We start from the raw sequence: 72,089 nt of genomic DNA, 5'->3' as shown, positions 1-72,089 counted from the left end.
TTTACATGAAAACTGTGTTTTCTAAGCCTTATGGCAGTATTGTTTACCTTTTCTCATATCCCTTATTAATAAGAAGACTGCTCACTTTAGCAACTCCCAGTTGGATGACCTGGTTCCACATCCCCAAAGCCTGGAACATGAAAGAGTTGGACACCACAGTAAAGGATTAAAGTTAAGTTATGTTTAACACCTTGCTATTTCATGTGAATGGAAAACTGAGAGAGCCAGAAAAAAGGCTTCATAGACAGGAAAAAGAGATAGCAAAAATAACCTGTGGTTTGCAGTAGTCAGGGAGATGTGGGTCTTTATTAAAAGAGATGTTAAGTGCCTTAGGAATTCTTTTTGGCTCTACTTTTAAAGTACATTAATGAATATCGTAACCTGGCATTTTTTGTTGCATCTCCATGCATTCTATATCATCTGTAACTATTGTGTCTCTGGGAAAGTTATTAATATTGATGTCATTTTACTATCTTGAATTTTGCATCCTAGCTTTTTCAAAAAAAAAAAAAAAGGGAACAAAGGGAAAAATGCTTTAAACATGTATTCAAATGAAAGATAGTATCTATAAAAAATATCATCTTGAAATAAGCCAGTAGACCTCCCAGGAATGTTCTATTACAAATATTGTTGCAGTTGGAATGAATACCTCCTGTAGCCTAAGCCTGCTACCATAACTGGTCTGACTCTGTTACAAGGCATCCCAACAGGAAAAAAAAAAAAAAAAAAGAAAAAAAAAAGAAAAAAAAGAGAAAAAGTAGCGTCATTTTAACGACGTGCAATGACTCTTAAGGGCTGTCCTCATTGACTATGACACAAACATCTAATGTTCCTAGTGCCACTTTCTACAATCAGCACTTTAGTATGTGCAGTAATTTTTTATTTATTTTTTTTTTAAAGGCGATCCTATTTCACTGGATCTTTTGTAAGGGCTTTTTAGAACTGGTTGCACAGAAGCTGCCAAGACCCATATGTGCCAGCTCTTTGAACAGTTCAGCCTTCTCTCAAGTGACCTCTCTGATCGCAGTTGGGCCACCAGCCCTACACTTTGTTCCTTTTCTTTTAGCATGCTTATAAACAAGACTAACTGCAAGTGTGTATCTCTAAAGAAGAAAAGCCATACAAGGTTTGATCAAGAACCAACCTGTACCTTTACAACTGCCTAAAAACGTTTGACTTGTGACAGATCTCACGCTACATTTGAATATCTGTAGTGCCACATACGGATCTCTGAGGCAAAAAGTGATGAAATGCTCCTGGAGGAAATTGCAGGTCTGGCAGAAATACTGGCCTCTGATGAAGATTCAGAACAGACATATACAAAAAAGAGCCACTGGATTTTTAAGTAACTGTTAAGAAAAATAATTATCACTTTCTGATATAACCAGTGGGAAGACAGAAGTTAGGTTTGCTTTTGTCAGAAAATTTTTTGCTTGAACCTAAGATACACTAAATTCCATTAAAATTCATGCTTCTTACAGAAATATACTGTTAAATAATTATAACAGGACTGGATTTTCCTGGCCTTGGCCATGTGACATCATGGCAGGGGCTGTGACTGGCCCTGCTCCCCCATCCTGGGCTCTGGCACTGGAGAGCAGTGCTGGCAGAGCAAGGGCACCCTTGGTGCTCCCCAAACCAACCCCTGCCCAGCACCCTGCTGCTCCATGACACTTCATTTGAAACACAAACCCCCAGCCCTTCCCAAGGTGCCTTCTGCAGAAAATGAATGGAAGAAGCTCAGTATGCCATGTCCTTTGCAGGGGACCTCCAAGGGCAGCTTTGATCCCAAGGACAGGCTGGGCTGGCAGGCAGAGCTCTGCTCCCACCCTCAGTGGGCACCAGGAAGGTCTTGACAGTTCGTGCTCATCACCAGGCTGAAGCAGAGGGCCTATTCCTAATTCCTAGAATGATCTTTATTTGTGAGAAGAGGTTATAGATACTTGCTCTAAAATGATAATAATTTTAAGGAAAATTAAACCAAGGCCATAGAAAGCACAACTGATGAAATATTGTGGTATCTGTGAAATAAAGCGAGGATTTTGAGAACTGCTTTCCAGATTAAGATTCCTAATTTCAGCCTCAGCCACAAATACCACAGCTTGCACTCATTACTATAGGCATCACCTATGTTTTGACAGCTGCTACAGAAAAAAAAAAAAATCTATAATCACATTACAATTTTGTGAAATTTCTTCTTTTTTTTTCCTTCCTAACACATACCACTGCTATAGCTACATCAATTATCCCAGCCCTTTATTGCTGTTCTTAGCAACATATCCAGGCCATGATGGTCATAATGATTTGGTGAGATGCACATAGCACAGCACAGTACTAATGCTCCAGCTGTGAATGGGAAATCAGGGATGGAGTCACATTTTTCCTTACTGCATGCAGGTAGTAATTAAAGCTACCTTTTATTAATAGAAACTATTAAAGTTTCTTCACTGGATTCTCCCTTGGCTCCCTGAAGTTCCACTCCCAAATTTTATTAAAATACAATCTGTGTAATGTTTTTTCTGTGCAAGGTATAAAGTCCCCTTGAGAACAATTGTTCATGAAGTGATGGGCTTTTGCTGTGCTTTAAAGTAGTTCTAATATTTCTGTATATACAGGAACACACTTCACTGTACACATGCAGGTACTTTGTTTGCAGTTTGGGTTTTATCAGCCTATGCTAGCATAAACATGCCCTTGACATTTATGGGACTATGTAGGTACAGTATCATAACATTTTAAGACTTCAAAGATGAATTCTCACTATTAGAGGGTTTTTGGAGTTCTATTATATGTACAAGAAGTGGTTACAACCAGCAGGAAAGGGAATCAGAATGCTCGGGTTTATTTAAGAAAATCTAATTAATATTGCTGCTCATATTCAGCTCTTACTTTTTAACTTCATGCTTCATGTTTTCTACATAAAATCTCCTCTTGGTGTATTTGTGACATTCCTAAACATTGCAGACTAAAAGTTCAGTGCCAGCTAACTGCCTTCTATAAATTTTTTCAATGACAAGAACGTGTGCACATGTGTTTCCTGCTTGAGGTGAGATTCATATTTACAGGATATGGAAAGTTAGCATGACAAAAGTAATGACTGTGTAGAAGGAAACTCACTTTCGTTAGCAGGCATCCTATTTACTCTACTGTCACCTCCCATGATATGCCACATACCATTTCAGACACCAAAGGTCTTTTAGTGAAAACTTCCTGCACAGAAAATGGAAACTTTGACAAAAAAAGAAAAAAAAAAAAAGAAGCTGAGTTTACCCTGGGAAAAAATTTATGAGTGAGATTTTCCTCAGATATACCCACCCAGCTTCTACTGAGCCCATTGATCACATATGAACTTGATCACAGAAGACTATGAAGAATTATTTGGTGTAAATAAAAAAAAGCCCACTTTTTTTTTTTTTTTTTTTTTTAAATCCACTGCACTCTTCTCACTGAGAGGACTGTCTGTCTTCAAAATACTTTTTCCAAAACCTTTTAATTATGAATGAAGCTAAATTTTTCTGGCAGAGGAAGGATTCCTGGACAGAGGAATAATATCCATTGGGATTGGACAATGATCCTCAGCAGCTATCCATAGGATTAGTGTGGGATAAAGAAGGACAGCAGTAAGTTTGTATTCATAAATCCTCATAAAATGGGCCCAGACACCCAATCACTGTATTGCAGAGACCACATTCAAGCCAGTGGCTGGATTCACAACAGTGGGGGAACTGCAGGGCCCACTGTTACTCTGCTTACAGATGGGCACCACAAGAACTGGAAATTTTCTGTGCCCTTAACTCTCCTACAAGTCCTCTGCACTTAAAAACTAGGCTCCATGTGATTGCCACTCAAAGCACAGAAATTAATATAAAACCAGGAGAAATTTCCATGAACTGGTGCAAAGATTACTTTCATCTAATTTTTTTTTAGGGTTTCTAAATAAAAGCATAAGAAAATAACTATTAATTTGAGTGTTGCAAGAAATGGCAAACTTTGCATCTTTGTTTTAAAAACTGAAGTTTTTGATGCGGATTTCACCCCAGAATCACCTACAACCATTCTTTTGCAAAGGCTATAACACTAAAATGTAAAAGGATGTCATTTACCCACATGATAAATTATACTCTGTGAAGTAAGATTTGACCATAAGTCATCTCATATGAATGACTGAATTTAGAATCATGGAATAATATTCTTCTCTGCTCTGTGATGCATGAATTTAATTTTGCGCAGTGATACGGATCACTGAGAATGACCATTTCCAGGGTTATGGAAGAGCTTGCCACTGATTAGAAACCATTGAGTGCAGCTGAATTTAGGAACAAAAAGGCTGAGAATAAGTATAAAGATCTGCAGTTCTAGCTTCTGCCAAAAACAAAAAAAAGTGTGAATGGTTCACTAGTTACTAAAATAGATCGAGTGTTACAACAGCAAGAGCTTGTAGACGTTACTTGTGTAATAAAAATATGGGCGGTAGCAAATTATATTGCTGTGAAGAGCAGATGAGGAGAGACGCCTACTGAAACCTGATGCTGCCTTTGAACTTTAAAATTTTGACTTAATAAGCTTTGCAGTGGCGCTGCTTAGCAAAGAGCTGTCACGAAGGGCAGATTTGTTTTGCAGCAGAATTGCTTTATTAAAAATCCTCAGCATTTCCATAAAGTCCTGATTCAGAAACAGAAGGAGGAGTTACACTGAACTTGACTGCTGACCTGACAGTGAGAATGGAGCTATTGTGCCCAGGACTGAATATGCATATCTGTGCTTCTCCCCGAGCTTCACAGGGCAGTTCCCCTCCAAGGGAGAGGAACCCTTTAGAGATCTGAAAGCTGCTACTGCCAGATACTGAAGCCCTGAAACAGACCCTAAATTCTGTAGGTTTCATGGCCATTAAGAGGTTAAAATACAACTTTTAACCCTCTCTCTTTTTTTTTAGTCTGTTTGCTGTAGGGTAATCGATGGACTACAAGCCATGTGCAGCAGCGTGGCCCATGGCGTCATCATTGTGCTATTCAGCAAACTGCAAGCTAGATGTGCTCAATTAATAGTGAAGATTGTCAGGGAAGCAGAGCTGGAAATGCTTATTTGGTACTGCATGAATTGAACCTGCTTGTTTGAATAAAATACTAATTACCTCACTGACTCTTTTGCATTAAGCTTTCTCTTTATGCTGTGCTTTAGTTGGTGGGAAGGACTTAGTACAATTCAGCACAAAATGCGATACAAACTCATGCTTGGGAAGGAAAAACTCTAATGGCACATTAAGTGTTGTCAATTGCATGGCTTTCTCTATTATTGCTGAGCTTTCAGGATAAAGAAAATACCATCTGTAATCATTGGCTGCACAAATAAAACACACAGAAAGGAAATTCATTCCCTCATCTTGAATCTCAGAAAAAGGCAGGGCTTTTTTCTGCTCTGCATATGTTGCATATGGGAAGACTAGCATGCAACTAAATCACTTTTCTCCCCCCAGATTTTAACTGAATTTCAAACTCTGTGATGCAGATAGATCTGCTTGTGATTTGACTGAGTAATGATGATAAGAAAAGGTATTTTAGTTGACTTCTGTGCATCCTTGAGACATTGAGGTTGTCTTTTCTAGGAAATTTTTTAATCCTTTTTCAATCTTCATCTTTGGTTTTCTTTTGTCTTCATCCTGATTGAAACTGTGGTGCAGTTAAGCACTTTCTTGTTAAGGCTGCACCAAGACAGAGCTCTTGATGCTAACAGCTCCATCTAAAAGTGATACCAGCAGCAGTAACCACTTATTTTAAGCAAAGACAGGCAGAAAATATGCTGAAAGACTTAGAGGATATGTTTAATTCCATTTTTATGTTTCATTTGTTTTATGCAAAATTAATTGTTCTAGAATTCAGTGCTCAGTTGCTGCTCTAACAACTAAAAGAACAGAATTTTTGTCATAGGAGAAATAGTTTTCTATTGCCACGTATTAATGAGCTACAAAAGACTGCTTGCATAACCTGTCATCGGAAAAATACTTTGTTTTGCAATACAGTGGTGAACTGAAATCACTGTACAAGGTAGAACTGCAGGATGTCTGACTAGAACCACTGCAAGAAGCAATGCCAGTGCAACGAGACCCTCTGAGTTCTTGTCACCAGTGGTGAGAAGCTCGTCTCCCTAAAATGAAAGCTCAAGGCAACATCATGATGGAAGAGGGCTTTGTGGGCCTTGGGATGAATGGATCTCAAAAAATAAAACAGGGAGGGGGATTAGATTAGGAAAGGTGACATTATTGGGTAAACAGAAGAAAGTGAGATGGAATAAGATATTTATTTCTTAATCTTAGCATTTGATGGGGAAAATGAGGCAAATATTTACTATCTATTGCTTACCTCTACTAGGTGGGAATTAATAGCAGCTTCCTAAGGTCCTTGAGAAAGTTATCAAGAAGACCCATCCCTTCTACATCCCAGGAAGTTTTCAAGGCCAGGTTCTAGGGAGCCCTGAGCAACATGGCCTTGTGGAATGAGAAAATGTTTGAGGTCCTTTCTAACCCAAAGCACTCTGTGACTGATTCTAAGAGAGGGACAGGCTCTCCCAAGTGTTGCATGGCAGGTGGAGGCGCCTCAATGCACGTGTGCTGAAAGGAGAAGTTGAGGTGGTTGTAAGGCAATGTCCTCAACACGAGGACAGTCATGAGCAGAACAGCTTTCACACAGAGGCTGTGCAGTTTACTTTCTTGAGGGTTTTCAAGATCCAGCTGGATAAATGCCAGAACAACATGGTCTGATCTCAGACCATGACCCTATTTGGAACAGGATGTTGGACTAGAAACTCCCTGAGGTCCCTTCCAACAGGAATTATTTTATGATCTTGCCTACGATTTTTCAATTTTTTTGTGGACACAGGTCTTTTTCCACACATAAAAATGAACATTCCATTTATTCCTATAATTGACTCAGAATTAACTGTTATTATCTGTTATTATCTGTTTGACTGCTGACTACTGACTTTCCATAATTACTTCTGTATTTATCTTTCAGTGTACTGATATTTTATTTCATTTACATATAGACTCAATGCTTGTAAGAAGAGATGTAAGGTTACTTAGAGAACTCAGAAGAACGTGATCAGCTTTTCTAGTTCAGATGCCAGAAAAAGGCCAAAACAGTTTACTAAGAATATTTACTTTTTTAAAAGTAGTTTTAACATCATCTGGCCAAAGGATAATATATGAGCTATAATTATTCTTATTCTAATAAGACAGAAAAAGGAATAATGCACTTTTGGGAAGTGAGGAAAGCATTATCTCAATGTTCCTAACACTTCTGTTGCTGTGCTGTTTGCATTACATGCTAGACAAATGATAGTCTAGGCTTAGAATGTCTTAATTGTAGAGGGCTTAAATTGTGTTCATGTTGGCACCATCTCAAATGGAATCTAACAGTACTGATACACTTATATTTTCTTTGAATTTTTGTACTCTTTTTTAAAGAGGTAGCATTCTTGATTTTTTAGATTTTAGGTGAAAAAAGAATTATAGGAAAGTGAGTATTTTTTTGTCAAATGACATGTAAGACAGTTTTAAACTTATCTTCCTTAATCTCAGATTAAAAAAAAATAAAAAAGGCCAGCTTTCTATTGCTTTGCATGTAGTATAGATGTTTTACATTTTGTGAAACATGGACAAAAAAAGTTGACTAGGTTTACACCAAATGATTTTCATACATCCTGATACAGAAAAGAACAGACAAATCCAAGTGACTTTAATAAAAGCTATGTGCTTTAAGTTATTTGCTATAACAGATGAGCCAAATAATTGTAGAAGAATTCTTCTTCTAAATTCCTTGAGCTTTCTGGGCACTAAGCAGATGCCTACTCCAGGAACAATCAGCCCATGTCTCTCCACACCATGCTGGAGGCTGTCACATCTACTCATATCTTCTTCTAGAGTGAGCACATCTTAATGTGGTTCAGTCAAAATAAAATGACCCAGGAGAGAACTACTACTTAAACTGCTTCATCTAACCTGTCTCATTTTGACTACAATAGCTAATTATCCCAGCAAATATCTGGGGACAAAAAACTGAGGCAAGCTGTGAGTGGTGATGTGGTGGTACCAATACAATGGAACTGAGAAGATGACATTCATTCACACCTTAATGCTCCTGCAAAGGAAGGTCTGGATCCTGCAAATCCTTTCCAAACAGTTTATGCAAGAGAGGGTATTAGATCATATTTGGTTGGATGTATTCTTAAAACAATGCATACATAAAGCATCCACTAAAAACAGTATTAAAAGCTGCAAAGTTAAGATTTTAGGAATTAGGAAACATCAGAATCAAGATTTTCATGTACATTTCCCATAGTCCAGTTGAGCACCTACCCTTCTTTCTGGATGAAAAGCAGAGGCTTGGGGGATTGGTTTATAAACAATGGGCATTCATGTATATGGATTTTGCAAAAGTTGGATCCACACTGATATAATATGGCAAATTCAAAGCCTGGCTTCTCCTATTACAAAAGACTGGAATCTAATTTAGCAACCCAACTGTTACTTCAAAACACTTGTGTAATTTCCTATAACAACTGCTCATCACTTCAAATTGGAGTCCTGGCCTTTTAAATTACCTACAAAGACCAGCTCAGTTGAAGTTTGGTGACTGTCATGGAATAATGGGGAAAAATTAGATGGCTGATATTCCCATTTTCATCAGTTCTGTCCTCCTCTCCTTTGAAAGAACCTGATTTACTTCAGGAAAGCTTTACTGCTTATTCCTGAAGCATATTTTGAATGTTGTGTTGGTCAGTAGCTATATGGATGTAACTTGAAAGAAGGGTCCTAGGCCACCTGAAAACTTCAGTGGCTCAGGAGTTGCTTCAGAAACAGTTCTCTTGCTATATGTACATTTAACTCTGACACGAGCACAGGAGAAATTACTAAGGACCTTTTCAATTGTCTAATCTGAATTTATTCTGGGTATAACTGAGTCCTACTGTCAGCAGAGGAAAATAATTTTAGGAGTAGAACAGCAATAGCTATCATGTTCACTGAGGAGCAGCTGTAGGGTTGTGGATCAGCTTACCAGCCATGCTGCTAGAAAAAGCATCATTTATTGTGGTTGCTTGCAAAGGAACTACATAGGCCTGGCTGTTCAAAGTATTCAGACTCCATGATTTTGATCCAGGCTGAGAGCTCTTGAGGAACACAAATTTAAAAAAAAAACATGAAAGAATAATCAACTTTTATAAATGTTCTGCATTTATAGAGTATTATACATGATACATTTCTAGAAACAAGCTTTATCTCTGATGAACTCCATCGATCTTACCAAAAATTATTAAAAAAATGTTTTGTAATACTAGAATATACCAAAGATACACAGGTTTCTGTAAATCACCTTTTATAGCAAATGTGAAAAAAAATAACTGATCAAAAACCACCAAAACCAGAAGACAGCTCCCTGAAAAATGTCCTTTCAATGACATTCACACATGATATGATAACACATATATAGAGCACTTCAACTTCGTGTTGCTGTAGATGCTGTGTTAGCTTCTCAAGCTTTCAAGCCAGCATTCCTAGGTGTGTGAATGTTGGGAGCCTTTGGTATTCTGCTTCTCTCCGTAAGTTCTATGTGAGTTTGGTGAAAAATACAGGATTTTCAACCCAGAAAATCACAGAGAATGAGCAGGGCTGTGGTTTGGGATAATCATGACTTCATGGGACACAGGTTGGGCTGCTGCTTGCTTTCCATGTTTGAGTAAAAAAGTATCTGAATCATGCCAGACACACATTTAAGCTGGATAAAGACACTGAAGGAAATGTCTAACAGATTGCTTTTCAAAAATCTAACTCACATAAATTCCTAATCATCTATCTATAGCTCTGAACGATGGAAGTTATCCATCTTGTATTCTCCTGATTCCTGCAGTATTGGTTACCTCATTTGCATAAAATGAATAGAATAAATTGTTACGAATCCAAAAATATACGGTTGCCAGGATACATCTTGCTCGATGCAAATGAAAATGGGTTTGTGCCGACCAGCTTAAAGTAGTTTGGAACTTAGGCATTTTCTTATTAACATTAATAGTGATAAATGAAGCATTACATATCAAATGAGCTATTGAAATTATTAATATTTGTTTGGCAAAAGGAATGTTACTTCAAGCAAATCCGAACTAATGGTTGTACAATGTAATTCTCCTAAAATACCCTGAGCTTTTACTGTAGAAGCAGCATTCAGAGTGAGTACTCCATGCTTCTCATTTATAAACTCTTGAATTTAATAGGTAAGTTTCTTGTTAATTATTTTTATGATTTCCAGTGCTACAGCCTTACCAACAAGCATCAATCAGTGCATAGAAACACTACTATTATGCTTTGTTCATGCATAACATGTGGGTAAAGTAGTTATAGTTGACAATCATATCCAAAAAAAAGTCCTAGGATCTGACCACATTTCTATACAATTATACAGACAAACTCTTATTTAATGTATATTATTCTGGCTTCTAAAAATGACAAAAATATAATTTATTTTTATTTTAAGCATTATATTTTATAAATCTCAATTTTTAAGCTGTACACATGCATATCAATAATTTTAAAAGCCTGCACCAAAAATTAAACTATAACCGTTTCTTGAGTAAATTTGTTTAATTTGCATTGAATGCCTAATGAAGATAATTAATGCAAAAAAAAATAAAATTATTGGTTGCCATTCAAGTATGTCTTTACATGTCTATACATATCTTTAAAAGGGGATTATATATCCTATATATTGACTTCCAAACAGGTAGATAGACAGGGACCAGATTTCCAGCTGTATTTAGATGAGAGTCCAGTGTTTTTGGTGAGTGGTGTAGCTGCTCTCATCTGCCATGGGTGGTCCCTTGTCAGCAAAGGGCTGGCTGCCCATGCCTCTGCCAATGTCATGTGCCAGCTGATACAAGAGAGAAACTGGGGGTTACTACTCTGAGAAGAAAAAACCTTCATGCTGAAGATACCTGAGACAATAGAGATGAGGAAGTTTTCTCTATCCCCTTATTAATGGTCGGTTCTTTGATAGGAGAGAAAGATACTGACAAAGCCACAGCAGCACTGTTCTTTCACAGGAAGCAATTTCAGACACAATTCAGAGTTGTGAAATTACAGATTAACTCCCTCCTCTCTTCTTCTGATTTTTTGTGTCTTGGAAGCTACTGGCTTCACTCCTAATTTTCAGTCACATAACTGAAAAAAAAAAAAAAGATTATGTCCCTAAATTATAAAATAGCACTGGGTTTCCTCTTCACAAGTTGCCATTACAAAAAAATCAGTGGTACTGTGAATTACACAAGTGATGACAGGATTGTACTGAATATTCATATAATTTATTTCATAGAATATATAATTATCCTTTTTTTTCTGTGTTAGTCACAAAAGTAAAGGGCTTCCAGACTGAGGAAATGATTAAGGGTCTGATGGAATGGGCACTGAAATTAAAGACCCTCTCCTTTGAATTTGGTAATTTCTGAACAAAGCTCTAAACCTTTCTTCTCCTGAAAATGCTCTTTGTGCTAACCTGCTTCCTTTCAGTCTACACAGAGCTAAAATGAGTATTAAGGAAGATTTCCTTTTATTCTACAAATAAACTCCCACATGTAATACTGGAGAAAAGTGCTGGATAAATACATTAGTTCTGCTTAGCAAGTTAAACATCAAAAGCTGAAAACACATGTGGCCATCTGTTCTGAGACTGCTGGTTGCATTCAGGTGATTTTGAAGGCAATTCTGCATAAAGCCATGGGTTTAAAGACTTGCAAGGCACCATACTCTACAAAAGACTAAACAACACTGGTCCAGGTAGATAAAAATACAAGGATTTGCCAGTATTGCAGATGACTTTATGAATCATTCCTGTTTAAAAAAAGAATCTATGTCACCATTAAAATTTCAGCAGGTGTTATAAGGCCAGCACCTAAAAAAATCCAGAGATTGCTGCTTTGCTGCTACGCTGATATGTCCCAGTTGAGCCATGGCAACTGGTTGTGCGCACATTGTTATAACTGTGAAATAAAATGTGTTAAAATCCCCTCAGATTTCAGATTGCAAATCAATTTGGATGGGATTCAGTGTGAGATTCAGACTCCTAAGTTTTAGATGTTTGTCAGCAGGTGTCTTTAGCTACGTGACTTAAATTTCCATTGCAGTGATGACAGATTCACTTAGGTAGCAATGGACATTCTGACCTACATCTACAGGTGACAGGATCTACAGGTGCTTCTGAAAGACCAGTAGAAAATAAGGCAAGATACCCAAGGGTAACTTGAAAATCTTTGGATGTTTATGCTCATCCCACTGAAGGATCATGACTGGGGTAGCTTTAAGCTGTGACAACCAGACTGTTACTGGCTGGCCCATTGCATTGCTCACCAGAGAAATGATTTTAGGTGCCCAACTGCTTCTTGTGATGTGTGAAACAACTTCATGAAAGCACCAGACACCAGACCAGCACTTTAGTACTGCCTGTAATAGGAGATTAGACACCTAAATAAAGTCTAAGAAATTGAGATGTCTGTATAGCCAAATTTAGAGGCACAATTCACCTTTGTAAATGCAAGCAACATCCTTTCACCTGAGAAAGTTTAGGGTCCTTGAGGCATTGGGATGGGGCTGGTAGAGATGAGACAGAAATTTATGAGTGTCCTGCATCTCTTCAAAGAAAAAAACTGGGTGATATGTGAGATCACTCACAGAGTCTAAGTGATAAGAAATTACTTTACTGAGGAATTTGATCCCTACCCAATGTGCTGCAAACTGAATTTGTCTCACACAAGCACTAAGGTAACAGTTTCACACAGACAGTTGTGGCTTGGCTAATATGCCAATAGGCAGTTAAATAATTGTTTCCTGGTCTCTAACGTCATCGTCTGAAGCTGAGAATCTGAAATCTATCACTCGCCTGTCATTTCCCCTACGGGCTGATCAACTTCAGTTTTATGGTAGTATGTGACGCTACATGTAAATGTTCTACAGTTAATTTCATCAATATCTAGCAGTCCCTTTATTTTGGTAGGATTTAAAAGTTGGATTTTTCTAACTCGTAAATATTACCTGCACACAAAATAAAAATATTCTTCTGGCTAAGTCCTTGATGCATTCAGTGCAGACAACTTGAGACCATACATAGCATGCAGTCATAGAGTCAGGATATTTCCAAAAGATGGGTGACAGCTGCCTCTTCTTTTGTAAAAACATCCAGTTCAAGAGAGGACCATTATAAAGCAGTCAGAATGCATGCCCCAGAAAAATCATTAAAAGAGGACATTACGTTGCTAGCTGGGAATCTGAGGTTCAGTTCTTTCTCCTGGTTCAAGTTTTCCACGTGATTGTTCTTCCCGCTTGAAAGTGGAGCAATGCTATTTACTTCTTTTAAAAGGTACTTTGAGACTTGTGGGTAAAAAATGCAAGCCAGCAGCTCAGTGTTCTACTAAGCTGGGTGCTGTGAGGGTAGCTATACTAAATGTGGTACAGCAACAGACACACAGCCTTTTAATAGACTAAGTGTGTCACTTGAATTATTTTCTAACTAGACAATTTGGAATTTTCAGACCAAAAAAAGAACAATTCAAGGACATCTGGATCCAGCCTGGGTAAAGGGAAGAAGTTAAATCATGAAAGTTATGCTGCTCTGGAGTGCTTGATTGGAGGAAGTGACAGGCCAGAGGGTCAAGGCAGCAGCAGGCCCTACACGCTCACAGCTCCACCAAACCACTCCACTTCGCAGCGCTCCAAAACTTGCCATATTCATGAGAATCGCACCTCTCAGAGCACACAGCTCTCCTCAGCACATTTGCCCCAGGCGGGACGCAGCTGTGAACTCTCAGGTTCACTGGCACAGAGCTGTGATGGCTTTGTGGTCAGCATCACAGCTTCTCACATTTAAAGAGCTCAGCAAGCAAAGCCCTTTGAACAAATCAGTAGGTATTTCTATACTGTACTTCTAATATTGTCACTTGTAGGTTTTGCTTTGTTTTTCTTTTCTTGCTTTCTCGCTGTAAATGACGCACAGACTGGCTTTTGGGGAAGGGGGAAAGCAAGTGCTGCACAGCCATTCTGGCGACTTTAACCTCATTTAACCCTCAGCACAGCAAGAGGAAGTACAAAGTATTTTCACGAGCTGTGAATGGGCTCAGATCTGGTTTTGACGTCTTGAGGAAGCGCTGCCTTCTGCAAAGCCAGAAATACAAAAAAATGTGAAGTCCCGAGCTCCAGGGTTTACACACAGACACCGTCCCGTCCCATCTCCCCCCACCCCAAAACAGAGGCCATCGGAGAGAGGGGGATGGGGTCCCTGCGAACGGGGAGGGTTTGGGTCAGCGCCGATGTCCCCGGGCGGGGCGCAGCGCGGGTGACAGTCACACGCACCCCGGCCCTGATTCCTGAGCGGACAGCCCAGCGCCCCGACCCGCCGGCTGGGGAGCCGGGGGGTGCCCGCGTACGGTCTGCACAGGGTGGGGAACCCATTCCTATCCCCATCCCCATTGCTATCCCCATCCCCATTGCTATCGCCATCGGAGGGGGCCTCGCCCCGCGGCGGCGGGAGGCGGGTCCGGGGGAGCCGCGCCCGGGGCGGGCGCCGGCGGGAGCCGCACGCAGCCACCGCGGGGCGGGGCGGCTCTGCCAGCGTCGCGCTGGGCCGGGCGGGCTGGGCCGCGCTGCAGCGCCGGCGGCTGATTCGGAGGCAGCGGCGGGGGATGGACGAGGGTACCTGCGGCGGCCAGCGGCGACGGGCGGCCCAGGTAAGAGCGGGGAGGCACGGCGGGGCCAGGGGCTGCGCCAGATGGGGGCTGAGCCGCCTCTGCCGCTCCTTCTCTCGGCGCCCCCGCATCGCGGCGGGGCGGGGACGGCGCGCTGCAGCCCCGGAGGTGCCCCGCTCCCCTCGCCCTCTGAGCCTCCGCCTTTGTGCCCGCTCCCCGGCGCCGGGTCACCCTCCCCGCGGTGCCCCTGCCCCTCGCGGCGGGGTCTGCGGGCGGGGGGACCCGGGGGGACACAGCCAACTGTTGCCTGGGAAGCGCCGGCCCCGGAGCGCTGCCGGCGGCCCCGCGGCCGTGAGCGCCGGGGGCGGGAATCGCTCCCAGCCCCTCTCGGAGAGGCACCGGGTGCGGTGCGAGCCCGAGCGGAGGCTCCCGATTGGCCTCGCCCAGCCGGGGAGACGCTTCCCCGGCCACTGGGCTCTCGTGGGTGCAAGTCTCCGGGTTTTCGCTGCCGGCCGGTGGATGCCGGAGCCGCCGCGGCCGCAGGGACGGGCTGTGCCCGCTGCAGCGGAGCTCCGCGCTGGCCCGGGCTGTGGTTCAGACAGCGCGTCGCTGTGCCTGGCTGGACTGAGTGCCATGGCGGGGGATGGGGGCAAAGGGAGATTAAGGTTCAAAGTTTAGTTATACCGAAAACTTTCTATTCCAGCTGCTGGTGATTGCTGGATGCGGGGTGCCATAAGCGTGGTGTTTCCAGAGGGATATACCTAGACAGGAGATGAAAGACAGGCTCTGTAATGCTGCATTCATCTCGTTTAAATCTCTGTCCATGTTGCGAGGTGTTACAGCGAACAAATAACTCGCTTGCATCTATTCTTCCTATTATTAGTTTTCTCCTAAATTGATTCCAAGACTGTTTATTTATTTTTATCTGGGGTTTGTTTTGCTAAGGTCTCGGTAATACATTGTGCCACTGTGTAAAATCGAAGGATCCGTAATTCACTGGCATCACAGCGAGGCTCTTAACTGCACAGGCTTTCAGTGCTGCTGCTAATAACTTGCCGAGGGTAGAGATGTGAGTTGATTTCCAGCCTGTTCCTGGTCTCTAATTGCTATACAGACCATCTTTACACTCTCTGTTTTTGTTGCCAGTTCTAAAGTCAGTTTATACGTGTTTGGGGAAAGGGTAGGTTAAGGGGGACAGAGATGTCTTTGCTTTTCTTCTTCTGTTTTGACCATCTGCAAGGCCATAAAAAAAAAATTAAATTATTTAGGCAGTGAACTCTTGGGGGGGGAGATTTGGAATGAAATACTGTCGTGACATGAGGTTTGTCTGCCTTGTGGGCAGATTTTCACATGCTCAGCACAGCTCTACGAAAATACCCCAACTGCTATTACACAGGGAAGAACTGAGCTGATATTTCCTTTTTCTCTGTTATGGTAACTTTCATATTTCTGTAACACGTAAGGAAGACTGTTACATCAGCAATGTACTCTTTTAAGTAATTAAAAAAATAAATGTTGAAATTGCTCATGTTTAAATCTCCTTTCTATTCTTCTGTAGTAGCACCACTCCCCCTTCTCACCAGGCACAAATTAAAAACTAATGGTAAAGTCCTCCTATTTTCTGTGGTAAATTTTTAAAACGTGATTTAATGACACTAAATTGCAGATTATGGGAACATCATGGAAGGTTTGACTTAAGTTTATAAAAAGCGTAAAACAGCAACTAAGTATAAAATTCTGAGAATTTTATTCTTCAGCTTAAACTGCTGTAGTATCATTTAACTGCTGGTCTTTAAAGTTCCACTTGATGTAAACTATGGCAAGTATAAGCAAGGAATTCTGAGTTACTTTTATGGTTTCTCAAAGACTGCAGTATTTTACTGCACTCTGCTCTGTACTTTTTCAGTACCCTCCTGTGCTGCTTTTGCAGTGATGCTTTGTTTTTTCCCCCATGAACTTCTGCTCTTTATTAAAAACTGAAAATAAACAAACCACAAGTGATTGAAAAGACGGTGTATACCAATAATTAGAATAAATAAACCCGTTGATTAAGTCAGAAAGGAAAAATGGTGATCATCTTGGGTACTATTGCAGTTACTGTCGTCAGATGTCATTTTGCCATGACAGTGAGTCTGTTAGTGAATTTTACAGTGCTGAGAAGATAATTCATTGTTAGTGTGCTTAACTTGTCCTTATGACATCATTTTTAATGCTGTTTTGTCAGGCTGAAATATCTTGTCCTCAGCAGTATGTCAGCCTTACAAAAACATTGAGGATTTGCATGTGCAGTATGTTGCAGATTTCCACATTATGTGATATACAAAACGAGCTTAAATACTAGATGTTATTTAGATGAATATTAATTCCTGTATTTTAACAGAAATAATATTTTGTGGATGTACAGATACTGTAAGTAAGACCTCTTTATCATATTTTTATCTACTTCAATGCCATTCTAATTAGAGTTTTTGGAGAAACTGTAAAATGTTTTCTGTGGAATTACTGGCATTCTTTAGCACTAAATGTATATTACATGCAGTAGCACATGAACTTAATCATTTGATTTACTTTTTATACAAACCAGAAAAATGCTATTCTATATCCAAACCATGTATATGATCCAGACATCATTAAGTCTCCTGTTAAAATCCCTGGAGACAAACAAGGTATTTTACTGGGACCTATAATGTCAGTGGATAGGGGTGTATGGATGCTAATATTATGTTAATTTGAAGCAGCCAAACCTTTTAGTGTTTCCTCTCTACTGAATTCAGTATGTATTTGGATCCATTTCAATATTATCAATCATTCTTTTAGCAGTGCTTTCTACTCATGTTATCTAGGAATGCAAAACAGTAACACTAAATCAGAGAAAACAGTTTGAGAGGCATGAATTAAAATATTTAATATATGGGGCAGTTTGAGAGTTGTAAAAAATGCAGTCATAAATTTGAATTTTGTTGTTTAAATTAAAATTGTAATAGAAGCTGCTCTGCACTTGTATGAATGATGATGAGAGCAACCTCGATGATTTGAACTGTACAGGTCCTAATTGTTATGAAGTACTAGGAATTTACCATTCTTCTACTTAGAGGAAATTCCAATTAAAATGAAAAATGCAGCTTACTTTCTATCTTTACATACTGCTCAATACAAGTTCTTGATTTAAACTGGTAGCAGTAGTAGATTCTACAGAAAAAATAACAGTAGTAGGTATAAGACAAGAACGTTTCAGGACTGGTGTGACCCAGTGCAGCACTGACACACAAGTGCTTGAAAGATTTTTATTTAGTATTGTGGGTTTAAAATGTTTGGAAATGATGCCAACATGAAGATACCAACCATGAGATTTAGTTAAACATCACTCAGCCTTACCTTAACTCAAGAATGGTTACTTTGGCATGCTAACAACTAAAATACTCTTGTCTGATTTATAAACTTGTCAAAAGACTACAACATAGTAGTAGAAATAGAAAACAAGTGATCTGGGGGACTTCTTTGTGCATATTACCTTTTTTTTTTTCCCCTCCTGTCCATGACAGTACTTCTGTAGTGCCTTTCATCATAGACAGGTTGGCAGATTTTAACAGCATGGTTTGGATGACCAGCAGTGCAAAAGGTGAAGCTAATGCATAAGTCCTAGTCTTATCTTTGAGTAAATCTGTGCAAGGAATTTATGATGCTTTTTAACATGTGAAACATTAATTTTGAAGGATCCAGTAGCAGTGCAGCTTGTAGTGTTAAGTGTGCCTATCATAAGTGCTAGTCTGGTTTGGTTCAAGTCTTGGATTAATAAATGTGATTTCTGAACATGTGTTCCTCAGGCCTGGTGAAGAGCATCCATAATATCCATTCAGCATAGGTGTTGTCGTGTCTAGAATATGGCATGGAGCATACTGAAATCTTGAGTTTGATCCCATTTGTCTGTGATGATCTCGGGATGACAGAGTACAAGTTCGCACACTTAAAAACATTGTGGATGTGGTTTGGTGTTTTTAAGGGAATGTGTAGACTTAAACTGACATTTTAAATTAAAGTCATTATGTGCATGTGTATACACTCTCTGATACACATAGGTTTAACTTAAAATTTAAATAGTTGTTAGAAGCTTTCTTATATATAATTTATGGGATTTGGGGAAGGGGGGAAATTTTTCTCTCTGCTGTATTACGTCCTGAATTCATAAATTATTTGAGTGGCCTATTTTACAATTAGATGTCTCAAAGCTGAGGTTGATGGTCTAAAATCCATGTCTGAAAGCACACTTTTCTACATTTCTTACTGTGAAGAAAAAGAGCTTCTGTTCTGTGCCCATCCATAGCTGTTACCACTGAGACTGTTCTGGAGAGTGGAATCTCTCTCCTGCCTAACTGCCTTCAGCATCCAGAGATGGAAATGTTCCCTCAGGATTAGAAAAGCTTGTTTTGCTAAGAAATAAGTGTAAGCTATTTACTCAAACTTGAGTAGAAGCACTTGCAATTATGTTAATCTCTCTTCTCTTCATGTTTTATGGTGCAGTAGTTGCATCCAGTATTCATTGTGACACTTTATTCTCTGTCCTTTTCAGCTTTAAGTACCTTGAGCTCACATCACCCTCTTCCCAAGAGAGTGAAACATGCAGTGTCATAAGCTGTCCTTTATTTCACCTGCAACCTTTAGAAAAAAACAAAACAGTGTTTAGGCCAGAGGCCTAGACTCCTGCCCTGTGATTAAGGCATTCAGGTGAGGGAAATCTGGTTTCTATAGGTGTTTCATTCATTCATACAGTAAATATTTTTCCATTTCATAACTTATGCTGGAATAGTCTTAGGACAGACAGCAGGCTGTGGTTTAGGGCACTACCCTGGTGTGCAGAGATGTGGTTGGGAGGCAGTCTATCAACCTGAAAAGAGCCTACCACCCACTTCTACTTCCTCTGAGGTTGCTTTCCTGATGCTTTTTAATAGCTCAGTGGTGCTTGAGGGCATGCTCCTGCCCTCTCATCTGAAACTTCAAAATTGCATGACGCCTTTCCTCGGGAGCTTGTGAAAGGAATGACTTCGTATCCTGCTTCTAGAGAGGCCTGAGGGTTTTACAGCCCTTTTTAATAACATAGGTACCTCTTGAGCTTCCAGGAATAGGTGACATGAGTTTAAGGTACTTAAACTCACAACTTTCTTACCTATTAGGTTAGGTGGTTCCTGCTTGCTATCACAGTTATCCTACTTTGCCTTATATACCCAAATTTGTTGCAGTCGTGCTCAAAATTCTCCTGTGAGTCCAATTTGAGTTTCTAGACTTATATGGATTAGTAAATCTAAGAGTATAGATTTTGAAGGGATGAAGCCAGACTTTGGCAAGACAGGACTTCTGGAGAAAGTCTTCCTTTTTTGGGTTAGGGTGCAGTATGAGTCTGGTTTGATTCAATAGTCCAGTGTAAATGTTTTGTCCTGGATGAGATGCTTTGCAACGACTGTTACATCTACACTTGGTTAGGAGGCCAGAAGACCCATGTCCTGCATAGACCCATGTCCTGGAGCCCCTACTGGGGTGTTTCAAAACAGCTCAGTATTATTTGCCTCTGCAACTGAACTGAGCCCAGTTGTGTCCTAAGACTATTGTTGCCTAAGATGTATGTGGTTATTCTGAGAAGTGGGAGGAAAGGGCTGTTCTCATGTTTTTTCAAAGATATTTCAAAGCAAACCTGCTTTCTGTTTTATTTTATTTATTGTGAGTGTATTTAATACCTTGCTTGATCATTACAATTTTCATTTTGCAGCTGCCCCAGATAAAATCTGGAAGGTTAGCTTGAGTTAATGGCTTTTTGAGAGGAGGGGAAAAAGTTCATCTTCTGGTTTCTCTTGTGCATGTTAATAGTGGTGTGGAGCTGTGGGGCCAAAATTCATTACTGTATTTAGCTGGTATCGAAATGCTGAGTGATGGTACCACTTGCAGAGTACAATTGGTTTTGGAGAAGAAAGTAAATTTTCTCTGATAATTGATCTTTATGATTCTAACTCCAGTAACTTAATTCCAGAATTGTGTTTAAATAGCCTCCATGGGAGATATACGTAGTATGTATGTACAATACAGTAGTATTTATTTGGTATGGGTGATCTGTTGGTCCTAATTTTTCAGAGGGGATTGCTATAATACTGTGCAATCTGGGGAGGGAAGCAATGGCAAGGGGAAAATTCTGTAACATTTCTCAGAGTTGTTGGGATCTGTTTAGCTTTGAGAAGACTAGATTATTAAATTTATTATGTTTTATTTCCAGGAACATTCTAATTTTGTCTCAGTTGTACTTTGTCCCACCCACATACACACAGTCTGACTCCCTGTACTGTATTGCTCTGTAATTGCAGTATTTTGCTTCAAGGATCATCTGTAGGCAGTTGGCGACTTCTTCAAGTGCAGATTTCATGATGGGTGTTGGCATCTTTAGAAGCTTCTGGAAATAAGTCTGTAATCCTCTCCCTAATAATTGATGGTGGCAGAGGAAATGGGTTCTGATATTTTGTAACTTTTTGTTTTTTGTAATTTTCCCCAATTTTTTTATTATTAAAGCATAAAAGCCCTGTAGGACTGACAGGAATGCTTCCCTCACGCTCTCACAAGGCTGTGCTGCAGCAGGGCTCTGTAATAACAATTACTGCGGGGATGGTTTTGCGGTTCCAGATTGAGATCGTGATGGGGGCGCTGGAAAACGAGTCTCCCTCAAAATGTGTTTTATGCTCTGAACACATTAGGGATTATGCTATTATAGTGCAATACTTAATTCTTTGGGATTTATGTTTTTAGTTAGTGAAGGAATTAAAAAATCCACTTGGAATTTTTTATCAACGTCTCTTATATTCAACAGGAAAACAGAAAATGTTTCCTGATCTTGAAGTATTTTGGGACTGTGTTGCCTGTAGAACTGATTTGTGTTTCTATAACGAGATAGTCTTACTGCTTTTATTTATTTTATTTTTTCCCCAAAAGACAAGGACAGAGTAAACATACTAGAGGTGCTAGATGTATAGGTAGTACGTTTGTCTGGTTTTATACTGTGAGATGGAAAATTATTGGGCTCTGACTGCTTATGCCTTTGTTCTACAGAGGTTTTGATTCATTAAGGCACAGACAGTATCATGTTGTCCTTTACTGAACCCAAAGTAAAACTGCCAAAAAAAAAATCCCCTTTTGTTCTGCTGCTGAAGAACACTGTGGGCTGCCAAATCCTGACAGTCTGAGTCACCACAATTGTAATAAAGTGTTTGTACTTTGGTGATTGCTGTTATTCAGTGTCTTCTAATTTATTCATAAGGCAAAGGGACACCTACAGATTTAAAATACTACTTTTTAAAGAGATAGTCCATGTTTATAAAGAAATAACACTTGTCAGTAGAGAATTAAATACACTGTACTAAAACTTCAAAACTTCTAAGGAGTAAATAGTTAACCTTTAACAATAAGAAATATATACCTATATTTAAGAAATTCCATGTTTCATTCAAAAGCAATGCCAGACTTCAAAAAATGATGGGATTATTTTAAACTCTGTACTGAATTCTGGTGTTTTGGCCATCTGATCTGACCTGATAATGATCTGATAACCAGGGAGACTGCTTCCTTCCTAGAAAAAAACAACAAAAAAAAGCCAACAAAAAAAGTTTTAAGGATAGGGCCTCTGACCCTGGAAATGCGTATCTACATTTTAGCTTTGAAGTGTGGACTGTGACCTAGCAAGCTTAGCTCATGTAATTGAATTCAGTTGTTTTCAGCATCACTTCCAAACAAAGTAGTCAAGTTCTAGTAGTCAAATGAAGTTGTAACAATCAAGTAAAACTCAGAATGAGCATGCACAAGGAACTGGAGGAAAGCAGGGTGGCTCTGACTCGGTGGTACCCGTAAGGCTGACAGGTGTGTCCCACACTCAAAGCAGGTGTTCTGCCCGCGGCCATGTGCGCGCTGTGGTTCTCTGGCTGATGGATCTTGCTGCCTGTGCTTGGGTGGGAGATGGGAGTACTTACAAGTTCTTGGTGCAATCACCTGTGCATGGAGAGGAGGTGGGTTTCTTTATAATTTCATATAATTCTTTATAATTCTCAATACTGTAGCTGTTTATGGATGTGAGTCCTCATATTGTCTAGTATCAGTTATTGAGGCAGAAACAATGATTCCTTTCTTTCCAAGGATAAAATAACAATATGGCTTTTATTCTTGATACATAGGGAATTTTGTGTGTCACTTACCTTTCCCTAGCATTGAGCTAATGAAATTTACACAGATCTCTCTCTCAAAAAAAGCGCCAGATTTGCTAAACTGGATTATTTATAGCTTTCCCCAATTCCATCTTGTAGAGCTGCCGATGAAAAGAACTGAGGTGGGCGTGGATGGTAGACACTGGGACAGTGTCGAACACATGGAAATTCTTGCAGCAGAAAGTAGTATAATTTTAATTAGTGCTCAGTGTCATACTATCACTACAGCTGTTTCCCAAAGAAGAGGTTTGCCTGCTATTGACAGGATATTCACACAAAGGAAGGAGATGGTAGATAAGCAAATGCAAATATATTACATGCCTTCTATCCTTTGGTTTTTAATACATGCTGTGGTGACGAGTTCAGCGTGAAACAGTCAGTGACATGTAATTATATATGCATTAAGTGGAAGCTGATTCAGAGTGTCCCTCTCTGGGAGTATCTGTCCATAATGCACTGAGGTGGGGATGCGAGAGGAGCAGCAAAGCTCTGAGCTGCTTAATTCATGTGGCACTGCAGTCCCGCTCGGCTGCTGACTTCCTTTCTCCTTTTTTTTTTTTCCCATAAAAGGAGAAAAGTGCTGCCATATGACTTGCTTCAGAGAGAATCACAAGATGAGGTTGGGGCCGGAGGGAGGGGGCCGCAGCGGGGGGAGGTTATTCAGGTAGCTGTGTTTCTTCTACATGATGCAAAACATTCTGCTTTCTGTGTTTAATGTGGTATAGTGTTTCCTCCAACTGACATTGCAATCAAACATTTCATTCTTATAATAACAACTTCTTTTTTTTTTTTTTTTTTTTTTTTTTTTTTTTTTTTTCTTTCTGCATGGATGAGAGATTCTGAAGGGAAGGGATATTAATGAGTTTGGAAGGAGATAACTTCAATTCTTAGGGATTAGGCTGTCCTCCAAGCCTGCAGACACTTTCCTGCTGGTTGTTAAGGAATGACTGTATGTGGTATTCTCCCATCCTGTGCCAGTGACTGTAGGTAGGCATGCCTGAATTCATTGCCTAATTTTGCACTGTTAAAAAGCTTCATCTCCAGTTTTTCCAGAAAGCAGACTAATTGGGTGATTCTCTGAAGATTTGCTCAGAGATCAAATCTGGACAACTCTGTGCTTTTTCACAAAGTCCTTGAGCTCTCTTACTCTGCAGTCTCACAGCGACTCTCTTTTGAAATAAAGCGAGAGTTGCCTGACTTCCTTTGACATATTCTGACAAAAAGCACAGCCCTCCCACTGAGGAGGGTCACAGTTTCTCCACAGAGCAAAGGCAATTAGCAGCTCTAAATGAGTTCCACCCAGTTTCTGGCATGGATTACTGGATGGTGTTTGATGGACTCCTGATTCTGCATCAGAGTGCACAGCAAGCACCAGGATGGTCAACTCCAACCATGCTACCAGCTAAAGTCCTGTATGTGTGTGTTCAAAGCCATCTCTCAGTTGATGATTCACAGTATTGATCAGCTTGGGTTTAGTCAGCCTTGTGTGTTCCCTTTATTTATTGATGCTGTGAAGCGATTTGGCATGGGGGCATACAAATCAGTTATCTCTCTTCTTGCTCAGTCCAACACAAGATGTTTTAGAAATCACAGCAAAATGGATGTGTCTGTACAAACCAGACTTTCTTCTTTAACAACTATGAAAAATGGAAGTCTTTGACCCAAACATTTACTTTCATGTGGAATGAAGTGTTTTGTCAAGGAGTCCAAAGGGAGCTGGAGAAAATTAAGATCTTTGTAATGAACAGTCATCTCCTACATTTCCTAGCATCACCCTTTACTAGTGTCACTGTAGGTGTCCTGGGAACAGAGCAAAAGGACCATACTAATTATGGATCTAAAGTAGGTTTTTTCCTAGCTGTTGGGTTTTTTTACATCAGAACTAGGATGTAAGCCAAGATCTGTGAAAAACAGATGTCTGTCTCATGCCTGCAGTGTTATCATCACTGGGATTTAATAAATTTGTTATTTCACATATGTGGGTGGGTTTTTATTGTGTTGTAGACAATTTTATTGTGTTTTTTTACTTGAAATATCTGACAGTTTTATGTTTTATTGGAGTGATGGTCTTTATGTTGAGATATATTTGTCATCTTTTCATCTCTTTGGAAGACTGAAATTGTACCTGTACTTCGAAGCACTACAATTAAAGTATTCATGGTTAAATCGGAGTGTGGGAGTTCATCTGGGACTTTTAGGTTGGAGCAGATGGTTATTAGGAGATTATTAGGTGGACTCACTGGACCAGATTGGCAGCTGGTATTGCGACAGTTGTAAATGGGTGCTCAGGCTTTTACAGAGTAATAAGCAGTTTTGTCAATACTGAGGTGGGTTGACCCTGATTGGATGGCAGGTGCCCACCTAAGCTGCTCTGTCACTGCCCTCCTCAGCTGGCAGGGAACAGAAAACATTAAGAAAAGCTTGTGGTTTGGTATAAGGGCAAAGAAGGATCCCTCACCTGTGACTGTCATAGGCAAAACAGACTCCACTTGGGGAAATTAGTTTAATTTATTACCAATCATATCAGAGTAGAATAATGAGAAATAAACCCAAATCTTAAAACACCTTCTCCCCACCCCACTCTTCTTCCTTTGCTCAACTTCACTGTCAAATTCTCTACTTCTTTCCCTCAAACAACGCAGAGGGACAAAGAGTAGAGCTTGCAGTTAGTTCAGCCCACCTCTGCCACTCTTTCCTCCTCACATTCTTCCTCTTCTCCACCATGGGGTCCTTCCCACGGAAGACAGTTCTTCAGAAACGTTTCTAATGTGAGTTCTTCCCATAGCCTGCAGTTTTTCATGAGGTGCTCCAATGTGGATCCCTGCCATGGATGCAGTTCCTCAGGAACAGGTTGTTCCAGTGTGGGTCCCCCATGGGGTCACAAGTGCTGCCAGCAAACCTGCTCCAGTGTGGCTCCTCTCTCCACAGGTCCAGGTCCTCCAGGAGCCTGTTCCAGGGTAGGCTTCCCACAGGGTCTCAGCCCTCTTCAAGCACCCACCAGCTCCACTGTGGGTCCTCCATGGGCTGCAGGAGGATCTCTGCTCCCCCATGGTCCTTCATGGGCTGCAGGGGCACAGCTGCCTCACCATGGGCTGCCCCAGGGCTGCAGGGCAATCTCTGCCTGAAGCACCTCCTGCCCCTCCCTCTGCACTGACCTGGGCTCTGCAGGCTTGCTGCTCTCATGTGCTGACTTTCTCTTTGGCTGCTCTTCTGCAGCAGTTTATTTCCTCCTTCTTAACTCAGTTATCCCAGAGGTGCTGCCACCATCACTGATAGGGTCAGCCTTGGCCAGTGGCAAGTTGTATTATCCCATCCTGTTCCCCATCACTGCCCTCCCCACTACCAAAACCTTGCCACAGAAACCTAATACACGGTACTGTTGCACTTAAGACTCCGAGGTCAGGAGCTGGCACTGAAGATGATGATCTGTAGGTCAGCAGTTGTGAAAGGATTGTATGTTCTTGTGAAAGAACATCTGAAAAGTAAGACTTTTCAGTCCCCTATGACACTATATAATCACATCTATACAAAGTTTTACACACAGTAATTCTTGCCAAGTACTGTATTTACATCCATATTTGCACCATGGTGCTTGTGTTCCTTTTTGTGCAAATTAAGGGTAAATGTTCTCAATTCAGGTTTGCATTAATTTTTTAAAAGTAATCAATTTGGGATTTCTGACTTAGATGAAAAAAAAAATTTGTGAAGGCATATGTAACTTTGTGAATTATTGAAAAAAAAACTACAGATTTGTTCCTAAAATGCAGGATCTTGTAAGATAGATTTCTTCCTTGCTTCCTTGCCTATCACTCTAATGTGGGTGAAGTTTGGAGAAGCACAATCTCAGCTGTGCATTGGAATGCATTTGATAGAGCTATGCCCATTTTATACCAGCTGACAATCAGGGCTCATGTTCTACTGGCAGCAGTCCAGACTTGCCAAAATTAAGAAATCAGATGCTCATGTTCAGTCCATCTGAATACATTAAAAAGCTCCAAAACCTAGCGGGTGCAGATTTTCACATGTGCTGCATATGATACTCGTGGAAACACAAATACTCCGATATTGAATGATTATGTCATTCTGTTCCCCTGATTTGAAAGCAACAATGACCTAGGCAAGGATGACCTGTTAATTCTGAAATACATTTGGCTGGTTATGGAATTAACTTCTAAAAATGATGTTGTCCAGAAGCAACTGGGTAGTGTATTTGTGATGCCTGTTCATAGTAGGAACTAAATAAGGAGTAGGTATGGCATGCGACTGCACTGTTACATTTTTAGTCCTGCTCATGACACAGTTTTGTTCTATGCCAGCTAACATTCTCCCAGATAATGCCCAAGCATAGTTCTGGGGTTAGGAGACATGATGGACTGTTTCCAAAAGGCTGTTTGGATCTGGCTGGACTGTATGGAGGAATAGGATTTTAGTTGTCCAGCTACAAGCTATAACATTTTCTGGTTCCAAGCCCAGAACATGGCTGTGTGCCCTGGTCTATTTTATTTTCTGACATACGTGTGGCCACAGATCCTGCTTTCCAGGAAGCTGGGATTCAGCAGCTTCTTTGGGAACGCAGGGGCAGTATTGTCATTGTGTGCTTAGGAAGGTAGAAGAAAAATTCTTTCAAGCCTGGAAGTGAGAAGCTGTCTGGAAAGCAGGAAAAATGAGCCAGAGCAACTTAAAAAGTCATGGAATAATTGAGTTTCATATTTTGTTTATAAGACAAGCCCCAGAGAATACACAACTATAATCAGCCATTTTGAAAACACTTGTTAAAAAAAAAAAAAAAAAAGGAAAAAGAATATATTTGAAGAATTATGGCCTGGCATTTTAAACCAAAATTTATAAAGTGAATGTTAAGCAGATGGCAGCTACAATGTCCTCAACCAAAGGATGTATATCCTGGCAGTAGAGTAAAATTTATTCCTGCCCTAAGCTTTGCTTTCTGTTAGCTAAAGGAGCAGTGCTAGTGCAAACCTGAGTTGGCATGATCCTTAGCTTTTCCCTGGGGAATCCTTGTCTTAAGCAGATGTCTCAGCTCTCTTCTAATTGTCTATTTGCCTCCTGTCTAGGCAGCGCAAGTCTAACCTTACATTTAGCAAAAACTGTAGGGTGTGAAGTTTTGTGTGTGGGTGTTTTTTTTTTTTTCTTTAAGTAGTGTTAAAGCTATTAGCATCCTAATGACTTAACAGTGTCTGGTCCAACAGATAACTCATGGGTTGACTCTAGTCCATGGAGCACAGCCATCTGTTTCACCACCTCGCTTCTACAGGACATGAGGAATAGCTGTGGCATGGCATAGGCTTCTTGGTAACCTTGTCATGTGCTTCTGCACCTGGAACTGGTCCAGCGAGCAGAAACTGAGCTCCCAATCCCCACACGGGCAGTGCCATTCCTGGGCTGGGGATTCCTGGTGCAGTTTGTGCTTTGGGGGTTGTGTGGAGAGAGAACCAAAGTTCAGGTCAGGATGCTCCAAGGATGAGCTGCCCTGAATTACCTGTATTGCCATTGACATCTCTTGCATTTTTCTGCATAAAATTTAAATAGTACCAGGTTGGTAGCAGAGGTTTTAATGAGTCTGTGCTTTTTCAGTTTATACATTGATAAGTGTGTTCAGCTGCTGCTCCTTTTTTGTTTTTGCATTTTAAATCATAATAAAATTCATTACTTCATTTTGGAACTTGTACTTTCTACTCCTTAAGTAAAGGACTTCTAAAACATGGAATAATGTTGTGGTTGCATAGTTAGGATAGAGAGTTTGTCCTCTGGCGCACACTTCATCTCATTTAACTCTTCTCTTTTGCATTTGAACATGATGTAGTCTATTCTGTAATGCAGCTTCACTGAACTCCTTATTTCCAAATAGAATTAATTTAATCTCTGCTATTTATGCTTTGTTTAAAACTGATCATACAGCCTTAATTATTTCTTACACAGCAGGAAACTTTGAAAATAGCAGCTGTGTTTTTCCTTAAGTCATAGTGGCTGTGAACTACCACTGCTCAAATCCCTGGGTGGATAATAAGCTTTACTCCCAGCAGGTCTCCCAGACTACTACGCTAAGGGAACCAAACTGACTCCCATGTTTCATTGTATAAATGCATTTTAACTAGAGATAAATTGACTTGCTGGAGCATCCCAAAATAGTAAAAGAGAATTTTCTCTTCTGTGTCATGTGATGGTTTGCCTCCTTGTTAATATCCCTCTCTTAGAGCAGCATTAAAGTTTTTATTAAAGTTTCCAGAGTGTCTTATTTATTTCAGTCTATTTTTATGAGGCTGGTGTTCAAGAACTGTTCACTTTCCTTTCTTTCTGACTTGCAAATTCTCCCAAGGGCAAGAGCGGTTGCTCATAAATGTTTCTTCACCCTGTGGTTAAGTCAGAGTGTTGTAAGAAATATCTTGATACTTAGTAATTTTCTGAGCTCCTTAAGGTGTTGTTCCTCTTCATTTCCCTCAGCTTTCCTATGGAAAACTGTGACTCCAATCTTGGTATGTTTATCTCTGCTTTTAAAGGAATATTTTAAAGATTCCAAACTGGAAACTCTAATTTAGACTTTTCAGAGTAGTTTATCCTTCTTCCCTCCCATGGCATTGGCTTTCCCACTCAATGGCATATCTCAGTCCAAATGTGATAGCTCAGTGAACTTGCGTTGCAGCCCATTCCATACAGTTATTGCTTACAGACAATAAATGCTTTCTGGCATCTGTTTATAGTCTTTGTTTTAGTGCCCATTTCATACCTGCTAATCACATTAAACCTGCAAGTTACACTAACATTGTTATTACATCCCATTTGATTTTGTGTTTCATTTTGTTTTATAATGAACAAAATTTAGATCTCAGATAATTTTTTTAAAATATTAAAAAGCAGACTTCCAGAATGTTGTGTGTATTTGATTAAAAACCTAATTCAATCCTAGTTACTACTTAAGTTGTGCTGAGGGATGGCTTTTATGTATAAGTTGCAAAGTTTTTGTAATTTTATAATTCACCTAAACAGGAGGTTCTCCTTCATAGTTACTGAGGTTTTCTTTCCAAAATTTAGTTTTTCTACATAAATGTAATTAGTGATGGAATTCCAGTCCTTCATACTTGTGATTTTTGTTGTTGTTGTGTCAAGAGGGAAGGGGATGTGTTTTCTTACATCTTCAAGCAGTTAATGCTGTACTAAACAATGGTCTTTAGAGTTGTTTTTTGCAGCCCTGTAGCACTGGAGGGTCGGGAGCTGTCTCTCACTCCAGCACTGCTCTGTGGGAAAGGGAGGGTGTGTGGGTTCCTCGGGGTGCTGCCGGTCCTTTCCCTGTCCTGAGGTGTTCCTGCAACAGTCTTTCACTACCTTGGTGTGCGCTGCTGTGAGATTAATTGACCTTTGGCTCTGGGAGTAATGCACAGTAGAAGACTCCTTGCAGAATACTCTGTGCTTTTGGGAAAAGACAAGTTATTCTCTGCTGAAGGTATTGAAGTAATTTTTCTAATTTTTACTCGTTAATTAAAACAGTTTCATTAATAACAATATTTTTAAATAAATTTTAAAACCCACAGATTGCAGCCTCTGTTTAAGTATTGGGAAGGCTCTGGATCATCTTCAGCAAGGTAAGAGTCAACTCTGGTACTTTCAGACTTGCACAGAGCAGCTGTGGAGCAGATTTGGTTATCATCAGTGATAAATGAACACTCAGCCCCCATTGAATACCATCCTTTAAGCAGTTTTACTGTTGCACCTCACTGACACTTTCAGGCTTCTATCTGGGCATAATATTCTCGCCTTGAGGTTTTTATTTGTTTGCTTTTCTTATTATAGTACAACAATTGAGAATTCTTCTTCCCATGTACTTTTTTTCATTTACTCCACTGTTTGTTTTGAGTCATTTCACTGTTATTGTTCTGGTCTGTCTAAACCCTTGAGACAGAATTGGCTTAGGCAGAGAGCAGGATTTGTTCACATCCCTTTTGAAGTCCTGGTTCTGTGATTTTTATGGGTCTTCTACGGCCATTTTTTTCCCCAAATCTTGACCGAGTTCCCATCAAACTGTCTGAAATATAAGTTGCAAATACCATGCATTGCTTCAGAGCTGGAGAGAATTTGCAGCCAGCAGCAAAATAAAGCAATGTTAAAAAAAAAAAAAGTTTTTACCCTGGAGAAAGGGAGTTCCCTGACTTGACCAGCTGCTAATTGGTACAAAGATTTGTTTGCACAGAGGAGCTTTCCTAATTAGTTCCCTGTGTGGGTGTTCTACTTGGGAAATTAGTGTTACATTTTGATATCATTTAATCTGCCTTTATAATGAATTGTTAAAATTTGCAGTAAGGAATGTATTTTTAGGGGAAAAAAAAAAACAATCTGCACTGCACCACACCAGTTTCAAGAGATAATTCCTCTTTAGGCAGCAATCAAGGTTACTTTTTTGAAGTTAAATTAATAAAAGTCCGTAATTAGATTAAAGCCAGTTTTTAGTCACATATTTAGAAATATAGCTGCAGAAACACAACCATGTGTTTTTCAAAGCCAAAACTTAATTAAGCTGCATTAAGCTGATTTATGAACCGGATGACTTGACCTCCGCGGTTGTGAGGATAGTGAAACTGAATATTTGGGAAAAGCGTTAGTGGAGTTTTATTAGCATTATTGAGGTTATGTTTAAAGTCGAAGTTCACTTCCAAGCTTTTCTGTAGTGGCTTTATTCTCCTTGTTACCTTCACCTTTATTCTGGGAGCAAGCTTGCATCTGTCTTATTTTTTTTTAGAGAGTTGAAAAAGTACCATTAAAATAGCTGTCCATATAGAACCTTATGAAGGACCTGGTTTCCTTGTTTTTCTAGTGGCCTCCCCTGCCCCCAGCACTTAGAAAATGAAATTATCACTATTGGGCATTTATATTGTATTCTTTATTTCAGTGGATTCAAAAGATTGGAAAATTAATTTCTGAACTTAGAACTGCTTTAACTGGACTTTTTCAGTATAAATACTGTTTTAAATAAATATACCCTTTATACTAAATTGATAAATGTTTTGGAAATGTATTCTCATTTCCATGATTTCATTATTGTATCTTTTAATTCTTAATATAATGCATACCATTACCAGTGCACATTATTTTCCTTTGGCTGTACCAGTCTTGGCAACAGCTCATTATAAAATCCAACTTAAATTGAATCTATTCAGCAGAATTATATGGGATAAAGTTTAGTTTGAATACCTGATCATTTCAACCCAGCTGCATTTTTTAATGGTATTGCTACAAAAACTTGTGGATGTTACAAATTTCACTTTGAATAGAGTAACTTCCATTTCTCCTGGACATTTCTTTTTTAAACTAGAAAGTTTCATTGCAAAATTGAGGTAGGACAGAACATACCTGATCCCAAGTATAATCCTGAATGTTTTTCATGACAGACAGACGTTGAATGTTTAGCATCACCTCTTTGGATTTTTGAATGTGAATTGGAGCCACTTTATTTCTAGGTAAGACATAACTGTGTGTTTGTGTTAAGTACCCTCTTCCTTTTATATGTGAATTATGAGAAAGCTAAAGAGTGCAATATGCTGGACTTTGCTTTGTGCGGTGTTTATGTATTTGTTGAGTGAGTCCAATGTTATTTGAGGTTTTAAGTGCTAATAGTTAATTTGTCCTAAATGTCTGTGTTTCCTGAGAGAAACCACACCAGCCACTCTGTATGGTCAATATATGTATAGGACTTAATTTTGTGATCATGTATAGAGTTGTTCTATTTGCTCATTGCCATCTAGAGGGGTAGGTGGGTGCTGTCTGCCCCTTCTCTTGCATCAACACCTTCACTCAGCAGGATGTGGTGGTTTAGGGAATTTGCTGCTGAAAATCTGCAGGATTGCAGAGGCTTCCTGGAGGATTACTCGTCTGTCAGTTTAGACCTCTGCATCAGCTCACTGCAGATTCATACAAGTACTGGTATCAACACAAGGGAATCAGTGCCAGTACCTGCAGCAACAAATTGTTTTATTGGCTTTAAACTTCTTATTTCTCTCTGCTCCAAGAGAAGGTTTGATACATGAGAAGGACTATGAAGGGGTTGTGAGCAGCTGCACACTTCAATAGCTGAGGGGGAAGCAGAGGGTGATAGGGATGAACTAGAAGGTTTTGATCTGTAGATGTAATTAAAAGAAAATTTGTCATTGAAAACAAACTACTTCTTAGTGAAATGCTAGAGGTTGTGCCAGTCTGGCTTGTGTTTTTTACAAAGATTATAGAGACCAGAAGCATCTCTGTCACAGTTCACATGCAGCTGAGTTGTGGTCAGTACTGTGCCAGGGCTGCAGGGCTGAGAAGAGTCACAGACATCAGTTCTGATTGTGACCCAGACAGTGCTGTTTGCCAGGCCTTCCTGGATTCCTGGGAAGCATGAAGAAGACAGGACATTTGACCTGGAGTGCTTGCAGCATGTAACACCTAAAATCTGAAAGGCAGTAGTACCTTCGTGGTACTGTGGGTAGTAAGTCTGTGCAAGACAGTAGCTTTGATCCGGTGGTTTATTGGAGAGATGGAAGCCATTGAGTAAGGGAAGGATTTTTTTAAGTTAACCCTACTTCAGTAACAGTGAATGCTGTCATTAATTCAGCTTGCTGTGTGTTAGAGGCATCCAGCAAATGGTGCTGTGGGCAAAAGATCACAAAAACTTCCATTTGTTGCAGGTGAAAAAAAGCCCAACACTGCAGCAGCCTGACTGGGTTTCTATCAAAGACGGTTCACAGTGCCCAGGTGAAGTCAGGGCAGTCTATCAAAATAAAGGTGTTTGCTAATCATGAGGAGGTTTGTTCAAAAGAAACAAGGCCACCTGCAGAGGTGGAAGGTGTAGAGATTCGTTGCTGTAAGGTCACAAATGATGTGAACCAGCACAGCTGAAAGACGGCGATGTTCCTGTTTCATTTCACTGGATGGGTGAACAAACCCAGGTCCAAGGGACGAGATGGATGGGAGGAGTGAAAGGGGAGACTTAAGATGAAAGGCTGAAATCAGAGCTTTGACAATTTCTGCAGGGTAGAAAATTGCTCTCTGTGTTTTAAACTACTGATGTGAACCTGTAAGGACTGTATACACAACCACCAAAGCCATTTTGCATATTTTATTTTTAGGTTTTACTTTCCCCATTAAAAGAGCTTCCAACCTTCTATTTCGTTATAGTCATATGGGAGTTGAAATAGGAATTATGTACATAACATACCTGTGACATTTTATAATAGCATTTCAACTAAAATTAATGGCCTAGGATGATCCTTTGGAGCCAGAGAGGAGAGAATCTCAAAAATGGGTGTTCAGCATGGACTTACCCATTCCCCTTGCTGGGACTGAGATGAGTTGAAGGGAGATCTTAGAGACAGGACAAGTAGAGTAAAAAGGAAAATAAAAGGTAAAATAGTAGGAGTGGAGATGAAAACTCTTGATATGACAGAAGAAACAGGAAATGAGAAAAACAAAGAGTGAAATGAGGAAATAAGGATTGTTAAATTATGGGCTATTTCATATTTATTCTGTAGAAAGTTAATACTACTACAGCATGGTTCAGTGTTTTTATTAATTGGTAGAAAATAATAAACTGGTAGAAATTAGACCTGGTAAGAAAATGAATTAGTATAGTTTTTTACCTGATATATTTTTGAAGTCCTAACTGTTGGCTCTTAGAGACCTTTTACAGTTAAAACTTTTTTTCAAAATTATACCCTTTAATATGACTTTACTGAAATCTTAAAGATTGATTTTTTTTACACTGACTAAATACAAGCTGCAGAAGCATATGAAGATTTTTTTTTTTTGTGTAAAAGGAAAGGTTCTGAAAATCAAATCTTAATATAAAAATGACAAGCTAGTAACAAATTCTAAATACTTATGCAGCAGAAGCAACCTTTTGTGCTCTTAGGTGTGAGCTGTTTGAGCTGTGCTGGGAACTTTACATGATAAGGGTTTCATTTCTGTCAGTGCAAAAAGGAAAATTGAATCTTGTAGGCTGTTCCTAAATTGGCCAGTATCCCTTGCAACTTTTGAAAACTGTGACATGAATTACTGCTTTAGTTCTCCAGAGTCTGAATATCTTTATCAGAATAAATAATAGTATAACTGTTTTCAGAAGTGTTTTGTGTATATACATGTATATGGTGATCTATTACTGTTGTTTTTTTAAATGACTTTGGGAGCAGGAGAATATGGGGTGGGAAGAGACTAAACTAGTTTTCATTTTCAATTTCCTATTTTCTAAGAATACATTGGAAAGTTTCTTAAATAATATCATAATAGACAGTTGGAAGATGAACTATGATGATTATATTCAGATCTTCACATGGTAAGTATGTTCTTAAAATAGTAACTACTTGACAAGAAGTAGCCATAATTTTCCACCAAAAGTAGTGTGAACTGTGTAAGATGAAGTTAGCAATGCAGGGAAAAGCAAGATCAAACATTTAACCTAATCCAGACAATTAAGCTGGATGTCTGAAGTAGGTTTAACTAACTGCTTAAGGATTGATGTTGAGTGCCAGAATTAATATCTAAAGCTGAATCTCTGGAGTGAATTTGTACTTCACACACAAATGTGTTTACCTTAGGCCATGATGACTTACTTACATCTCAGGTATCTTGATAAAATGAGGAGCACTGTAGTTGTATAATTTCAGAATGCATTTCAGACATTTTTTTAGAAAGTGATTAAAAGTTTATAAACAAGATGATAACATTTCACACCTGTTGCTGTGCAGTTTTTGAGACTGTTTTTGTCTCACAGAGTATCTTGTACAGGCGTGTTCTGTACAGTTATGAGGAGTACCACGTAATGAAGTTTTTAACACAGACCTCTACTTAATTCATTGCCAGGTATTATAAATGTGTTTCAGGGAGAGCTGTGAAGAAAAGTACTGTGGTAATTGCAGGGATTGCCTTGTATTGTTGGCCAGATGTGTTTTCCCAAGAACTGGGCACACTCGCAATCTGGAATTCAGCTTTATGCCAGATTTTGGTCTGTAGTGCTAGACTGTGACTCAGAGCCTAAAATTAAAAAGCTTTTTCTGACATCCTCAAACAAGGATGGTTTTCCAGCAGGTGTTAATGATGAAGTGTCTGCTAATTTGCAGACAACTCAATGAAACTTGAAGTTTTTGAAATTAAGGGCATAATTTTTCAAAAGTATCAAAAGGCACTAACTCAGTGACTTTTTCTGAAACAAAGGCTCTAATTTTTCACCCACAGGGAAAAAATAAGGCCTTGTATTATCTCTTTCTTAATAAAAAAGTCTTTCGAATATATTTTTCTTCCATTAAAAAAAATTGCAAGCCCTTTTTTTGCAATGTTCACCTTCATTAACACAACTTGCTGACTTCCTTCCTCAGCTGCAGTTCTTCCTACACTCAGAGGTCAGAAAAGAGCAAGAGCAACAAGCCACACATCTGGCTGTGTCTCTTTCCAACTGGAACAAAGAAACGAGTTTTTAATCGTTTTTTTGAGTTAATTGTAAACAATTTGGTTTTGGAGTCGCTGACTTGCAGCAAATGTTTGTCGTAGGCGGATGTAGGGAAAAAGGACTATGTCCTAATGCAATTCCTCTGTGGCCAGCAAGGAGAAAAAAAACCACTTAAAAAAAAAAAGGAATGTCTTACTCCTTGTAGCACTGAAGTATGCTGAGAATTTTGAGTGCATATATAGGATATTTCACAAGCTTAAAATATATGTTTTGATGAGGCGGAGAGACAGAAGTACTTGCTCATTTAATTTTTCTGTGATCTTGTATATAGTAATACTGATTTTTCCACCCCCTTTATTTTCATGAGCTGTTTATGTATAAACAAACTGACAGTGATAAAAGACTAGGGACAAACAATAGGAATAGGGGAAAACTATTTTAAAATTAGAGTTCTGATCTAATACTTTCCTCTGGTATTTGTATTGTCCCCTAAAGGCATTTTTTCCAGTAAACAATTGTCAGAACCTTATATTTACAGTCATTTACCCTTAATTAATATTTTGAAAATAAATCCTTCAATAATGAGTGTAGTAGTTTTCTTACATTTCCAGTTGTCTATTGTATTTTATGCTCTCTAGAATCAGGTAGCATCAGTATGTCTAAATTATTAGAATTTATTTTCATTTTAAGTGTTTTATGTAAAGGAAACATTTGGTGTGACTTCTATAGTTTTACACTTCGCAACAGGCTTGTTGATTTACAGCACTACTAAAACCCCAACTACTTTTAAAATACATTGCCGTAGTTTTGTGTGTCTTAATTTGAACTCACATTGCTCCCATATTTTGGTTGCTTTGTTTAATAGGTTTGTCATGATGGTTTTATTTCTAATCTGACCATCCTGCTAAATATTTGCAAGTGTCTTGATCTGAAAAGTAAATTGATAATGCTGTTTGGAATTATGCCAAAGCTTATGACGAAATTGAATAAAAGGAATCATTCAAAGGAAATGTTTTCCATCAATTTATTTGTAGGAGGTGAAGTGTTCTGTATTACGATTATTTTTTGTCAAAATTAGGTGTTTGGGCTGCTAATGCCACTTAGTGGATATCTGCCATAACTGCAGCCTGTTACAAAGCCAAATCAGGTGCCACACAGCTCTCTTGATCTGTATATTGGAGTTTTCCTCCTGCCTAGAATGTGTTGACTATAGCATGTTGTCAAGAAACCTAATTATCAGGTGTGTTTTAAGAGGTTTATTGTAGCTAGTTCAGATTTTTGATTAAATTTATTAAAATGTAGGAATTATTTATCACAGAATTTTGTACTTAGAGGAAAATAAGGATTTTATTTGCATATTTAATTTGCATTGAAACATCAAACAACAGTCTTGGTCACTTTGCACTGATTCTTTAGGTTAATTAAATACTAATTGATAGTAAGGTGATAGTTTCGGTGGTTTAGGCAATGCTTTGCTTTAGCCCTTTTGGTTGATGACTGGGCAGACACTGACCTGGAACAAGCTGATAGTTCAAGAACTGAATCGAAAGTAGTGAGTGCCTTTTGCTTGATGTATCCAAAATGGGAGTGGGATAGACCCTGCTGTAAATGGACTTTTTCAGATTCAAATAACTGGTGAGAGCAGGTGCTGATAATGCCAAGGTTGGGTGTTTGATCCCCGCATGGGCCCATTCACTTCATGGTTAGATTCAATGATCCTCATGGGTCTCTTCCAACTCCAAATATTCCTTGATCCTGTAATTCTCCTTTGGAAGATCAGAAAGGTCAGCTAGACACCAAATGTCTGTTCTACCACTTTCATTGAAAGTTAGCACTTCCTGAATATATTTTTTTAATAGAGATTATTTTTTTGCTAAGTAGTTTGGATAGTAGTATTACTAATTTGGTGTATTTGATGTATTTGTCAAATACATTATATATAAATATATTACATATATTTTTAATACATATATATTAATTTTTTTCTAATATTAGCATTTCAAAAAAATCTATACAAAAAGAATGTCATGCTTTTTGCAACTTAAAGGCTTCTTTTTATGGAAAAGATTTTTTGCACTTTTGAAATGTGTATTGATTTAGGCTTTTCAATTTTTTTTTAGCCTGTGAACTCTGTTTTTTGAACTTTTTTTTTTTACTTCAATAAGTTTCCATTATTTTCCATCAACCCTGATAATCTTCAATCACTATGTATTTTCTACCTCATCTCTCAGGCTTTTCTGAAGTTTTCATTTATGCTGTTTTTATTAGTAAATCAGTTGAATAATTTGCAACTAAAATTATAATTGGCTCAGAGGAAAATAACCCAAAATTTAGTTTCCAGATATGTTTTAGTGCTGTATTACAGGCTGGTTAAATTAACTATGAAGATTGAAAGACAATATCAAAGACTTTTGGTGATGTGAATAACAATATTTTTTAGAAACTTTCTTCTCTTCCATTGGTTTACAATGAAATTTTAAAGTGTTTAATATTTTGGCTTTGTTACAGTTATAATAATTTAAGTTTTTCAGCAAAGTTTTAAAATATTTTTACATTTCCTATTTGAATAGTTGTTTATAATTTGAAATTTTCTCAAAAATTAATGGATGGTGCCTTTTCAAGGATGTATTTGGTCTAGATGTGACTTCTGTCACAAGTGTCACAAGTGTGATGGCAAGGTAGTTACAAGTGAAAATGAAAAAAGGTTACGCAAAAGTAAAATTTTAAATGTCTCTCTAAACCTAAATATAGTGTATTTTGTACAGTTCCTAGTTCTAGAAGGCATGATTTGCCATTGAAATGGGATTCAGCAAAGGCAGTAAGAAAGTCTTGGATGTGACTGCTTCCTTCCATTTTTGGTAGCAGGTAACTGGCATTTTAAAATTAGAGATCTTACCCTGTCTATCTCTTTTCGTCAGACTACAAAACCATTTTTTCATTCTCAACTTCTAGGCTGCTTCTTGAATTCAAAAGAAACTATGTTAATCCATACTTCTTGAAAAAGGGTAAATAAGAGGACTGTTTCTGTAGAGATTGGAGTGGTGCCAGAGCTGATGTGGCACATGGCAGATGCTTGGTGGGGATGCCCTGCCGAGGACCCTCACCAGCCTCGGGACCTCACTGTGCTAAGCCTGAGCAGCCCCCATGTGCTCTTCCCTTGAGTGGAAATAACACTTCTGATGATTGCAGATGCAGTCACAGTTACTTTCAAGCTAAATTCTGAGTTTCAGCAGGAGGAAAGTGAAAGCAATATGATTTGGTTTCTAATATTGGTATTATGTGGTTATTACAATATAGTCTGGATTAGTTTGGGTTTTGTTGAAGCTGTAAGAGTAGAGGAGAAGGCCATGCACTGGAGCTGGAGCCCACGCAGAACTGCTGGCTGATGGTGAACAGGGAGGTTGTTGCTGTTGGGCTGATTTCAACTGATGTGAGGGCTCCACGGCCTTTATTTAGATGGGAAGGTGAGCTATGGAGGCAGTCGGGAACAGGTGCACCTCATTTGTAAGGGAAGGCTGAGGGAGCTGGGGCTGTTTAACCTGGAGAGAAGTGAGAGTATACCCAAGCAATGTGTGTACAAGGGAGGGTATCAAGAGGATGGAGCGGGCTCTGCTCGGTGGTGCCCAGCAGTGGGACAAGGGACAGTGGGCAGAAATTGATGCACGGGAAGTTCCACCCGAACGTGAGGAAGAACTTCCCTGTGCGGGAGCAGATCGCCCTGAGGGGCTGTGGATCTCCCGGGGAGGCGATGGATCGCCCTGAGGGGCTGTGGGTCGTCTGGGGAGGTTGTGGATGGCCCGGAGGGGTTGTGGATGGCCCGGAGGGATTGTGGATCGCCCGGAGGGGTTGTGGATCGCCCGGAGGGGTTGTGGATCGCCCGGAGGGGTTGTGGATCGCCCGGAGGGGTTGTGGATGGCCCTGAGGGACTGCGGATCGCCCAGAAGGGCTGTGGATTGATCTCCCTCGCTGGAGCTGTTCCAAAGCCTGGGGCGGTGCGGTGGCGGCTGTGCGGCAGCAGGGGGCGCTCCCACGCTTCCCGTCCGCGCGCTCCGCTTTCCATGGATAATGGCAATAGATAATGGCTAATGAACAATGAGCCTCGCGGGCCTGTGCGCCTCCCAGGGCGGGTCTGGGACCGGCCGCTGTCCGCACTGGTCAGCCAGCAGTGCATACATACGTACATACATACATACATACATACATACATACATACATACAGGAAAGTGGGAGTAGGGTATAAAGTCACTACCGTGCATCAGTTTTATTGTCTTAATAAAAAGTTATTGTGCAAATTTCATTACTATACTAGGAATGGCTTCCAGGAGTGATTGGAATTAATTACTGCAGAGCCTGCCAGGGTCAGTACAGGCTTTCAATTTTCATTTGCACTTACAAGAAATCTAATTTTTAATTAAAAGGATGGTTTTAATTCTGCACCATCCATAGTAATCCTTCCCTGTTTGTCATTTTAGGCAAATGACAGGATTGTTAATATACCCAAAAAAGTTGCAATGGTTTAAGCAGCTCATGTTGAGTTGGCAAACAAGGCTTGTTTGCTAATCAGTGTAAGTAAAACACATTATTTGAAAATAGATTTACTGGGGAATGTGCTTCTTAAAGTATTAGGCACAATGCAAAATTAATAATCTCTTTGTGTTTGTATCATTAAGAGGGCTAATGTGCTTGTCTGTGAACACAATTTTCAAGGCAGGCTCTTTTGCAGAAAAATACCCATTCTGCCCTGTATGCCTTAAGGAATTGAGTCTTTAATTGGAAAGTATGTGCACTAACAAAATAATATCAGCAGGATTAAAAAAAAATTATATGCAATTAATTAAGAAAAAGGAGTTTTATTGAAATGTATACTTCCCAGTAACTCCTGCATACTTACAGGTTAGATCAGTGTTTTGGAAAAAACCTTTCAGTGTTCAGTATTCAGCGTCCTCATCCCTTAACTTGACTGTGAGAGCAGTCATTGAAAAATTCCACAGTTTAGCAACTTTCTGATCTACCTTATGTTTAATTTATAGTCGAGTATAATGATTAAATTTTTCCTCGGTCTTTCTGCTTACCAGTCTATCTACATTTATGGGATTGACTTGGTTTTATCATTGAATGGAATAATTTACATTTGTATTTATGGAATGTCTTCTGGAAAGTATTTCCAGTTTATTAAAATATTTTGAATTATGATCCCATTTTCCAGAATATTTTAATTCCCTTCTAACTTAGTGCATATTTTAAAAAGTGCCTGTTGCTAATTAAAAGTATTGAACAAAACCAAATCTGTGCAACAGATACTGTTTAAAAATACCATCATCTTTTTATTTTTCTTCTTTTTTTTGTTTTTTTTTTTTTTGCCAGTAAACTGCTGACAGCTACTTTTTCACATTTTCAGTGTTCTGGAAAATTTATGGTAGTAAATAACATTTTCTCTTTCTTTATCTCTAGTGCTTTGCCAAAGCTCCCTCTATATATTTCTTCAATTCCACCCTATGCTTATACAGGTGTATTGGTTTCTGAGCCTCCATTTTGCCTCTCTTGTCCACCAGAATAACCTGTTGGGTATTTTCTTTTCTGCAAAGTTTCCTGCACTCCCTTATCCCTTAAATCAACTTCCCAAGAGACCTGTCCTTCCAGGTACCTGAGATTACTGAAACTGCTTTTGTGAAATCAGTTTAATTTGCTGTTTTCTCCTTGTTTAGTGACCTCCTCTCTTTCTAATTTCTCCTGTTACCATCCTTATATTCAGTTAATTCTTCCCATAACTACCACAAAAGTCAATAATAGCCTCTAGAAGAGGCATTTATTACTCCAGAAACCTGTAGAGATATATGATTAATTAATCCTGAAGCTTCTTGCCCCATTCTGTTACTCATATGCCTCCACACTTCAACAGAACCTTCTTAAATATTTCCCTTGGTTAAGTGGTCTCTCAGTTTGATGTTTTAGGGTGTTACCTGTTGTTTCTTTTTTTATTTTCCTCATCTCACTCAGATGCACATTGAAGTTTTCCTTTACCTTTTTCTGAATTTTTAAATACATTTTAAAAGTATGTATTATCCTCCAGTTTATTTACAGTGGGTTTTGATTTTTTATTTTTCTAGTGGAATTCTTGCTATTTCCATCAGCAGCCTTGTAACAGCCTTGTAATAGGTCAGCAAGTTTTCTTATTTTTGTAATGGGATGTTAAATAAGACTACTGTGACAAATTTTTAAACTAAAAGCAGCATAAATATAAATTCAAATAAATATAAATTCATAGCATGATCCACATTTCGTCTTTAATGCCTCAAACCTTGAGCTGTTGGTAAATATTGCCAGCCATAGCTGTCTTAATTCCACTAATGTCAATATCTTCGATTGAATTAATTGTCTGTTTAGTATTTTAGGATGTTCTTTAACATATCTTCCCTTTCCTAGGAAACCATACTTGTAAAGACTGTTTCTGATCCATCTTATAGATTATTACCCTCCCATAAATACCCTACCCATAAATACAAAATGGCAAAAAGCATTATATCCTACATACTGACACATTCAGATCAGTTCACTAGGAAATATGCACTGAGAAATCCAGTCCCTGTAGGATTTATGTTTGACTTACTGAGATTAGATGTGCTGTTTTGGCATTTATGTATTAAAAGGAGAAGTAAAATAGAAAAAGAAGAAAGCTAGCATGCTAGACTTACTCCTGTTATCAACTGGTACAAGAAATAACTGGAAAATAAAATCACTCTGAGGAAAGTTTTAACAAGAGTTGCCCAGAGAACTAGAACATGATGGTTTTCATTCTGTTTTTCAGACACTTGCCCTGGATTTTCTTTCCATATAATAAAAATACTCTCTGTGCCATAGTCAGAGGACTGAATGATCAGCAGGCATGTACAGCCAGAAAGGACCAGGAACATTTTTTTTTTTTTTCTGTTTGTGATTTTTCCACCCTAAAGTCCTGTTTCTGATTCTTATCTGATCTAGTGTAGATTTTTCACTCATTATATTCACAAATATTGAAACCAGATACCTTCTCAAATGTTCAAATCATTACATTTCCAAAACTTTGTTCTAAGATGGCTTATTTCTTTTCTCACTATGAATTTGATGAGAGATAAGGACAAGAAAACTTCAGAGGAAGATGGTGGTGCGGCTCTCTTACAAGATTTTGGAGGAACTGAGTCAAACTCCACTTGGAACAAAATACATTTGTATTCACTTTTACTCTGAAGGAAGAAACACTCAAACTAGCCAAACCTGTCCTATATCTTTTAAAGGTGTCTCCCTGCTTGAAAGTTGATAGAGTCTCCATTTGTTGTGTACAGAGGAATTGTGTCCCTGGTTTGTGTAAAGCATCTGTGTAGGCAATGCCATATTCAGACGAGGTTACTCTAGTTGCTCTGTGCTCAGGGAGAAGGATCAAAGTGCAACAGTGCTTTCTTAAATTCAAATATAATTTTACTCTAATTACTTAATTGGATTCCATTCTACATTTTTGGTAGTGTTTTTTTGTCTGCTTTGTGTTTTGTTTTTTGTTATGACCAGATATCAAAATCCAGATATTTTGGTTGCCTGGTTTTCTTTCTTTCATGATGGCTGTTCTGACGTTATATACTTTGAAAATATAAAGGAGTTCTGTTCAAAGTAAATTCAGGTGTGAGGGTTGGCATATAGAAAAATCCCCCTGCTGGATAAGTTTTAGGTTCATCTAAGGTAATTTTTTTCTTTTTTTACCTTTTAATTTCAGAGAAACCACAAGCCAAGCTCTGTAATCCTTGGGGCTACAAATACTAATGTTGGCCAACTCTTTAAACATTTTATGATTACTGAAAAACATATTTGTCATTACAACCCATTTATTAATTCCCTTTGACTTGCATCACCTTCTTTGTAGATTTTAATTGTGTCCTGCAATCAGCATATCAGTTAACAGCAAAAACTCTTGGCTGGAAGTGTTCCTTAACTAGGATTTTTAACAAAATGATTGTTCAAAGAGGGGATGATTCTTTTATCTTGAGTTGCTTTCACCTTGTGCAACTTTCTTCTCTTATTCTACTTTTTACTTCTCTATTGCTGTTTTCTGGCTTTGGGTTTTGTTGGGGTTTCTTTTTGTCTGTTTATACTTCACGTGCTGAAGGAGTGTGTGGCACTGATTTTTCTTTGCTTGTGTATAGGTTTCCACTTTTGATGCACTTTATGTTATTTATCTTATGAAAACCTTATAAATACAGTGTTCAGAGGCCAGCATTGGGGATAATTCCTTTTTCCTGGAAAATTAATATAGCTTGCTTTCTGAAAAGAATTTGGTTATGTTTTTATCTGTGTCTTTCTAGAGAGTACTGTACATTATCTAATATCTATGGGGATTTGTGCAATTATCACTTCAACATAAATGTATGACTATTTTTACTTTTTATTTAGTATTACAGTACATTTTTTAACTTATTTCTAGAACAAAGTCCATAGAGAAATAATACCATTTTTGAAAACTAACTGGATTTACAAAACTGAGACTATTAAATGTCACTTGTTATATTTTTCTTGATTGATGCACCTACAGTTTATATGATTTAAACACTTAGCAGTAAAACAACTGAAGATAGTAATAATACCATATCCATGCAGATATTCTCAACTATAAGAAATTTGAAGAGATTGTTAAAAAGAAACCTACTATGGAATTGATGGGAAGAAAAAATAGAAACATAGAATCATTTAGGTTGGAAAAGATCTCCTGGTTCATCAAGTCCAGGTCTTGACCTAATCCTGCCAGATCCGTATCCCTAAACACAACATCTACAAGTCTTCTATCTACCTACCAAGATGGTAGCTCACCCACTTCCCCTGGCAGCTTGTGCCAGTGCTCAACAGCCCTCTCAGAGAAGAAATTTTTCCTGATATCCAATCTAAACCTCCCTGGTGCAACTTGAGGCCATTTCCACTTGTCTTACTGCTCATTAGCACTTCCCTGTGGCCTTGCTGGCCACTCTATTGCTGATACAGGCCAGGTGCCACTGGCCTTCTTGACCACCTGGGGCACTCCTGCCTCACCTTCAGCTGCTGTTGACCAGCACCCCCAGCTCCTTTTGCTCTTGGCCACTTTGCAGCCACTCTTGCCCAGCCTGTAGCACTGCAGGGGTTGTTGTGACCCAAGGGCAGGACCCTGCACTTGGCCTTGTTGACCCTCACACAACTGGCCTCAGCATCAGTCCAGCCTGTCCAGATCCCTCTGCAGAGCCTTCCTGCCCTCCAGCAGGTCAGCACTCCTGCCCAACTTGGTGTCATCTGTGAACTGAATGAGAGTGGAATCGATCACAGAATCGTTTAGGTTGGAAAAGAACTCCGAGATTATTGAGTCCAACCTTTGATTGTATACCATCATTCCAACTAGAGCATGGCACTAAGTTCCATGTCCAGTTGTTTCTTGAACACTTCTGGGGTGGTGACTCCATTACCTCCCTGGCCAGTCTGTTCCTGTGTTTAACCACTCTTACCATGAATAAGTCCTTCCTGGTGTCCAACCTGAGTGCAGCATGAGACCGTGTCCTCTCATTCTATTGCCAGTTGCCTGGGAGAAGATTGACCCCACCTGGCGACAGCCTCCCTTCAGGTGGTTGTAGGGAGTGAGAAGATCTCCCCTGAGCCTCCTTTTCTCCAGGACAAACACCCCAGGCTCTCTCAGCTGCTCCTCATCAGACTTGTGCCCCAGACCCTGCCCCAGCTCCCTGCCCTTCTCTGGACACGCTCCAGCCCCTCAATGCCTTTCATGTAGTGAGGGGCTCAGAACTGGACACAGCACTTGAGGTGTGGCCTCACAGCTACAACTCGCCTTGTCCAGATCACTGGTGAATGTATTAACTGGGACTGGCGCCAGTACTGGGCCCTGGGGAACACCACTGGTGTCCAGTCAGTTTGGATCTAACTCCATTCACCATACCTTTTTACTCTGTGCACCTGTCCAAGCCATGAGCAGCCAATTTCCCCAAGATAATTTTTTTGATCTTGCACTTATTCTGTTTCCTTACAAGAATTTCAACAAACTGTATGAGTGAGTATCTCAGTGATTCGGAATCATGCTTTTGATCTGAGAGATCTTGAGTTTGTTCAGATGCTGGTATCTTTTTGAAACTACAATTAATTACTCATACAGTAAGGTCAGTTCCAGTGCTTTAATGATGCTGATGTGCTTAGTACATTTCCCTCAGACTGTGGACTGGATGCCTCCTGTCTCTACCCACTTAGGTGTGCCACTAGAAGTTATCATTCTGAATCATCCATTGCCACTCCTGAGCTTGGGAGCCTCTGTTTCTCCTGAAACTCCCAGTGGAGCTGCTCATGAAAACACAGCCCTGCTTTCGTTAGGATGATCTAAATGAGGTTAAGCAGTAGGTATTTGCTGATCCAGCTCATTTTGACAGAAGCCTTTCAGGCCATGTTTATGTGAGCAGACAGATTTAGAAAATATTATCTGGCAAAGGAGCACTAATGAGCTGCAAGGACTTGAGCTGGTGAATGTGTCCTTTTTCACTAACACAAGGTTTTAAAGCTTTGTCTCTCTGTTACATCTTCAGTGTACTGCAGTGCTGCTGATGGTGTTGAATTAGTACTCATTAAATTAGTCCTGTAAGAGAAGTCAATCAGTACTTCTCTAGCAATTTGTATTGTACTGTACCTGTTATTTGAAAGTGTAACTCCACACTTGAAAATTGTGTAGTTGCTTAAAACAGTGTGTTAACCAAGATTTTAAAGAAGTGTTGAATAACATGATATTCACTGTTCAGTTGGTAATATCCAGTTTGGGAACTCTTACTAATTTTCAAAAGCAGATTTAAGTATATAATAAATGTGTTTCAGTATACTTTCAGTATATATATATGTAAAATCCATGGCAGATTGTAGGGTTGAATTCTGATTTGTTTTGGGGGAATAGTATTTTATATATCACAATTCAAAAATAAACTGATTGCGTTAGTGGGGTAGAAGGAATTTATTTTCCTATAAAAGGTAATACCTCTAGAACGTTGAAAATAAATCAGTGAAATTTTAGGAACACAGTTTTTTGTTGGAAAACCAGCCTGTGATATTTTGTTCAAAGCTCAAGATTTAAAACATGCTACTGAATAATGGTAAATAAAATGGAAAATGCTGAATTTACCTTCCTGTTCGTTGCTGGGTTATGGTTTATTTATGTCTGTGTGTTACTAATTAAATGTTGAGCATCAAAAATTAAGCAATGAGCTTTAAAATGTCAACAGTGGCTTAAAAACTATTTTTTATATGCTTATGTAGTATCTTAGGGTAATCTTTAATGGTTTGGAAAACAACAGGGAAAAGTAAAATGCAAACATCGTTGCCAACGTGTCATAAGTTTTGAAGCATAATTAAAAGTTGGAATTTTAAAGGATTTAGGCACTAAAGATAAGCTGCTAGCATTTAGTGGTGCAGCATCAGCAATATTTTTATACATGTATTGAGTCTCAGTTCAACATTATCAACAGTATCAACAGTAAGTAAAATAAAATGCTTTCCAGTTTAATGAAATATAATTTTATGCTCCTACGTTAAACCTTTATGATTTACTTCTGTACCTCAGCTGTTACTTGCATTTTTCTTGTAACCACAGTATTTATATACATATATATACATATAGACCTGCTCAGAATGTGTGCCGTTAGTTACTTTGAAATCTCATTAAAATTAACCTGGAAGTGAATTTCAGTTCCTGAGGTTTGGAATATGTTTATTAGAGTTTTTGAGGAAAGAGTTTGAAACAGCCAAGTACTGGGAAGCACAGGCTATGCAAAATAAAATAATTCAGTTTGAGGCAAAGATTTGTGTTTATTAGCATTTCCTTTAAGGTGAAGGTTGGCCTTTTAATTTGAAATTAAAAACTTAGTTTTGAATGGTGAGTTACACTTGAAAGTTTCTTGAAACCAGATGTTGCTGGTTAAACTTAGTTTTGTTTTTTAGGAACCATAAATTATATAAAAAATAATTAAAACATGTTTATCAGCTGCCTGAACTGTATTTTCTGGATGTTGATGCAGAATGTGGCTGTTTTTGGGGTTGATGTGCTTTGAAAATAGATGTTGCAAAGCAGAGCCTTCAGGATCACTGGAAAACGCTGCCTGCATAAGCACATGTGTATGTAAGTTTGTGGTAGGCTTCTGTTCTGTTCTTGTGACCTGAATAGCTGGATCAGTTTCTACACAGGGATTGAAGGAGGGGGAATAAAGTGAAAAACAAGCTAGGAAATGTAACAAAAGTTCTGGAAAAAATACTCAGAAATCTCCCAAGCTGAGATGTGCTGTACTTGTTTAAGAAGGATCAGAGGCAGAGCTTGGGCACATGATCTCAAGCTGCTCAATGCAAATAAGAGAGTGTATCCTTAGGTTTTTGGCACAAGGGGTTCCTCACTGTTCGAAGCATGCTATCAGCTAAACCAGTTCTGGATGCAGTGCAAGCTTTGGCAGCAGAAGAAATGCTTGGGTACTCTCTGAAGATTGAAGGCTATGAGGTAAGATACAGCTTTAAAAGAGTTGAAAGTGAGTCCAAGCTGAGTCAGTCATTTCGATTGTGATAGTATTACATAATATAATTTTTTTCCTTCAAGGTTATGAAAAGGAAAATAAGTGTGTATTTTATTGTGTTTCTTCTAGCTGATACTGATAAAATGGAATATATCAGTGTGATGAAAATATTAAATTATTGAAGATATAAGTTTTAACACTATACAATCTATTTTTCTCTGTTTGCATGTTTTTCCCCTTTCTAGGCTAATCTGCCATACTCGGTTTATAAGGTGCTGATCTTGTTCTGAAAGTAAAAGTGTAAATATTTTTCCTGCATGTAATGAATGTAACTTTATGAATAATGGAAAATGTTTCTTTGTGTTTCAATTTTGTGTATGCAAGATGTTGCTAATTACAAAGGGCTTGACAGTCTGCTCACTGGATTTGTTCTGGAGAGAAAATTTTGAAGAAGTATTTAATGCAAAACAAAGCCATTTATTTAACAAAAGCCTTGCTTACATGAAACTGCATATTCTGAACAGATTTTTGATTAAATTTTTATCATTTTATGGTATTATTATGGATGCTTTGAAATCTCCAAGCTTGGCATTACATTCCTAGGTTTTTGTGATGTAGAAATACATCCTTCATATGCACATAGAAATTAGGGTTGATGATACTTTTCCTACTGTAATGCTTGTGGGAAAACTTGAAAAAAGCTTTGTCTCCTCATGTGGAGTATCAGCCATGTACATGCTTAGAATAATTTTTTGTGGTCTGATTTTTTAAGTGGGAAAAGAGTTAAACTGAATCACAGATGAACATCAGATGTGAGCCCCAAGAGCCATGGTTTACAGTAATGAGAATATTTCTCTTTGAGGCAAAAACCAGTTTTCAATCTGTGTTTTAAATCTAAAATTACATTTTTCTACATCCCTCCAGGCAGATCTCTTTATCCTGATATGTGCTTTTCATGGTTTAATTTTTCTGTCTTCTGAGAAAAAGTTTGACCAAGAAAGCTCTACTTTCACACAGTTTTGGCATAACTTATCTTCCTAAACACTGCACTGGCAAAAAAACCTTTCTTAAAATCTTTTTCCTTTTTATGTTCCATAGAAACTTGCTTTTTTGAGAGCTGGTCACTTTTCCTTTTGGGAATTGTTCATAACTTGAAATGCAAAGAATTCCAATATGATAAAAGATAGGAATAACAGATAAAAAGAGTTCAAACTTCCCCTTTTTACTCTTTTTTTTTTTTTTTCTTTTTTAAAGTATACATTTAAAAGTATACACTTTTAAAAGATAAAAAGCTTTTTAGCCATCCTTTTTGATATAATTTTATAGTAATATATTATAAAATCTTATTGACCAGAAACAAATAGTTTTTTATCTTTATAATGAGTTATTTTCTTAAAATGACATGGATTTTTGCTGAAGATCTAAAACAAGTGTTGAGCTGTCAATTTTTACTTTGAAATGATATTCAGTAATCTGGAGTCCAGCAATTTAGAGAATTAACAAATAGAGATAGTTCTGGGTTTATTTCTCTTGTTAAATAAATAAACTCATAGATACCTGTTTATACACTGGGATGTTAACCTGATGTTAAAATTCCAATTTGTTGAACAGAATTATTTTTGTGTTTATCTGAGGTCTTCCTCTTTCTGCATAAATATCACAGAATTGACCATCAAAATGTTTCTCATGGTCCAGAACTTGCTGAAATGTTGAATATATGATGCAGACTGTGTCAAGCTCTTAGCTGTAGTATTCTGAGTTTACATGTATAACTGTTTATGATTTTGTTGCATTTACTAGGTTTGCTGGGATGGGTAATCTTCTTAAGGTCCTTACCAGGGAAATTGAAAACTATCCACATTTTTTCCTGGATTTTGAAAGTAAGTTCAAACAACTAAAAGACAATGAGAGAATCTTTTCCCTGACTTAGCAGCAAACTGAAGAAAAACTTTTAAAATCTGAGTGCTTACAGTGTGTATTTTCCAGCACAACCAATCTGTCCAAGTCCTTGTCTCTAAAATCATTTGTTCACTCAGGACTTTTCTCTTCCTTTTCTATTTTTCAGGAACCAAATGGGAAATCTTTTAAAAGTTCTCACTTGCACAGAGCTTGATCAGGGGCCAAATTTTTTCCTTGACTTTGAAAGTGAGCAAAGCTTCTTGCCTGGCTTGCCTTCTTTGCTTATTATTTCCTAATAAACTGCATGTGCTTATGCATCATAAAGCAATTCAAAAGGGATTTGCAAACAAATCAAATTACACTTCAGTAGCATATTGCTTTCTGATATTTATAAAACCATACAAAATTACTTCATTCTTAGCAGAGAAAGGGACAGAGAGGTAGATATGCAAGTAAAACCTTATCTTGAATTAAATTCAAAATATTTATGAGCCATTGTTAAACTTAGACTTACATATGAATGAACTCAACCTCAACTTTCTTCAACAAATCAGGGTTAAAAAAAAAAAATTATGATTCTTCCTTGAATGGAAATATATGTTGGAAATAAAAAGCTGAAAAAAGTAAGCAGTGGGGGTGGAACTATTTTTGCTTGGTTCGGTGCTGATCTAGCTGGGTTTATAATTTCTAAAAAGTAGTGAAACGGTCAAAGTGTACGTGCTTGATTGCATTTCTCTTAATTGCATGGTTATCAGTTGCAGAGCAGTGTTACCCATTCCAGTTTTCTTGTCACATCTATATTTGATTCAAAGCTGTTTTTACTTTTGCTGACTACAGCTTCCCTGCATGTACTTTCAGACACTGTCACCAAATCCTTTAATATGGGTTTAATCTGTCTTCACCACATATGTGAAATGTTTTATTATGATCTTCACCACATATATGAAATGTGTTTGAAACACTCACAGTGACATTTTCTCTCTTAATACCTCTATTCTAGAAAAAAAAAAAGGCAAACAAAAAGTTTTGAGAAAATCCAGTGTTTTAAAAATACTTTCCTTTCGTAGCATGTTTTAAAAGAGCATTTCAGGTGATTAGACACATATTTTGTCATCTTGAAATAGTTTTGTTCTTTAATAATTTATTCCTGAACTATTTTCTGAAAGAAGTAACTAGCATGCTATGAGCGTGTATGTCTCTGTACACTCGGAAACACTGCTTCAAAAAGTCATTTAAATATATATTTAAGTCTGATTAAATTGTTCAAACATGCTTCCTTAGATGAGAGCTAGACTATATGGCTGGAACTGTGCACATACCTTAATCTTCTCATCTAATTACCTCATTATGAAAAATCAGTTTTAAATTATGAAAAAAAAAGTTAATTGCTTAGTTAGGGTTTAGGAGAAGCCATGTATCCCTTCTTCTCTGTCTATATAATTTGAAAACTTTACTCTCATCCCAGGATGTCAAACCGCTATCCAAGCCACCACTTAATTTTTTGCTACCAAACTTTTTAGGGCCTTGGCAGTGCTCTGTGGCTTTGCCAAGCTATTGTGAAAGCTTTCAACTGCTCTGAGTTTACAGGTTTAATCAGCCCCATTGTGTCCTTGTTGGCAAGAAAGTGTTCCTGACCCAGGCTGCAGGCTTGGCAGGAAACAGATGCTCTGGCAGTGGGAAGCCCTGGTAGAGGTGGTGGTGAGAGAGGGAAATACCGAATTAGTTGCCTTGGCAGTGAAGGTTGTTTTTCTTTCCAAAAGCACGTGGCCAAGAACAGAACAAAGTACCCTCTCCCAGTGGAGGTGCCAGTGGTTAGGGCACACTAGTCAGGCACACCTACCTGGGGAGGAACAAAACTGTCATCTCCAAATTTCAGGGAATTTCATGCATGTAAGTGAAAGTTTAAACATTTTTCTCACAAAATACAGTCCCAGCGGTTTTTGGTGGCACAAAATCTATATTGGCTCAAAGGGATGTGACTAAAAAAAGTGGCTGTGGTTTTGTGTGGTTTTGGTGTCCCATAACTGGCCATCATCCAGTGGAAAAGGACACTCTGAGTGAGTGGACATGGGTCAGATTCTGGCGTGGGCTTGCTGGACTTGTGGCTTTCCATGGCCTGAGCTGTCAGTTCAAGCATATGGGTGAATATGGTTGTTACACTTGGCCATTTGGAGAATGACAGGTGTGCTGAGCTGGTGTCTTTACTGTATTCATTATTTGCATCAGCATCTTGCTTTTTAGTTTCTGTGGGCTTTTTCATTAGCTGGTTACAAAAATAAAATAAATAAATTTTAAGAAAAGTTTCACATCATCTCCTTTCCCCTACTGTAGTGCAGGTGTCCACATTGTCAGTTGCAATTCTTTTTGACACCTAACATTATTCTCCAATCCAAACTGGAAATCAAGTTTTGTAACTCCATGGTCATACTTAAAAACTTGAATCCAGCAGTAATTTCAGTTAATGCTGTATAGCAAAAGCAGTTCTATTTGCTCCTCAGTACTCATTTTAGAGTTGGGCTGTTATGCTGGGTCTGTGTGTAGAATGACATTCTCCATGCAGGTAGAGAGGCCTTTTCTTTGAGGGGTATTGCAGACTTTCTGCATTCAGCCAAATTTCTCTTTTTTAAGATCTACTGAAAAGTTTAAATAAAGAAAAATAATTTCATCCTTCTTATAAAGTGCACCATATTGCTGTTACACACTTGGATCTTGATGGGAATATTTTTAATCAAGTTGCTAGCTCTTGGGTTTGATTATTTACCACTTAATTTACCTTAATTCCTTTTTAGCACTTAGCTTGAAAATAATGTTAGGAAAAGTGAGTGTCTGGCAAGTCTTGAGAGTCAGTGGATTTCAGGATTTCATGGCAAATTGTCTTGAAATGGATTTTGTCATTTCGAGAACTGTTTTGTATTTTAAATGTTGACCTTATTTAAATTAGTTGCAGATAAATCACTTCTGGGTATTTGAGCTGTTTCTGTACTATCTTAAAATTACTCTTTTTTGCAGAAAATCAGTTGTCAAATCACTGCTGCCTTTTTCAGGCAAAGTAAACAAATAATTCCACATGAATTCTTGGAAATAATTTGCAAGCTGAGGCAGCAATTTATTTTGAATCTAAAAGACTAAAGCTTAGATATTATTTGGAGATGTCCTTAAGTGACACCTACAGTCCCATTGTCTCCACAAATACTTTTTGTAAGATGTTTCTAACCTTAATGTGAGCAGGCTTTTTTTTTTTGATCGGTTAGCTAGGTGGATTTCACTTGATCCTAGTTAAATCCCTCTCATCCCCTCCAAGAATCTTATTTTCTAGGATTCCCCCACATCCTCAGAAAGATTAATGAAATTTTCAGTTATTTTTCATGTATGATTAAAAGGGTCTATTATTAGAATGTGTCTAGCAGCAGAGCAACTGCCCACTTCTCACATAATAGGATATTAATACCCTTGTTGCACAGGCAGCAAGGCTGGGGATATAATCTGGGTCCAGCCTGTGGGAGATTGCACTCAATTCCCGAGCTGTGGGGTGCCCTGAGCCAGAAACCGCAGCTCAGAAAGGTGCAGTTCCATCCCCTGCTCCTCCACAGAGCTGAGGCTGGGCGCTGATCTCCCTGGCACAGCAACCTGCCTGGAGCCAGTATTAACAGTTTAGTGAGCTTCACTTTATTCTAGCTAGTTTAAAAGAATGAAATTTAAAAATCTTGTGTAGCCTGGGTAGGATACTGTTTCTATCCAATATTGGGGGTTCTTTAATGTATGGAGTGTGGCAGGTTCTGGTACCCTCTAAAGAGCATTACTTTCTGTAGTTACAATGCCTTTGCTCATTTCTGAGTTTTCCTTTTAATTTTGTCCCAGATTGGCATGGAAAAAAAATCATTGTCATGGTGACAAATCTGAAATAGGACTTTAGCATTGTGCAGTTAAATATGTATACTGCTCTCTAACTTGCTGGCTGATGGAATTGTTTGCCACATTCAGCAATGGGCATAACAAGAATAGCTGAAAGCAGAGCCCTTGAAAGCACTTGTTTAACTCACTTTCTTCTGCTATGCTGTCGAGGCCAGAAGGGCATGGCATTTTTATGACAAATATGATTCTACATTCACTGAAATGGAAGAACTAACCAGCCTTAGTGGGAATCTTCTTAACCACCTAAGGGTGGAATAAAGTTCTCAGCTTCTGGTCTGCATTTCATGTTCAGAAAATGTGTGTGAGTTGGAAGTGCTTCGTGTAGTACTGTTCTTAGTACTGTTCATAGCAGTGTTCTTTCTTCATTAAAATTAATTACTGAGATACTGTTACACTTCATTTGGTATTAGTAAAGGTGTCACATCTTTTCTATATTTTGTCTTGTCCTATGAGTACTAATGTTTTACTTACCTAGAAGTTTCTATGTTTTTTTTAACGCACGTTTGGTGAAGGATGAGGTAGATACTTTACACTGTTAGGAAGGTTTTCTTCCAAACAAATGACAGGTATTTTACTAAGAAAATAATGATGACCCCACTTTCATGCCCCACCATTCACCTGAAATGCTTAATGCATCCACCGATGAACTGCAGTGGGTCCAGGTCTTCCTCTTGTTCTTTGTGAAGTCTGAAGTTCCATCCAAAACATGGCATGGACCATGTGTAAATGTGAAAGAGAGCATGTGTTCATGGAATGGATGAATTACCATGTCCTGGTAATTTCTGATGGAGCCAGTGGAAGTGTATTTCTCTCCAGGGCTAAAATTTTCAAATTTTGCTGGTAGAATCTGTATATGGGGGATTCAAGCCTCATCTGGCTCTTGCATTAATTTGATACAGAATTCATGTACTTGTTTGGTTTAGGGTTCACATTAGAAGCATTTGTCCAAAGGGAGATGAAAGGGTTCTCTATTTTGTCTTATTAAAGACAGAATGCTCTGGTTGCTAATCATGAATATTCTAAAAACTCAGCCTTGAGATGCAGTGAGTCTGGCCATTATGGTAACTTGTTACTGAGAGGGCTTGCATTCACCAGGGGTTAGTCAGTGGAAGTGGATTCATTTATAAATGGGCTCAGGTTCCTGAGGCACGTGCTGGTTTTCTGGTGGTGTGGGGATAAGATGTGAGCATGGCCAGCCAGTGATTCCACTGTGATTCAGGACTGGCATTTTTTAATTCAGGGCAGAGAAACAAGCTTCAGTTTCATTGGAATAGCAAGCCAGTTTTAAAAGTCAAAATCTGTCATGAAGAAGTCTTGATTCCTTTTAGTTGTTGCTATTATTATTATTGTTGTTGTTAGCAGTGAGATGAAATTGTTTTCAAAGTGATCCATTATGGTTATTTTAGCTGACCATTTTTGGCAGGATCTTCTTGTAAAATCCCTTTTGAAACATGGGTATGGCTTATCAGAACATCTCTTTGCATAACTTCTGTTTCATAAATAAATGCATGGGTTTTTTTTTAAAAAAAAGCCTGAATCATCCTCCCTACCTTTCCTTTTAAGCTAAACACTTCCAACAGAAATATAAACTGCTTCTGCAAATGCAAGCTAAGCTTGTTGCTCTGGAGCCTTTCTTCAGTTCCCTTTCTTTCTCTCTTTCACACACCTCTGTCTCGTGTTCCTACTTCCCTGAGTCCTGGGGTACTACAGAAAGCTCAGTGAGTTTCAGACATTCCTCCTTCCACAAACTTCCAAAAGATGAATTGGGAAATTTTAAAAAGCATTAACAGTAAAGAGTGTTGCTGAAGGCCTTTAAGAAGTCCCAAAGTGTTGGGCATTCCATAGCATTTGCATCCCCCTTAAGCACTAGTACTTTTAAAGCAAATAAATTCTAAAAATTAGCATAGAAGTATCTTGTAACCTGTCACTAAAGGACATGAAATGATTCACACGAACACCTCTCAGTGTCAGAACAGGAAAGGGGAAACTTTATTCTCTGACTCCAGTATTTATAGATTCCCAACAATGACCAGGGATTGGATAATTAAGTTACCACCTTCCCAAGCACACTGGTCATGCGAAATGTCCATCAAAAGACGTTTCTTAAAAGGAATGTGATAAACAACTTACGTTTATAGAACTGTCATGGGAAAGTAAAACTATGAAGACATTATCAGAAGGCTTTAAGTTTCAAGGTGACGGTAACCAACAAGGTTAAACAAGATGCTTCAGGTGACCTGCACGCGCAAATTTTACATTCATGAATGGCACTAACAAGTTACTCTCTTTTGTGTTAGTATTCATTGAAATGTTATTAAGTTATTTAACTACTAAAATGACAGTAGTGATTTTTATGTGACTCCTACCTTCCCCTGCTCTGTTGTTGTATGGTATTGTAACTGTTTCTCAGGATCACTGCTTTCCTCGCTAAAGAAAGAAGGGTTTTCAGTTTGCTTCTTTATCACAAGATAGCAAACCCCTCATGGTGTGTACTTGAGATTTCTTGCAGCTTGAGGAAAGAACCAGTCTGGAACACTGGAAATTTATTGCAACTGATGGGTCAGTTCAACAGCGATGTCCCACGTGGGATTTTCCTGTGGGGACAGTTTTTCCCTTCAGTGCTTCTTTCCCTCACTTTTTGAAGGATAGTAGAATTTTTTAGTTACATTAAATATTTTGGCTATAAATCCCAGCTAAGTAAGCCCAGTGTATGTTTATTTCACTTTTTAAATAAGAGAAAACTTCCAGAATAAAAGGGAAGTCCAGAAGTCCAGTCAGTATTATGTGCCCAGTCTTGTGGGACTCACGGTGCCATAGGAATATGGGAACAGTTGCTTTGAAGCTACAGACATGTAAGTCTCAGCCATTTGTGCCCTGTTCATGCAAGGTCCATCAATAACTTGAAACACTTTAAATTATCTGAACCTGAAACATTGTGGTGGAGGGAATGCCTATTTTCCATACACTCCAGTGTGAACCAATTAATTTGTTTCTAATGGCAACTAGGTAAATGAATCCCATACTGATACATGGGTAGAAAATTCTGTCAGATTTCTTAAGGACAGTGAGATGACTAAATAGAAAAAGTATTTTTACTATTTCTTGTCTGTTAATGTGGAGATGAATGCAGTAGCTCATCCTAATCGATGAGTTTTGAGCTGAACTTACCTCATTGCTTTTAATTCAAACAAGTTGTCTTTAAGTTCTAAGATTCAACTTAAATGTAATTTTTTTCTTTCATAAAAATTAATATTCTATCTTTACAAGCTAATACAAATCTAAGGGGAAAAAATAATTGTGTCTCTGTAGAAATCTGCTGGGACAACATCATTGTTCCTTCATGTATAGACTGCAATCCCATATGTAGGTCATCCAGTCTTTGACAGTGCCTGTCATCTTTATGTTTTAAAGCAAAAGAAGACAGAAGATCTCTACCTTGTCTAATGTGTCAGTGTTTTGGGGATAACATCACTCCCTGGTGTCACACTGCAGTGTAAATGCCATAGGAAGAGATTTGAATAGGAAAATTGATCTACTTTCAAACATCATTTCTCTAACAATAAAGGTCTACAGGTCACTCACACCCTGAAAACTGATGACTGACAGAGCTGGATTTATTGTAGTGGCAGGAATGATCCCTGACATACATGAGAAAAAAATGTATTTTTAATAGTACTGTATCTGTGTTCCACAAAAGGAGAAATAAATTACCCTGCTTAAGGAAGCCTGGAGGAACATCCAAGTGGAGCAATATCCCACTGCTCCATCCATTGAAAGGCCTAATTTTATCCCTAAGCTGCAAGAAAAGTGAGCAATTCTTTGTAATTGAGCCATGGAGTTCATGAAAGGGAGGGACTGATGCATTATCCTATTTTCTAATAGCATTGCTTTATGATACTGCTGCTATTTAAAATGCTGCATTTTGAGAAGAGGCATTATGAGCCAGAGCATACAAAAACTGTACTGTTTTTCCTTCCTTGCTATAAAAAGCAGAAGCTTGGATGTTAGCAGAATGGCAGTATAATTGTATATTTGGAAAAAAACTACATCAGAATGGAGTTACACCTAGTCAAGCTGGATGTGGTATTGTTAAATAGAACTGAGTAATTTTGCCATTTGTACTGCAGCTTCCTTTTGACTTTATGCATTTTGCTTTTCTCTTTCTTAGATGCACAGCCCACGGATGGAGAAAGGGAGGTCTGGAACCAGATCAGTGCAGTTTTACAGGACTCCGAAAGCATGCTTGCAGACCTTCAGGCTTACAAAGGAGCTGGACAAGAAATTAGAGATGTATGTTTGTTAATGACAGTTTTTTGAAAGCAAATTCTGGCAAAACTCAATGTGTTCCTTGCTTCTGTTCTCTATCTAAGCACATTCTACAAACTCATATGAAAGTCTCCTTAAAATTGTGTTTATAAATAGATTATGAACAGATTATGCATAACATTCAGTATAAAGTTCTAATTTGAAATCATAAAATGATGGCTGTTGGAACCTCTTTCAGGTTTTCTGTTAGTAATAAGTTATTATTTTTCACTTCAAGAAACACTGTTTCATATACCTTATTTCATGTATCTCATGGAAGAAGTCAAATTTGAGGACATGGAAGAAGTAATACTCAGGTGTCAGAAATATGTGATACAGATAATTGTTCTTCTGTGTAAGTGGAATAATGAACCACAGTAAATTATAACTTCATATCCATTTAGAGATATCTTATTCTGCAAAACTGGTCCTGAAGTACACTTTTGAACTGTAACTTAGAATTCTTCTCAGGTGACCAAAACTTTTCCTGCATCAGATTTGTAGATACTCTTAGTGTGAGCTGTTGGTTACTTAAAAACCTCAACATGTTGAAGATTTCAAAAGCATTAAAACCTGAAAAAATAGGCTACTTTTACAACCAGTAGTCACACAAAAGGTTATACCTGATACTTTTACAACAGTTTAGCTCCTAAAAGAATATGCTAGAACATATTTCTCTGTATCAGTGGTTCACTGTAATGAATAATTCTAAATCAGTTACAGGGGGAGAGGGAGGGTGAAAAGCACAGTATATTTTTTAATTATATGCAGTGTAATTTCTCTGAATTCTTCTATGTTTTACAATACTTTTTAAAATAATGTAGAAAAATTCCAAACCGCCTCTTGCTTTTTTATTCATTTATTAGAGATCTTTACAGTAATATTTTCATTTCAGGCAATACAAAATCCCAATGATATCCAGCTGCAAGAAAAAGCATGGAATTCAGTCTGTCCCCTGGTTGTAAGGCTAAAGCGCTTTTATGAGTTTTCACTCAGATTAGGTGAGCCCTGTTTTAGTACATCTGTTTAATAGGGTTTTTTATATATAATGAAAGAGGAAGTTTTGTCTTTCCGCAAACTTTTAAAGAGTTTTACAGTTAATATTATTTCTGTTTGATATCAACAGACATTTAACTGCAATTGCATTTATCGAGGTATCTCTTTAATCTTAATTTCATGGTTTGTTAATTTGTCTATATTACCTAAATAGCATGCAAGCAAAAAACATGATAAAACTATGACGTTTTTCTGTGTTTCCTGCCACATTTCTGCACTTCACTGGTCCACGTTGGACTAAGGCAATTTATTTTTTGTAATTTGGATCCTTTGCAGTTTGAAAAGGAGTGTAAGCCAATAATATTTTGAGCCATTTTAAAAGGGATAATGGGGGAAGTGTGTCAATAAACTCTCTCACAGGGTGAAAATCCAAAGTTGGATGTGTTGTACACTGACTTTGTCATCCCAACAAACACAAAAGGTGATGCAATTACTCTTTGAATTAGGACTCTGGAATGCAAATATATGTATGAAGTGAGAGGGCTCCTAGTGCAAGGGGATTCTTCTACAACATTGTCTATGTCTTTTCACTTTTTGAGTTATGGTAGCAATTACAGACACAGAAGCTATGCCTGTAGAAAACAGCTTTATATTCCTATCTCTGTTACTAAAAGTGCCTAAGACTACACTTCTAGTAGCAGAGATTCCAGAATAATCTCTATACTGAGCTGATGGCCAGTTGAGGAAGATGAAAGTGTTGAATATCTGAATGCAAGAAAAATGGTTCCTCTAGAATTTTTGATAGGTATCCCAGATAAAGAGTGACAAAAATGGAAAAGAGTTCAATGATGCAAAATGGAGAGAAAATGGTGGAATCTGAAGAGACAGGTGTCTTTAATTAATGTTTCTCACTTCAGAATAGTAAGAAAAAACACTTCTGTTAGGGCTTGTCATGTTTGGAGGGTTTCTTCCCTTCAAATGCAGTATGTTTAGATTTTTAGTTAAAATTTTATGTGGACTGATTACAATTTGTGCTTCTGGTTTTTATTCAGAGAAAGCCCTGCAGAGTTTACTGGAATCCTTGACATGCCCTCCCTACACTCCAACTCAGCACCTGGAACGGGAACAAGCTCTAGCAAAAGAGTTTGCGGAAATCTTACATTTTACTCTTCGTTTTGATGAACTTAAGGTTAATAAAGTCTTTCAATACATGTTGATTTTTGCCATGTATTTTGAACCAAAACTGATTATTTCCTGTTTGTCTTCTGGAAGATGAGAAACCCAGCAATTCAGAATGACTTCAGTTATTACAGGCGGACAATAAGTCGCAACAGAATAAACAACATGCATGTAAGTAAATAAACTCTGATGTGCTGCACACAATGAGGTATTTATTTATCAGGATGCATTTATGCCATTTGTGGTAAAGTTTTTGCTTTGATTCAGTAGATGTCATGTTCTCTCTTTCACACCAAGAGTTAATCAGCAGTCTGGATGAAGTGATTAGAGGGGACTGTTCAGGCAACAATCTGCTTTCTGACATGAACATGTACTACATCTTTTTCTTGCTGCTGGCAGGATTTTAAAGAGCTTTTCTGACTATTTTTCCTCCTGTTTTCATCAGCTAGACATTGAGAATGAAGTGAACAATGAAATGGCCAATAGGATGTCCCTGTTCTATGCAGAAGCCACACCAATGCTGAAAACCCTCAGTAACGCAACAACACATTTTGTATCAGAAGTATGTAAAGGGGGAGAAAGGTCTAACACATTGTTTTTTTTAATTTTACAAGACAGTTTACTGAACACTGCTTTTTTCTTACCCTACCAGAACAAAACATTACCAATTGAAAATACAACGGACTGTCTAAGTACTATGGCCAGTGTATGTAAAGTCATGTTGGAAACACCGTAAGTTTTATCTTAAATCTTGGGGGTTTGTATGACAGAACTTGTATTTTAATTAGCCACTTGGGATAACACATTTTTTTCCAAGTGAATTCCTGTATCTTTGCCTTAAGTTGTTACTCCTTTTGTATACAAAGCATGACCTGGTATTAGAAAGCCTTGCCTCCTGTTCTAACCACATTATGGTATCTTTCATGAATAAGTGTTGAGTTTTGTTAGCGAGAGCTTACATGGCCAGTCTGCATTTCAACAGAAGGTTAAAATACAAGTGTAATAATCTCATACACTCACAGGCTTCAGTGTCTGTTCCTTGTCTAACCAGAGCCAAAGGCTGACTGCTGCCTCCTGCTTGCCCGTGCTGCTCAATTATTAGCACACAGAGGGTAAGATTTTGGGTCTTCCAATCAGTACTTTAGCAAATACACAGGGGCTATTTTAAGGGTCATTTAAGCAGATCTTTTTTTGGATGCAACCATCTTATTCTAGATACAAAAAAATTCAGCCATATGAATTTTCATACATACAAATGTATTCAGTTGTACAGTTGTGTTTGTATCTGCTGGCATAGCTAATAATACCCAGTGGGGTTCTTTATTATTATTTTGGTATGCATTTAGTGGAGCAGATTTTAGGTTAGATGTCTCTTTGACTGGAAAACACATGCAAGGTAGAATCAAGGTAGTCTTTCTGCCTATGAGTCATTTGTTCATGGAGCCCTGTAAAGGGTAGACTTCCTGAGTTTGAGTTTGTTCATGAAAATTCTGGAGAAGTGTCTGTGTGGTTGGGACTCATCTCACAATCCTGAGACATCATAGAAGTAGTAATTGAAAAGCAGCCTTATGAGTCAGCTCTTTTTCTGGCAAAAGTAGAGAAAAAAGGTTGTGAGTCATCTAGAAGATTATCTGATATTTAATTCTAATTGTGGGATAATCAAGCATTTTCACATCAAAATTTCTGTAGCCTTTAAATCTGTTCCTGTTATGATGCTGTGGAAGAATAAAAGTTGAAGTTATTGTAGGCTGAGAGGTACTACAATACAGAGAGAGAGATCATAATGACTATTACTGTCCACCTTGGTGAAGCCCTGAACTTAATTATACCAATGTAGGAATTCAGGCAAAAACAGTAGCTTTCCTTTGAGGTCCCAGCATGTGATGTTTCTGAGATTAAAATGAAGTATGATCAGTGCCCATCATATTTCATGAAGTTTTCTATGAAGCCATTATCACTTACATTTTGAGGATCTCAACTGTGCATGGGTATGACAAGAAGTTTACATTAATTCTCTAAATTAGAATTTAGAGCCTAAATTCTCTATGGAATTTAGAGTACCATTCCTCTAAATTGGCACGGGCTTATGGAATTCACAGATAAAGCCTTACTAATGTGCATCTGCAACCTTAAAATACACTTTTGGTTCAGATAGCATGCACTCACAGTCTGGTTTTTAAAATTGTCTAGTAGAAGGTCTAGAATGTTTATTTCTTTTGTTTTGTTTTCCAGAGAATACAGGAGTAGATTCACCAGTGAAGAGACCCTTATGTTCTGCATGCGAGTAATGGTGGGAGTTATTATCCTGTATGATCACGTCCATCCTGTGGGAGCTTTCTCAAAGACATCAAAGATTGATGTAAGAGAAGCCTTTCTTTAATACTCTGTAGGTTTGAGAATACTAGTCTCCAGCTCTTTTTCAGCACAAGCTTATGGCTCGGTATAAATAATTTTAATTACTTTTGAATGGCAAAATTTAGAATTTGTCTTCACCTGTGTGCTTTTAATACATCAGTTTGTTTGAAAATAAAATAAGGACCAGCTTTTTTTCTTTTCATTTTCTTCCAGGCACAGATAATACTTTTTCTTGGTTAGCTCTGCTTTCTTGAAAACTGTATAGTTAGGCTAAAATAATTTAGTATTACACCTAGCCTGGAATATGTTCCGTGGTCATCATTTTTTTTAAATCAGGTAATTTATCAATGCTGAAATGCTCATTTTTCATTGTAGTTCTCTTGCAAATAAGGAGATGTTCAGTGTTGTCTCTGCTTTGTCTGAGATCTGAAGTGAAGCAGAAGTGAAATGTTACTGTTGTAATGTTGATAATGATCCCTCAGTTTTATCTTTGGCACGGCCAGTCACAGAGAAATCAATTTGATTTTTCCATTTGAGAAATTGCAAGCACACATGGAAAAAGTACTCTTTTTTTTCCCTACATGTTTTTTACAAACCTACATCTCATGCATCACTTCTTTTCAGCAGAAATAAGCTGTTATTAATGAAAAAGACGCCAAGTGTTTCCCTTTACAACACAGCCTACTTCCAAAGAAAATAAAAAATCATGCATTATTGCCATCTATGACACTGGGTCTTCATTAGCATTTTGCATCTGTGGATAGCAGAATTTTGCCACATCTCCTCTTTGACTCTCTACAGAGGGAAAGATTTGTCACAATGAAGTGAATAGATTTGTTCAAGGTCATGAAGCAGATAGAGCCTGGGACTTGAATGCAGATTTCCTGACTGGTAGTTCAGTCTCTTGCCTACAGAGGCAACACAAATGAAATTCTGATAGGACCAAATATACCTTTTGTGTACTTTGTTTCTCACATTTATCCCAAAGCCCTGTAATCTTACAGGAAAGTTAGCTAGATGTAAAGGGGAGGCAGGAGATGTATGACTGAGTTTTAAAAAAGGAATACATGATCCCAAATCTTGGTTTGCATAATTAGTTTAGTGATTTTTTATCATTAAAAAAAAAAAAAATCTCCTGATGTTTGAGATGATGGGTTTGTTTTACTATGGTAAACAATTATTTTCTCCAAACTATTCACTTCAGCCATTCAATCTATTTCGAGAGAATTTCAGGGACAGTAGAATATATTTCCTTATATTTACCTTTCCTTAGACTTTCAAGACTGAAGGCTGTACTTCAAGCTATTAATTACAGTCTCCTAGCTTAGACATATGTCTTAGTTTGAAAGACAGGTGTCTGCAAGGAAGGTGGGAACCTCCCTTGGAATGGAGAACATGATCCCCTCCCTCCAAATCATTATGACTGAAATCAAGGGACTTTCAGGCAAAGATATGGGAAAAGGAATAACAGTTCTTTACTAGTATGTATGTGTATAACAAGGCAAACAAACAACAACAATGGCAGCAATGACTGACAAAAGGGAAACCAGAGCACAAAACCCGATGAACAGTCTCCCCCTGCTCTGTAAATGTTCCCCCTCGCTGCCGTTCCGGGCCCGGCCGCCAGGGGGCGCTGCTGCTCCCGGTGGGCGGGGCAGGTGCTGTGGCCGCCAGGGGGCGCTGTGGCGCGGGCCCGGGGAGCACGCGGTAATGGCGGTTCGGCCCCGACGGGAAGGGATGGGAGAGAGGCTTTGCTGTACAAACCCTGCGGCATCGATCCCGCTGCCCCAACAGGACTCTCGGGAGCAGCAAGATGGAAAAGGCAAAAATGAACAAAAATCCCGGGGTGGTGGAAGAATTGTGTCAGAAAGTCCGTAGGTGTAGGTGTAACCGCGGGGAGTCCCGACAGGCCGGGGGTGCGGGGCGACAGTGCCACAATAAAACTGGGCAGTGGCAGAGGAGCGGCCCGGCTCCGAGCAGGACGGGGAAAGGCGGGCTTGGCATCCCGGAGTTTCCCCTGAGGCACCCCAGCAGATGGCGAAGAGTCCTGTTCGGTGAGGTGGGGTGTTACTAAGGTCCCAGTGCATCGGCCGCTCTTACGAGCAGAGCCCCACTGACGGTAGAAGAAAGGCAGCAGGAGATGGAACCCTGCAGTGGTGACGGATTCTCCCCACAGCGACCGCAGCCTCTTTCCCTTCTGAATTCCGAGGGCACAAGAGACCTAGGATCTGCACCCAACCCCTTTTCCGCAGCCCAGTTCTCTTGGTATCGCTGCCCTTCCCAGAGAAACCCCCAGGTAAAAAGAGAGAGTAGCCAGCTGCCTCCCTCCCCTGAGCAGCGACAACTTCTTTTGTCTGTCTTGAGTACCCGGTCGTTATTGTCTCCTAGCAACACATTTGGGAGAAAATTCCCTGAGAGAAAGAAACAGAAACCAGTCGCCAACATTATCCTACTTGTTTTAGGTGTTCTCACAGAAATTAAAAAGAATTGTTTTAATTTTTATCCCCTTTGACTTGGTCTGATCAGATCTGCTTGGGTATGTAAACCTGTACTGAGTGATGTGCATGTAGACTTGAGTTTCTCCAGTTTAGGAAAAAATACCTGTGTCACTTCAAAACACTGGTGTTAGCCTGAGAATGTCATCTGATCTGCTATTTGCAAAGCTGGTTACACCTTCCGGGTAGAAATGAGCCAGCTGAGCAGTGAACAGTGTTCATTGGGCTGGTCCCTGTCCAGGATGCTGAGCTACATTTTCTGACTAATTTTTTGCTGGCACATAAATGGACTCTGACTTCAATTGTTTCATCATCCGCTGCCTTAATAAGGCAGAGGTGCTCTTCAGCTTCAGAGAAGATCCTGACATGTAGATTTAGCACTCCAATGTGACTTGGAAAATTAAAGGATTCAAATCTTGACTCAGCCGTGTCTTTATCTGCCATTTTGAATAGGATGGAATTAATCTAGGCTAATTTCTGGATAGCTAGATTGGATGTCTTCATAGCAGTGGGAAGAAATAAGTACTTCTGGGGCATCATTCATTACATATGAAGATACATTCTGAATAGGTTAGAAGAATTCCTTGTTTCTTCTCTTTTGACTAGCTGGGGAGTCTGTACAATGGGTCAAAAGAATTCTATTCCTGCTTTCTCTGCTTCATTTCCCCTTCTGTAAATTTGGACAGAGTTTCAGCCTGTTTTTTAGTCTCCACAAAGATGTTCATTAAGTGTGGAGTTAAAATCAACATCATGGACTTCTTAGATTAAATTTTTAACCACTAGTTATGAAACAAATCATGAGTTGTCACTGATTAGGTTTGCAACTAAAAACTGAATACTTAAAATTACTTCCTTGTATGCAAACATAAAGATAGAAGCCAAAGATTAAACATCTCTTTTTATAGTTGTTAACAGCAATGACATGGAACTCCCAAAATCTCTTTTTTTCACCTTATATCAGATGATTTTGATTTTTGTATTTCTTACTTGGAATTGGAGAAGCAGTATACAAGTTAAAATATAGCCATTTGACACATAATTTACTCTCTACAAATGCTTACGAAAGTAGATGTTTTCTCCAAAGTTAAGTTTTTAATTTGAGATAATTTTTAATAAGTTGTAATGCTTTTATTGTGTCATGTAAAGCCACATTAACACTCAGTAAGAAAATAAACTTGCCTGTATATGGTGAAATTTTTCCTTGCTTTCAGCTAGTGCAATTCATATATTATTGTTCAATAGTGGCATGCTTCTGTTCCCAGATGAAGGGATGCATAAAAGTTTTAAAGGAACAACCACCTGACTCTGTGGAAGGACTCCTGAATGCTCTCAGGTATGTGTGATTCAGCCTTAGAAAATTTCTTTGTTTTTCTCCCCATCTATTATTTAAGATTCTTCACTTTAGAAGATTCATTTAATAAGATTATCCTCTCATGTTTGCCTTCATCACCTGAGGTTTTTTAATATTCTTCCCATTTCATTTCACTTGAATAAACAATAACTATTAATATTATAAGCAGTACATCCTAGCTAAGATTTGCTATACAAAATACCCCAGCATCTAGAACGTTTTAGAAATTGTCAGATTTCTATTTTTCAAACACTAAGTACTTCCCTTCTCCCTTTCCATCTTACTAAGACTTTTCTTTTTTTTAATCTTGCTAAATTATACAGCTTCAAGAAAAGCTAAGCATCCTAAATCCCAATCCTGTTTAAGGTGCTGTCTTGGGAAGGAAGACACATGGGGGTCTGACACTTCTCTGAAGCTGAGAAGGGAGTCAGTACCAAGGTTTTCAGAGCTGTTTTGGGTTCTCTAGCTGTTGAATGCTTGGACAGAGGGAGAACTGCACCTCCATATTTGCTTATCATGTCTTTTGAATTAATTGGAGTTAAATCCTACAGGTATCAAGTGCATTTCAAACTTACGTTACAATAAGTCTCCCTATTAGCATAAACAGTGGAGAATGCTTGGGTTTAAACAGAAAAAAACACACTAAAGCTCTTCAGTCCTCTCAAAATACTTATGAAAACTGCTTAAAGGCATAGATTATGCCAAAAATCAGTCTAGTTCCCTAAGTGGTTTTACTATTTACCATATTTCTTATGTCTTTTCATGATTTTGCTTCTTTTGAAGCTTTTAACAAGAAAAAATAAAAGATAATTTTGACCCAAGATTATGACACTGTAATAGACAGATACCAAACAGGATTTAGCCACAGTTCTCCACCTTCTAGCAATAATTTATTGCATAGGGTATTTAGAAGATGAAGAGCACCAGATTCTTAATAGTTAAATTCCGATGATTGGTAGAGGAACATGTAAATTCCTCCTTTGTGTAACTGAACTGTTCTGATTTCAGAAACAGGCTTAAGTGTTCAGACTTTTCCTATCCCTGTTCATTTTATAAATAATTGTTTTAACTTGTAATTTCTAGGTTCACTACAAAACACCTGAATGATGAATCTACTTCAAAACAAATTCGAGCTATGCTGCAGTAGTACCCAGAGACAAGTAGATGTTTGTATTGATCACAGAAGATGTGTATGTTTACATAATTTAATACAGTTTGATGTTAATACTTGTGTGTATTTACATAACCATTTTCTTCACACTGCTAAAACATATGAATCTCTTCGTAACCTAACTGACTTATATAGTGCAACCTAAGTTTTTTTTCTAGCCTTTAGCTTTTGACTTTTAAAATACTTTTTTACTTAGATACTTCAGTTATGACACTTTATCTGTGCATTTTAATCCTTAAACACCTCCTCTATCGGATAAGTAATAGTGAAGACAAAATGGAAATCAAACTGAAATGTCAAAGGTACCACAGAAAAGGAACTTTAAAGAAGAAAGTTAATATAAGAGAAAGCAAACTTCATTTGGTATGTTTTAAAGAACATGTGCACAGTTTTTTTGGTCAGTTTTAAGATCTTGTCAAACTGGTATGAATAGGAGAATACCGGACTGTTCATCACTCTCATAAAATGCATTATCTTTCCTGTAATAAGTGGAGATCCACCTAATTTTAAGGATTATATGCTGTCTGGCAACCAAAAATGTGTTTCAAACAGGTAATTTTACAGTATAACCCATACCTTTCAACAACTGAGGAAATTCATATCCTTTTTCAGATGCAGTATAAATAAACAGAAAATAGGCTTAAAGATCACTGTTAGATTTTGAAAACTCTGTATAATTTTATTAGATTTAGAAAGGAAAGGGAAAATACTAATGCCTTGACTTAACTGGAAAAAGTTTGTCAGTGTGAAAAGTTTGTCAGTGTAAATATATCACAGTGAGCATTAACTACCAGAGAGCTCTAGCCAGTAAGTAATTTTTTGGGTGATCTAAACTAGTCCACTCTTCTGTAGCAAACTTCCCTGGTGTCAAATCGGCCACATCAGACCAGAGATGGTTTAAATTTAAGAGCTGATCTGTTCTTAGGAGCTCCATTAAGTTCCTGATAGTGTTATTCATTAGATGATTCAGAGTCAACACAAAAATAATTATCAGCTGACTGCTCTTCACTGACTTTTGAGATGTGATACTTAAAGAAGTTAAGTTCCTTGCTGAGTTTCTGGTAGATTTTCCAGTTAATGGAATAGAAATACTTTGCCAAAAGCAACAAAGTCTCATGCTCTGTTAAGTGTGTCTACTGGGTGGTCTGCAGTTGCTGTACATATTCTTGCAGAAGTCACGTTCTGAAAATGTGTTTGATTTTGTGTACTTTGCTTGCATGTATGTGTGGAAACTCCAGTGCTTGTGCACAGATTCGGATTTGTATTTGCTTATTCCCATATAGATAAATCAGGGTTTGTGTGCTTTCACTGGAATTTTCATGCAATCTCTTCTAAAAACATTACCTTAAGACTTTGAAGACGCATTTGGTGTGCTGGAACTCGGCTGCACTGTGGCAAACTGTGTCATTGAACTCAGTCCTTAAAAAATATTAATGTCACAAGTTCTCTGGAGTAGGGATTGACTTGAGAGCTTGTTTCTGAGCAGAGCAACCCCTGTGAGGTTTCTTAGACCTGATCAGAAACCACAGGTGCCAATGTCATGCATGTCCTGATACTGGACAGCAGCACGATGTCATCCATCATTCATGTCACACCTCTGCAGCTGCAGCAGGCGGTTGCTATATTGTTGTTGGAGAGTTAGAACTCACTCACATTAGATCTTTTTATTTTTGTGAAAGCAATGACCACACTTTTTTCACAGTAGTAAATCCACTGTTTACAGGCTCCATTTTTAATGGGGGGACATTTAAAAATGTATGTTAGGGAAAATCCTGCTTTGTTCATAGTCACTTCCCATTAGGTAAATTAGGTGGATGACAGGCCATTCTGTTGAGCTTTGGTAACTGAAGTTAATATATGCTTACCTGCATTTTTTTGTCAATGAAGTCTTAAATCTTTAAGTAGCCCAGAGGAAAACTATTTGTCACTTGTATAATAAAAATGTAAACCTTAAAACATTCTGTGAGTTGTCATGTGCTGTTTGCTGAAGTTACAGGATTTCTTTGCCTGCTTTGATGTTTTTGTACAGAAGTTTGTTTGAAATAATAAAAAATTTGGTACAGTAAACTTTGGGACTTCCTATATTTAGTGACAACATAAACAGGTTGAGAAATACCTCATTTAAAGTTTTGGACCATATAGTAATCTCACCTTTATGTGTCCAGTTTGTAGTTTATTTTAAAAGCGCTTTTTTCACTTGTATGCTACAACAGTATAATCTCACATCACTTAAAAAATCTTGTGTTTTTCTGACATATCTTGGCACTTGTTTGTCATCATGACCACGGGAAATTGTTGATACTGCTGAGGGCATGAATCACTTGTCTGACTTTCATATCTTCACATTAGTCATCCTGACCTATGGGGGCCATCTCAGGTTGTGTTTATAATCAATAAGGTCACCAGACCTTTATTTTCATTTATTTAATGAAAATTTAACCATTAATTTAATTGTAAGATAAATTCAAATGAATAGCTTTTGGAAGAAGAGCTATATAGACTAACCCTCAAAGTTATTGACCTCCATTTTTGTCAGTGCTTCTTATTTTGTCTCAGTGTTATGTGAGAGTACATGTTTGTGGTATGATAAATATTTAAGCCTCATAATGACAGCACTTCAGAATGCACAGAAATGAGTGTGAATAGTTTGATTCAGAAGAGCCCTAGAAGTTTTCCTAGTTTTGTGGTAGAAGGAAATACTATTTTAGGGTTGTATGAATTTGAAAGACTAAGATTTGTCACTTTGAACAATAGAATGTGTTTGAAAGATAGCTTCTGAGGTTGCATGTGCTGATCTCTGGTAGATCACATCACTCAGATAAATTATCTTACATTTTCCATGTCTGCTAAAATTTACAAACCAACAAGAAGTCCCTCTCTGTGTTACTTTCTCTGTTGTATTTCAGCTAAATCTGAACTGGTAGTAAGACGTAAATGTATGAAATTGCATTCTTACATTTATTCTGAATTAAGCAGTGTAGCACATAAATTCTTCATATGAAATTATCTGTCCTCCCCCTCCCCCATTTATTTCTTGAGCAGTTTAGTGCAATCAATATATTCCTATGACAGTACAGTTCAGTAGAATCCCATTTGGGAAATGGTGCATCACTTTTTCATGCTACATGTGAACCAAAGCAGTACAGATGGCCAATTCTCAGTCTGTCAAGGTCCCTCTGAATGGCAGCACAACCATCTGGTGTATCAACAACTCCTCCCAGTCTTGTATCAGCTGCAAAATTCCTGAGGGTGCGTTCTGCCCAACCCTTTGGGTCATTTATGAAGGTGTTAAATAGTACTGATCCCAGTACCAGCCACAGGGGAACACCACTAGTGACTGTCTTCAAGATGTATTTTGTGCTGCTGATGACATCCCCTTTGAGCTTAAGAGTGCAGCCAGTTCTCAGTATACCCCACTGCCAGTTTATCTCATTCAGAGTTCAGCAGTTTGCCTATAAGTTAGAGTGCCAGAAGCCTTGCTAAAATCAAGATAAACAAGACATCGGCCAGCTCATTTTTATTTTCATTATTTATGGTGCATCCCA

General features: G+C 38.4%; 1 protein-coding gene across 6 annotated transcripts; it reads left to right on the top strand.

The window, feature by feature from the left end:
- Nucleotides 1–14,621: 14,621 nt before the first annotated feature.
- CYRIA (CYFIP related Rac1 interactor A) lies at nt 14,622–70,566 on the top strand. Of its 6 annotated transcripts, XM_088053545.1 has the most exons (14): nt 14,622–14,754; nt 30,482–30,532; nt 32,333–32,401; nt 48,744–48,868; nt 50,682–50,761; nt 58,861–58,982; nt 59,893–59,998; nt 61,046–61,182; nt 61,266–61,343; nt 61,618–61,734; nt 61,825–61,904; nt 63,405–63,531; nt 67,285–67,355; nt 68,457–70,565. In XM_088053545.1, the coding sequence occupies exons 4-14, from the start codon at nt 48,864–48,866 to the stop codon at nt 68,518–68,520; spliced, it is 987 nt and encodes a 328-aa protein (XP_087909671.1). In that variant the 5' UTR covers nt 14,622–14,754; nt 30,482–30,532; nt 32,333–32,401; nt 48,744–48,863; the 3' UTR covers nt 68,521–70,565. The 6 variants fall into 6 exon arrangements, with proteins under 6 accessions (XP_087909671.1, XP_087909673.1, XP_005521903.1 ...); XM_088053547.1 differs by lacking the exons at nt 48,744–48,868; nt 50,682–50,761 and adding an exon at nt 50,947–51,026; XM_005521846.3 differs by lacking the exon at nt 48,744–48,868.
- The last annotated feature ends 1,523 nt before the right edge of the window (nt 70,567–72,089 follow it).

The sequence above is a fragment of the Pseudopodoces humilis genome, chromosome 3, assembly GCF_049639895.1.
Source record: "Pseudopodoces humilis isolate 2021_Gansu_Grassland_sample_001 chromosome 3, ASM4963989v1, whole genome shotgun sequence".
Taxonomy (NCBI): domain Eukaryota; kingdom Metazoa; phylum Chordata; class Aves; order Passeriformes; family Paridae; genus Pseudopodoces; species Pseudopodoces humilis.
The sequence above is the reverse complement of the archived record's forward strand: the minus strand, read 5'-3'. Positions and strand labels throughout refer to the sequence as shown.

Excerpts from the sequence above, each read along its gene's own strand:
- CYRIA (XM_088053545.1), top strand. Across the intron at positions 50,762-58,860 it reads TTTTTTCCTGGATTTTGAAA|ATGCACAGCCCACGGATGGA; the intron begins GTAAGTTCAAAC and ends TCTCTTTCTTAG. Across the intron at positions 61,344-61,617 it reads ACAGAATAAACAACATGCAT|CTAGACATTGAGAATGAAGT; the intron begins GTAAGTAAATAA and ends TGTTTTCATCAG.